The sequence below is a fragment of the Lolium rigidum genome, chromosome 7 (assembly GCF_022539505.1).
Source record: "Lolium rigidum isolate FL_2022 chromosome 7, APGP_CSIRO_Lrig_0.1, whole genome shotgun sequence".
NCBI lineage: Eukaryota > Viridiplantae > Streptophyta > Magnoliopsida > Poales > Poaceae > Lolium > Lolium rigidum.
The window spans coordinates 19,828,141-19,893,185 of NC_061514.1; the positions used below are offsets into that span (position 1 = coordinate 19,828,141).

At 44.4% G+C, this 65,045-nt stretch overlaps 2 protein-coding genes across 3 annotated transcripts; both read left to right on the forward strand.

Moving 5' to 3' along the window:
* The first annotated feature begins 30,332 nt into the window (after positions 1-30,332).
* Positions 30,333-32,216, forward strand: LOC124678222 (DNA topoisomerase 2-like). Of its 2 annotated transcripts, XM_047214141.1 has the most exons (5): positions 30,334-30,779; positions 30,868-31,227; positions 31,309-31,431; positions 31,606-31,678; positions 31,751-32,216. In XM_047214141.1, exons 2-5 carry the CDS (start codon positions 30,874-30,876, stop codon positions 31,987-31,989), a joined length of 789 nt encoding a protein of 262 aa, XP_047070097.1. In that variant the 5' UTR covers positions 30,334-30,779; positions 30,868-30,873; the 3' UTR covers positions 31,990-32,216. The 2 variants fall into 2 exon arrangements, with proteins under 2 accessions (XP_047070096.1, XP_047070097.1); XM_047214140.1 differs by having other exon boundaries at positions 30,333-30,779; positions 31,606-32,216.
* Positions 32,217-36,637: 4,421 nt separating this feature from the next.
* On the forward strand, positions 36,638-37,477 carry LOC124678412. Its single transcript, XM_047214307.1, has one exon. The coding sequence runs from the start codon at positions 36,910-36,912 to the stop codon at positions 37,210-37,212; it is 303 nt and encodes a 100-aa protein (XP_047070263.1). The 5' UTR covers positions 36,638-36,909; the 3' UTR covers positions 37,213-37,477.
* The last annotated feature ends 27,568 nt before the right edge of the window (positions 37,478-65,045 follow it).

Consider the following 65,045-nt stretch of genomic DNA (forward strand, 5'->3'; position numbering starts at 1 on the left):
TGGTGACAGCGAGGGTTTTTCGGGTTGGAGCCTGGATGGGAGACGGAGCGGCGGGTGGGAAAAATGAGCGGCGAATGGGAAGGGGTTTTGGTGGAAAAGATGTATTTTTTGAGATGTGTGGCTGACATGCGGCTCCCACACCCAAAAAATTTCGTGCCGCGAGGCACCAGCGCGGCCGATTCGCGTTCTTCCCCAAGGGGCCGACACGGGGTTGCCGACGCTTCTATTGGGCTTGAAAAAGCGCCGGCGTTTTTTTGAGCACGCCGGTGCGAGCCTATTTTCGACCCCGACCTTCAAAACGCTATCGGGAGCACCGGTGGAGATGCTCTTATATGTGCCTTGGGTGCACATGAGCATGTAGAGCGCATCAGACGAGTGCAAATGCTTAAACAACCAAAACTAAAAGGGTTTGACGCGTTTTCCTGCGCTGTTTTTTAAGAGTGCATATTTTCACAAGTTAATATCAAATCTCAGGATTTGTATTTTGAGAATATGGTACTTTATTGATCAAAAAACATTATTACAGAGTTCTACTCGGATCAACTCCGGGGTAACACCGACAGAAATATTACAAACCAGAGGTTCAGCAGAAGGTAATGGTTGGGAGGTGGACACTGTCAGAGCTTTTTTCCATGATGAGCTGGCTGACGCAATTCTCCAAATCCCTGTCAGTCGACGAGGAGGTGAGGATTTCGTCTCTTGGCCTCAACATAGGCTCAGTCTTTTTACCACTGTTCAAAAACTAGGCCGATTCAGCGATTACTAGGCCGATTAATCGCTACTAGGGGAATGACCGTGTCGATTACCATTAATTTCTTGTGTTAATCCTTTAGCCCGATTAATAGTACCGAAAGTCCGATTACTAGGTATATTCCCGATTAACTACTGCACTTGGTCAAAAAAGTTATAAACTATTCAATGCATATAGCTAGTACAGGCGCTACACCTCCCCAATAAAGTAGGTTTTGTAAAGCTCCCGCTTGATTGCAGCCTCCAACAGCTCGAATTCCGCTGTCGCCAAGTAGTTCCTTGCCCTCCCAGACTAGTTATTCTCAGTTGCCTAGATACAGGAGCTCGACCACCTTGAGTAGCTCGTGCAGGAGCTCAAGGGCGCCTTCGATAGGTTAAGTGGTTGAGGTGTAAGAGGGGTCGTACCCTAGCTAGGTAGGTGGTGGGAGAAGATAAACTTCAGAGGTGGGAGGATAAGAAGTGGAAGGAAGAAACGCGACTTCAACTAGTGGATCCTGGTTCGCTCGTGGCCTTGAAGATTAGGTCTCGGAGGAGAAGCATACATGTTTTTCTAGGATTTTAGGCTCTAGAGAAGTATGGCCAAACATATAGAGGCTCATATACTATTTTTTATATAAACTGTTTTACATGCTAATTTGTGTAGGTTACACCGATTAATAGCCGACCGATTAAATCAGTTAATCGTCAGAATTCCGATTAATCGCTACTTCCAAGACGACCGAGCAGTTAACGATTACCGATTTCCTTACCATTGCTTTTTACAGTCAAGTCAGCTTATAACCTCGCACGCACAGCTAATTTCTTCACTCACCAAGGTAATATTGGGAGAGAGTCGAGTTCAGTCTGTTCAGAGGTGGAGAAGAATTGGAAAACAGTCTAATCGATACAAGCTCCTGGCAAGATGAAAATTGTTCTATAGAGATTTATCCATGACTGCCTTTCTACTGGTCATCAGTTGCAACACCGACATAGATTTTTTCGAAATGAAAAAAAAAACGCAGATGATGGTTGTTGTTTTTTCTGTGGTCATCATGAGAGAGTGGAGCATCTCTTTCTGCCATGTCCCTTTGCCAGAGATGTTTGGGCTAAGGTGAAAAACATTTATCCTTTGCATCTCTGTAGGAAGAAACGCAGTGGGTCTTTGATTTTCTGAAGAGAGAAAACAGTAGCAATGCTATTGTCTTGGCTGTCACATGTTGGCATATTTGGAAGGCCCGAAATGACTGCAAAAACAGTCAAGAGTGGCTTCCAAGGTGTTCTCCTATGTCGAGTTTATCTTATCCCACATGCATACGAGCATTTCTGCTGATCCGAAGGTGCAAGCTGATCCAACCTCCCGGTGGTCTCCTCCACCTGTTGGCTGGATATGTGTAAATATCGATGCAGCTTTATTCCTAGAAGACAGACGTATGGGATGGGGGCAGTGCTTCGAGATCACAATGGAGATTTCATCCTATCTCTTAGTGAAGGTGTGAAGGGCTTCCCGTCCTCGGAGCTAGCTGAAGCCCTTGCTGTTCGACGCGCGTTAACTGTCGCTCGGAGTCATGGCGTCACAAAAGTGATACGGGTATCAGATTGCCTCTCTCTGATCACAAACCGTGTCCCCACAAAGAACAAAACCATTACCCCTTTGAGAAATGGGAAAGGAAAAGGTTAAAACTCTCTTACCTACGAACTTAGGGCTGTATGGCAAAAGTAAATGTGCCAATACCCAAGAAGCGCAAGCTTGGACCAAAAACCGTGGATTGCGTTCTTCTGGGATATGCATTTCATAGCATTGGCTACAGATTTTTGATAGTAAAATCTGAGGTATCCGACATGCATGTTGGTAAAATTATGGAGTCGAATGATGCGACTTTCTTTGAGGACATCTTTCTTATGAAAGAAACGTCTAGCTTATCAATTCAGGAGATGCCCAGTTCATCTACTCAGGAATTATTTCCTGAACCTACCATGGCTATAGAACACTTTGATAATCCAGTGGAGGATCACAATGAAGCTCCCAGAAGGAGCAAGAGACAGAGGACTGCAAAGTCCCTTGGACATGATTTCATTGTGTACCTCGTGGATGATACTCCCACTTCTATTTCAGAAGCCTATGCATCTCAGGATGCTGACTATTGGAAGGAAGCTGTCCGTAGCGAGATGGATTCCATCTTAGCCAATGGAACTTGGGAGGTTACTGATCGTCCTTATGGGTGCAAACCTGTAGGATGTAAATGGGTGTTCAAGAAAAAGCTTAGACCTCGATGGTACTATTGAAAAGTACAAGGCACGTCTTGTGGCCAAGGGTTATACCCGTAAAGAAGGTGAAGATTTCTTTGATACATACTCACTCGTTGCCGGATTGACCACCATTCGAGTGCTACTATCCTTGGCTGCCTCACATGGTCTTCTCGTTCATCAAATGGATGTTAAGACTACTTTCCTAAATGGAGAGCTTGAAGAGGAAATTTATATGGAGCAGCCTGATGGATTTGTAGTAGATGGTCAAGAAAGAAAGGTGTGTAAATTACTGAAGTCTTTGTATGGGCTTAAGCAAGCACCTAAGCAGTGGCATGAGAAGTTTGAAAGAACTTTAACCGCTGAAGGCTTTGTTGTAAACAAAGATGACATGTGTGTATACTATCGCCATGGTGGGGGCGAGGGAGTTATTCTTTGTCTCTATGTCGATGACATATTGATATTTGGGACCAACCTTACTATGATTAAGGAGGTCAAGGAGTTCCTATCTCATTGTTTTGAGATGAAGGACTTGGGAGTAGCTGATGTGATCTTAAACATCAAGCTGCTAAAGGATGACGATGGTGGGATTACATTGCTTCAGTCCCACTATGTGGAAAAGATCCTGAGTCGCTTCGGGTATAGCGACTGCAAATCTTCTCCAACGCCTTATGATCCTATTGTGATAATTCGAAAGAATAAAAGAATCGCTAGAGATCAATTGCGATATTCGCAGATCATTGGCTCGCTTATGTATTTTGCCAGCGCCACGAGGCCTGACATCTCCTTTGCTGTAAGTAAACTCAGTCGTTTTGTGTCTAGACCTGGAGATGTTCATTGGCATGCTCTTGAGAGAGTTTTGCGCTATTTGAAAGGCACTGCGAGTTATGGCATTCACTATACTGGGTATCCAAGGGTACTTGAGGGTTATAGTGATGCAAATTGGATGTCTGATGCTGATGAGACTAAGGCCACAAGTGGTTATTTGTTTACACTTGGAGGTGGCGCTCGTTTCCGGAAGTCTTGCAAGCAGACCATCATTACGAGGTCAACTATGGAAGCAGAACTCACAACATTAGACACAGCCACTGTTGAAGCAGAGTGGCTTCGTGAGCTCTTGATGGACTTACCTGTGGTTGAGAAACCAATACCCGCTATTCCTATGAATTGTGATAATCAAACTGTGATCGTCAAAGTAAACAGTTCTAAGGATAATATGAAGTCATCAAGGCATGTGAAGAGGAGATCGAAAACCGTCGGAAAAATGAGAAACTCCGGAGTTATAGCGTTGGATTATATCCATACGTCTAGAAACCTGGCAGACCCCTTCACAAAGGGATTATCACGAAATGTGATAGAAAATGCATCGAGGGAGATGGGTATGAGACCCACACTATGAGCTGCCCACGGTGGTAACCCACTCTTTGTGATCGGAGATCCCGTGAATTAGAGCTGGGAGACAAGCTGTTGGTCAGCTGGGAGGAGAGTATATATCCCTATAGCAATTTTACCACTCCGTAAGATGCAATACTCTCCTAATCTGCATGGCAGGTTGATACTTATCTTAATGTGTTCTAAGTGGCTTATTTTAGCAGAGATGTTGTCCTGCAGAACATCTTTTGAAGAACACACCTATATGAGTCTGGTTGTTAAACGTCGCAATCTATGAGAGTTGGGTGCTCTCTAGTAAACTCATGAAAGGCCATGGAGTATGACGTATAAGCTCCAAACCCCGAGGAAGCCTCGCGGCAGCCTAGCTAGTATCGGTCTAGGCTTTGTATGAAGCTAGTGCGCAGAAAACTTGTAGTTCAAGGCATAGTCCACTATCCAAGTTGCAATCTAGTGTATATGAAGCTTTAAGTGGAAGTTCAAATTAACAGTCTCCACGACATACCGGTATATAAAACAATGTTCTGGAAACTTACTGATGAGATGTGCCAATGAGAGTTTGTGGGGGATTGCTGGAATTTTGGGCATTTGGCCTTTGGCCCGTGGCCCATTATCAAATTCCGAAACTCACATGGCCCATTCCAATAATCAGTGGCAGCACTAGTGGGGGCTAAAGTTTAGTCCCACATTGCTAGTTGGGAGAGAGTTGGAGTGGTATATAAGGTGGGCTGTTCTAGTCCTAGTAAGTGAGTGAGAAGAGATAGAGCCCTCGCGCACTCCTCCTCCTCCGCCGCCCGCCTCACCTCGTCACGTCACGACACGACGCGCCGCGCCGCGGGTTGCGGGAATCTCGCCGAGCCGAGCCGGTACAGTAGGCGTGCACCGACTGCCGGGACAGTAGGCCTCCGGAACCCTGCCTCTCGTGAACCTGTACGGGTGAGGGGCAATCAAGTTTTTGGGGAGCGCTCCGGTGCGACTACTGGCATCACGACGTCTTCGTCGGACGACGAGTTTCTCCACACCGACAACTTCTTCCCGGACCTCACCGACTTCTTCAACAACCTCAACATGGGCGACAACGACACTGCTGCGAAGTATGTGATCTTGTCGTTTCTCTTTTAGTTTCTGTTAGAGTTTCTTCTTCTAGTTTCTGTGGTAGATGCGATCGATTTGTCTTGTTTACATGTGATCTGTTCATCTACCTTACTAGTCTACACGATTAGTTTATCCGTTAATTTCATAGTCATGATTTATCAACTACTTGTACGGATTATTTCATATGGATATTTGCTTATATATTCAACATCCGTTACTGTAAAAGTCCTCTTGAGTTAACTAGGAAAATATCGTCCTTTGTTTGGCAGGTTAGGAACGCGGTCCGTCTTCGGGTAGACTTGTAAATTGTAATGGTTGTAGTGCTAGGAGTCCGTAGCCTATTCGGTTTGGAGCCTGTAGCATCGTTCGAGCTTTGCGAGTGCTATATATATCCCAGAGAAAGGAACGCAAAGTGCAGTGCAAGGCGTCGGAAAAAACATAATTCAGATCGCGTTCTCCGTCTCCCGTGCGTGCTGTGAGTTTTAAATCCCCGGGCTAGATCTAGCAATTCTCCGGTTTTAACCGGGAGCGATCTTGTCACACCCCGTTGCCGCCGGTGAGGATTCGGGGCGTGAGGTCGATACAATGGTGGCTTGTGGTAGCCACCGGACCTGAGGAAGAAGAAGATCGGAGGAAAGCAGGAGATGGACAAAGGAAGGAGAGACCCAGACGGGTTCAGTTCATTTCTGTTCGATGCCTTCCCCGTGTAGCTCCTCCTGTGTATATATTCTGCACCCGTCCTCCTCCAAGAAAGGCCGACCCATGGCCCAAGGTGACACGGCCCAAGGCGACACGGCCCAATGCCTCCATAAGTGCGGTCATGACAGATCTGTGTTGATTTCGAACGACTGGCTCGCTCAGAATCAAGGTCCGGAGGAGTTGGAGCGAATCCTGGCGCAGTTCCACAAATCGGCGCCCGATTTAGGTCTAAAAATGAAGGTACGTGTGTGCATTCATCTCAGTATTACTGTACCTGTTTCCTCTGGAAAGCATAACATCAATTAACCAATCCTCGTCATTGCAGCGGGAAACGCTCTCAGATATTGAGAAGAGGATGATGCGACTTATTAACAGAGCTGCTAGGTCTAGGCGTTTCTCAAGCGACAGGCACTCCGTACCAGGCTTAAACGTTGAAGATGAGCTGAAGCTAGTCAGCAACAAGGCTAGGTTCCTGTCAGGTGTTGCCAGTGGTGATATCAAATTGATTAACAGGAAGAGAGGAGAGCTATTGCAGGAGATTGTCGAAAGGGGGTTCGATCCCATCCCAGTCGAGTGGCTGCCCATTGAGACTGGCTACGCCACTGATTACGAGAAGGAAGAAGACGAGGAAAATCCCGCCGAGGTTACCACGGGTTACGAGTATCTCACCAGTATACCGTTCGTCGGCTTTGGAGACGACACCCTGCATGAACTCCTCAAGAGAAAATCTGAGCTTGAAGAAATCATGAGAAGTGCTACACCACTCCATCACGGGTTGACAGGACTGAAGATATCTGAAAAGGAACCAAGTGTAAGTACTGGTATGTATACCCTGTAATATTTCACTTCGTGATCCCATGTTTGCATACTTATTAGCGTTGGTACAGGTGCTTGACGTAAATTACAGTGAAACTCAATCAGATGGTGTGATTTGTATGGATATCGCGGCCAAAGATAGTATTGTACCCATGAGACGACGTAAAAGGGCTGCAGCCGACTCAGTTTTTTTCGATAAAGGATGTTTTATTACTTGTGATAAGCAATTACATCCAGCCTCTGCATAACCAGGATGCACACAGCTGTTCAAGTGTCTGGAACGAACAAAATATGAAAAAAGGCGAAATACATATCGAGACGATGAATTATATAACGCCTAAGGAGAGGGTGGAGCATCAATCCGTAGACTATGCTGCCACCCATGTAGGGAAAAAGTATCCCTCGCCGTAGCCTCCAACCGTGTACAGACCTCCGTAAATAGGTCGCGGTTCTCCGTCCGCTGAAGAGGTAACCATGAACGGAGAATACCTGTACATCTGTAGATGACCTGCAACAAAGAACAGTTTTTATCGTTAAAAATCTTGTCATTTCTACTTAGCCAAAGCGCCCAGATAACTGCTAGCGCCCCCACCCTCAGAAGCAACTTAAACCTTGAACCTACACCGTGAAGCCAATTGCCAAAGACATTTGCCACACTAGTCGGGGGATACAGGGTAGACGCTACTTGGATGACTGACCATATAGATCTTGCAAAACTGCACTCTGGAAGAATAGGTGTTTGATTGTTTCGTCATGATGACAGAAAACACACCGCGAACTTCCGTGCCAATTCCGCTTAACAAGATTATCTTTAGTAAGAATAACTCCTCGACGAAGGTACCATCCAAAAATCTTAATTTTTTATGGTATCTTCATCTTCCAAATTTTCTTATTATTATCAACTGGTAAATCAGAATGAAGGATTGCATTGTATAAAGATTTAACTGAGAAAGAGTCATCTACATGAAGATTCCATCTAAATTCATCCGGTTCAGGGGATAATTGAATATCACCCAACCGTTGAACTAGAGTATTCCATGCTATTAGCCTTTGTCCAAGTAAAACCCGTCTGAACGCCACATTCGGTGGTGAGGTAGCCATAACGGTAGCAATGGTATCACCTTTGCGACGAACAATATTATACAAAGCAGGATATTGTTCACTCAGGGAAGCATTGTCCAGCCAAACATCTTCCCAGAAACGTATCTGTGCTCCATTCTTAATAGAAAAAGTACCATAGCGAAAGAAGATGTTTTTAGTCGCCATGAGACCAGCCCAAAAGTGAGAATCCCCGGGTTTCCAAACCACTTGGGAGAGCGTCTTCGAGCCAATATACTTTCTCCGAAGAATAGTTTGCCAAGTCCCATTCTCAGTAAGAAGCTTAAAAAGCCATTTACCTAGCAGAGCAGAATTCTTAACCTCCAGGTCATGAACTCCAAGTCCGCCTTGATCTTTGGGACTACACACTATACTCCATTTAACCAATCGATATTTCTTTTTCTCGCTGTCCCCTTGCCAAAAGAATCTGGATCGATAATAATCGAGTTTGTGCAGAAGTCCTTTCGGCAGAAGAAAGAATGATAACATATACAGTACCATGTTTGTTAGTACCGAGTTAATGAGTACCAATCTTCCTCCTAGGGACATCAATTTGCCTTTCCAACTACTAAGGCGTTTCGTAATCTTTCTTCCACAATCTTCCATTCAGCAAGGGTAAGTCTCCGATAGTGAATCGGAATACCCAAATACCGAATAGGAAAATGGCCTTGCCCACAACCAAACAACTCGTATATTGAGTCATATCGTTTTGGGCATCGCGAAACAGAACAATTCACTTTTATGGAAGTTAATTTTCAATCCCGACAACTGCTCGAAAGCTGCTAAAATTAATTTGAGATTACGAGCCTTTTCGAGATCATGATCCATAAAAAGAATTGTGTCATCGGCATATTGAAGGATAGATAAACCCCCATCAACCAAATGTGGGATCACACCCTCAATTTGACCATCAGACTTGGCACGCTCTATAAGTATTGCCAGCATATCTGCTACAATGTTGAATAACATCGGTGATAGCGGATCGCCTTGGCGTAACCCTTTTCGTGTCTGGAAATAGTGGCCGGTGTCATCATTGACCCTAATTGCCACGCTACCTCCATACACAAAATCGTAAATTAGAGCACGCCACTCCGGAGAAAAACCTTTCATCCTGAGTGTCTGTTGAAGGAAAGACCATTTGACCTTATCGTATGCTTTTTCAAAATCTAATTTTAAAATAACCCCATTTAGTTTCTTAGAATGCATCTCATGTACCGTCTCATGCAAAACTGCCACTCCATCAAGGATGTTCCTTCCTTGCATGAAAGCGGTCTAAGAAGGTTGGACGACATGATCCGCAACCGTATTAAGTCTAATGGTGGCCACTTTCGTGAAAATCTTGAAACTGACGTTTAAGAGGCAAATAGGTCTATATTGTTGAATCCTTTCTGCCTCATTAACCTTCGGTAACAAAATTACTTCACCAAAATTTAGACGAAATAGTTCTAGTTGTCCCGTGTGAAGATCACTGAACAAGTCTAGAAGATCCAATTTAATAGTATCCCAGAAAGTTTGATAAAACTCCGCTGGGAAGCCATCTAGACCCGGTGCTTTATTGCATTCCATTTGGAAAATTGCCTTCTTAACCTCATCCTCTGAATAAGGTGTGGTTAAGAGGTCATTTTCTTCTGGAGAAACTTGGGGTATATCATCCGTTCGTTCCTCATTAAGGGAGAAAGAACTTTCCTCCGGAGGCCCAAACAGATCCTTATAATAATTCGTAATGTAAGATTTGAGTTGCTCATGTCCTTCAATGACTCCTTCATCTTGGATGAGAGAATGAATACGTTTTTTCCGATGCCTTCCATTGGCTAAGCCATGAAAATATCGTGTATTCGAATCCCCTTCCAAAATGAATTGGGCCTTGGATCGTTGATACCATTTGAGTTCCTCTTCGCGAAGAAGACTCGCCATCTGCGCATTGGACTGATTCTTAAGGTCAATCTCTTGCGTGGATAACGGTCTCACTTCCGCTAGGGCCTCTAGATCATCGATCACTTTTGAAAGACGAATCTTCTCTTTTTTAAGAATACCAGCCGTATGGGCAGCCCAACCCACGAGATGTTTACGCATAGCGCGCATTTTGTTATTCCATCTCGAAATTGGATTGTTGCCCCCGACTGGTCTTTCCCAAACCTTCTTAACCATCTCATGAAAACCATCTCGTTGTAACCAACCTAGTTCAAATTTGAACGGTCGTTTACAAACATGTCGCGGATTCCCAGTGGTTAGGAGGATAGGAGCATGGTCAGACAGTTTTTCAATACGTTCTAGAGCGCGGACGGACACCATGGGATATTGATTCTCCCATTCGGTATCCATCAACACACGATCTAGTTTCTCGTATGTGGGTTCAGGCAAGCTGTTGGCCCAAGTAAACTGTCGTCCGGGCATAAACACCTCTCTTAAGTCTAAGCTATCAATGACAGCATTAAACAAGAAAGGCCAATGTCCATCAAAAGGGCCTTTGCTCTTCTCATGAGGAAATCTCATCAAATTGAAATCCCCTCCGATTAAAATCGGGTACGGATTGTCCTTTGCGAGATTTACCAACTCACGTAAAAAGTCGGCCTTAAAAGCGTCTTGGGCAGCACCATACACAGCAACCAGACTCCAGATGAAACCGTCTGCTTTGTTCTGGATATCGAGTTTGATGTGGTACTCTCCATCTGAACTAGCTAGAACAGTCATTGTGTCTATTCGGACGCCAAGTAAAATGCCCCCAGACCTACCCCGAGGCGGACGAGAAAACCACTGAAAGTTAATCCCGCCTGACAATCGGTCGAGGAAACTTTGTGAGAATTTTCGCCTACCCGTCTCCGATATTGCAATAAAATCTAAATCATAATCTCTACAACCATCGGCAATGTGAGAATGCTTAGCCAAGTCTCCAAGACCTCTGCTATTCCGAAACATGCCAATCATCGAGAAACTTTTTTAGATTTAGTATTTTTGCCATATCTACGAGACTTCTTACCAGCGGATGATCGGGAACCACGTGCAGAAGCTTTTAGATCATAGATTGAACTAAGCTCCGAGTGGTCCAAATCGACCTCTGTAAGAGAACCAATTATAGACGAGAAGAGCTGACCATCTAAGATGTCATCCGCTTCATCATCGTCATCAACTGGAGTCTCAAGCCCAGTGGAGTCATCCGAAGCAACCGTTAAACAGTCAAGCTCCGTCTGTCTCAACACATTGGCAGAAACCGAAATCTCATCAGGCCTAGTACCCAACGAAACTCCTAAACTGATCAAATTAGAAGAAATACGAGAATTTGAAAAAGAAGTGAAAGACTTGGATGTTTGTCTCATACCTGCCGTATCCAAGTTCTTCTCCGCCTTGCGTCGCATGGCTCTCTGCATGGCGTCCTCATCGGTTGGTCCTGCCCCATCCTCCGTAAGCGCGTACCTCCCACTCCTCCTCAACGTCGGCTGAACGACAGGAGGAGGGACAGTAGGGGGAGGATGCTGCACAGCGGGGACCGGTGTAGTAGAGCTCGAGCGAGGTGGAGAAGTGGGCGAAGCAGGAGCGATCGACGAAGCGGGTGAAGAGGTAGGTGATGCAGGGGTAAGCGGCGATGAAGCCCCCCGCACCGACCCTGGCCTCGACTGCCCACCAGATGCCGGCGTAGCCGGCGTAGACAACGGGGCATCAGCCGACGTCCCCACCGCCTGTGGAGAAGGCGCTATCTCCTGAGGAGCGTCCGTGGTCCGCTGCCCGTCGACGGAGGCCACGCCGCGGCGCGGCTGCGCATCCACCGAAGGCGAGGCAGCCACAGGCGAGCTCCACACAGCGTCAGGGACGCTCGTCCCTGCTGGAGGTACGGCCTCGAGCGGGCGAGGTGACGAGACGACCGTGGGCGCACGTGGCTCGGCCTCAGCAGGGGTCACGTCCCCCCGCGCCTCGCCACTATGGCACTGCAGCGCGGTGCCGGCCGCCGCCTCCTCCTCCAGAACCGCACCGCGCGGGTGCAGTCCACTAGGTGGTGGCGTCGACGACGAAGTCTCCGAAGCCGGCTCCACCTCCATCTCTCTCGAATCAGAAGGTGGCTGTGTTGCCCCCGAAGGTGCGAGACTCGACGAAGGCGAGGAAGCCGGCCTAGTACGACCCTGCATAAAAGTCTGAACACGTGAAGGTGAAGGAGTCCGTGACGCCGCTGGTGAAGAAGCAACTAGATGCGGTGTCTGGGACCGCGCTCTTGTCACAATTTCCTTTCCTCTAGCAGTCACCGGCGAGTGATTAAAAGGAGTCAGTGCCAGCTGTGCACCCGTCGCCGAAGTTGCGCCAGTAGGATGCGTAGGAGGACGGGTATCCACCTCCATGTTTGCCGCCCCTGGTGCAACCTCCGCTGAACCATCCTCTAGTTGCTTCTCCTCCAGACCATGGGAACCATCATTATCCTCCCCATCTTTCCAGAAAAAAGGGCGAAAACGTGAGTCAGGCTTGAACCCATCCGCCTCCTTCCGGAACCAAAATCTGTAGCCATTGAGGTGTAGCAAAGCAACCACCTCCAAATAGCCACGTTTATCTCTCGAGAGCACAGATACGTCCCGCATAGCCACCAAAATACGAACAATCCCCTGGCTCCGGAGTGTATATAAATCCACATCAAGAGTAGAACCAATAAGAGTCCCAACAGCCCACAGCCCAAGAAAGTGCTTCACAGAATCCGGCACACCATCGACATGCACCCATACTGGCTTCATAACAAAAGCCGGAGCAATATCCTGATGTTCCCAAGAAGAGACAAGCACCTGTGCCTGAACCTTGGGTACACTCATCTGCATACCGTCCATCCTCGCCAAATCGTCAGGAGTAGGAACCCGAACAAGAAAGGCCTTATCCCCATGCGGAGACGCCTCCCATCTCCAGGTGGGATTCCCTGGACACATACGAGCAAGGAGACTCTGGATATCCGCCGCCGTGACTGTCCCCTCACCAGACACCTGTACCAAAGCAGTGGGTGCTCCAGAAGCAATCAACTGAGGCTTGTAAACCGAGTCAGGGAGCTGAAGGTCTAGAGTGGCATCATTACCGCATCCAACAAAAAAACTCATGGGCTTTGGTACCTTCAGAATTGGGCATCTAATAGTCGGATGATCCCCAGAATCACAAACCAAGCAAAAATGCAGGACCTTGTAGTTCTTAGTAGCATGAGTGTTCACATCACATTTCCAACAACGACCCACCTTCTTCTGTTTCACGGGTGCAACAGGAGCTGGAACATCTGTAAGAATCTGCTGAGGTGCGGCAGTCAAATCCTGCGTTGCCATCATAGATGGCTGCCCCATAGCGTCCGGGATGGACTGCCCTACAGGAGGAGCAACTGGCTGGACCCCCACCTCCGAACCCACAATGGCCACCGCCTTCTTCTTCCGCCTTTTCTTCCCTTGACCAGGCTGGGCAGGCGGTTGTTGTTGAGTTGGTGGCTGCTATGTCTGTGGCTGCTGAGGTGCGACTTGAGGTATAGACACATGCGGCCCGTACTGCTGTCCCGCAAGCGGATACTGATAAAAATGGCCAGGGTACTGCTGATAAGACTGCTGCGGAGGAATGTACTGAGCTGGAGGAGCGGGTGCACGAACGGGCGGCCGAAACCCCGAGCTAGGCCGCGGCACAGGAGCCGGCTGCGTCGGCATAGGGGCTCCGGCAGGCCATCCTTGAAACCCAGGCGGTCCGAGATAGGGCGCGTTGTTGGCGACGGGAGGCGGCCCTGGCCACACCGCACCAGGCGCAGGCACCACGGCTCCTGGAGCAGGCGCCGTCGCCCCGGGCGGCACCGTCGGCCGCGAAGGGCCAGACATGGCGGCGCGAACGCAGTCTCCCGCTACCACCTGCGCGAAGGAGCGAAGAGCTGGGCGTGAGGGAGGATCACACGGAGACGGAGGACGAAGAAGGCTGGTGGCGGCGGCGACGTGATGGCGTGGAACGGCGGCGGTACTGGCAGATTGACGAGGCGTCGATAGAACGCGATCGTCAGCTCCACCAGATTTTCTCATCGCGCGCTGTAGGCCCATTATTGCATGTCCAAAGCCAGCCCATCTCTGTTGCGGCCCATGTGCATGATCCGAAAAACCCGCACTTGGAGGTTTGAAACGCGGCGTGATCACCGCCTCGGACGAGAACTGCACCGACGAGCTCGCCGCCTCTGGCTTCCGCCCCAGCTCGAACCACTCCTCGACCATCGGAGGAACACCCTTGTCGCCCGACGTAGATGCGACGAAGAAATCCCCCAAGACCGCCGGCGGCGTGATCCGCCTCGGCGGCAGAGGACCCTTCCATGCCTTCAGCCTCACCACCGATTTCAGTTTACATTATCCATTGCTACTCTTTCCCTGTAAACAAAAGCATTTTAGAAGTCAACCTAACAATGTTCATACTTGATAGACAACTGCAATGCTCATCGACATTGGTGATGAAGGCCCTGAGCTAGAAGACCATCCGGCTGAGAGGCAGAGCATACAAATGCAACGAAGAAAGAAGCAGAGGACTAAGCCAAGAAAAAAACATGTGCTGTGCTCAGTGTTGGTCAGTAGAATACATCATGAAAAAGTGCATTGAAGATATAGAGTCTTCACCTGCCTGCCTGCAGCTGTTCTCTTGAGCAGGTGAGCCAATTGTGCTTTGAATATCCGAAAGGAGAACCTGAATCAAGCTAGAGATGAGGCTTATTATTTGTATCAGCGACTCATCCTTGACTCCGCAAGTATCTGATAAGAAGCATTGCGCTTGTCTTGTTATGGCATGCAAACTTGTAAAGTATGACATGCGAGGACAAACAAAGATATGTAGAAATATAAAGTACGACATGTGAGGAAGAATGTTACTATGAAAATGTGGCATCTGATAATGGCCCCGATTAAACAAAACAATATCATCATGACTGTGTCACATTTTTTTAGCAGTGTTTGATTATGATCCAGGAATTTTCCTTTCAGATAACAACACCTCCGAGCACTGCTCTACGTCATATATAAGCTCGTTCACGCTCCCACATGGGGAAGATCACACTGTTAAAATCACACCAACGCGATCACGACGTAGCCCAGAGGCGCGCACGACATGGTTAGCCACATCATCTAGAGACGATCAAGTTGTGATGGCACGGACGGGAGGAAGAGGATAGCCTTTATGGACTTGTGAGCGAGCGAGAATGTTGCTCGTCGGCAGCGGGGTGAACGGAAAATCACCTGGTCAGTAATATTTTGCCACTAGCTGCTCCCTTGTCATTCTTCTTTTTGTCCTCTTATCGCCTTCATCATGTCTCTCCCGTGGCGGATCGCTAGTCGCTGCTACAGATTAGCCTGCAGGCTCTACACGATTAATCTAGCTAACTGTGCTTCTACAAGATACATATTGCCACCTGATTGCCGATGCCTCTGAATCCTACATACACTACCTATGTCACAACATGCAAAGATAGGTGATGATATATTACTTTGGCAATGTTTTCCCACTTTTGGGCTTAATGACCTTGCAACCTCCACGATATCTATTTATATACATGTCGTACTCTACATGTCAAGTATCTGGATTAATTTGGAAGATTTGGTTGTACTAGCTGGTAGGTACAGGACATCGAGGCAGGTTTCTTGGTTCTTCTAGGATATCTCCTTCTTCCCGAGGCTCCTGACTCCGTCGCCCTATCCCTAGGCGGCACAGGGAGATCGCCACCGCCGGCTAATGTAGTCCTTCCCATCCTTCCTCCTCCTCTCGCCGTTGTCAGGAGACACCGCCGGGCAAAGCCCGTGCGGTGCCGGCGGCCACCTCCTACTCCATGCGGTGGCGGTGATGGCATCAAGTGTCGGCGGCGGCGCGGTGTTGCGGCCTTCGGGAGATGACCCCAACGCGTCGACAATGGAGGTGGAGCTCCTTCGCCTGGTGGTGGTGCCCCCATGGCTATGACGGCCGGATCCAGATCCGCCCGAGGTATTGGGCCTTGGTAGGGTTGCAGGTTTGGTACCGTAGTTATGGTTGTTGGGCTACGACAATGGGCTGACAGTGTGGTGATGCCGCCGTCCGTTGGCCTTGGCGATGGAGGACAAGTCTCCCGGACTCGTGGCATTGTCGGGATTCGGCCGTGGCTATGGATGTGGCAGTGGTCGTGGCCGATGTATCGTCTTGCACCACCGGGAGCTGGCTAGGGCCGTGGGGGATGTTGGCTCGGCTTGAATAAAGGAGGCGGACCTACGACCCCCTCCCTCATGCCATGGCGTAGATCTGCTTGTTGCCTTCATCGATCTAGCCGGAGTGTCGAGTTTCGGAAGGCTCCGCTGACAAACTCCAATGAATGATATGTTGGAGATTACATGATCGGAAGGTATTCGGTCATGTGTAACCATATTTTTTCTTACCGTTTGGTTTCAGAGGGAGCAATGCGAAGCTCTGCAATCTGTTACCATCCTCAGACATGGCTTTAGTTCCATGATGAAGTCAGTCGCGGATAATAGCATGAAAGCGGAGATCTGAGGACTGGTAATGGTGGTTCGAATCATAGTAGCGATGAGGATTTGGCTTGGTGATCTTTGACTTGGGGCAGCAACATCAGCAAGTGGGACGACAACACAGGAGAAATTTATAGTCTAAACTTGCAAGGAGAATTATAATAAATAGGCCGATCATAAAGCTCTGGTTTTAATTGGTTGTTTCTATCAATGGTCTTGTTGAAGACATTATCTTGTGAGCGCGGACTTTCTCTTTGGTGAAAACCTATGATGCATGATCAGGCCGATGGCGGAGCTTCTTAGTGGCGTCGATTTTGGAGAAAGATCAATTTGTAGTGCTATATTGGTGGTGTTTTGTCCGTTGCTACAAGGAACATATCAGTGTAGCGAAAAACCCTCCTTTTAAGTAATTTTTGTGTGTGTTTTTGGCAGTATATATCCGTGCCGCCATTAGAGCACTACGCTTTGATATATTTGTCATATTAATAAATTTATTTTTTATAAAGGAATATATTAATATCAAAAGATACCAATTACATTCAGCCTCTGCAACAACGCAACGTCCTAATAGCAGTACGATATAGTATTCCAGGTTAGCAACAGTAATACATCCACCCCCTAGACAACACCTGAAATACGGACTCTCCAAAAGTGTCGCCTCCAAGAAGGAAACAATGAGTGTACCAGTGCCGTCGTCGCCTGATCAAAGATCTTATGTTTTCACCTTGAAGATAGTCCCCGCTCTCAAAACAATGTCTCCAACAAGGTTATTGCCAGTGAAAGATCATATCTCATTTTATATGTAGTTTTGGTGTTGATGACAATGATAATATATGAACATTTCGGTTTATAAGATTTGTAGGTTATTACATTCTATAGATGCTTAAAGAGTGAAGAGTATGCAAGATATCGGAAGAGAAAAGAAAGAAAAGAAGAAAGAAAGAAATGAGAAGGAGAAGAGAAAGAAGAAAGAAAGAAATAAGAAGAAGAAGAGGAAAGCAAAGAAAAGAGAAGAGGGAGAGGGTGCCTGGGCGGTACCGCCGGCCTGGCCACGGCCGGAGGCTCCGGCCATGGTACCGCCCATGGTACCGGGGGCGAGGCGAGCGCCTCAGTATAGATGCAGGGGGGTTTGGAGCCCCGGCGGTACCGCGACCGGTACCCCGGCCGGAGGCTCCGGCCCCCCTCCCGGACCGAGCTCCTTGGCCACGTGGCCTCCTCCTGGTGGCCTCGCGCGGCGCCTAGGACCGGTAGTACCGGCCCAAACTGGCCGGTACTACCGGCCACCCTCTCCATCGCTCCAACGGCTGTTTCGGCAGCCCCTTTTAAGGGCTTCTTCTCCATGGAGCTAGGGTTGCTCATTCCCCCTCCTAAAAAGACATACACCATTGTTGAGCCACCAAGAACATCAAATCCATCGGATCTCCTTCCTCAACCACCCAAATCCCTTGAGCTTTGGAGAATCGACGGAGAAGACCCCGATCTACATCCTCACCGAAGCGTTTTTCATTTCCCCCTCTTATGCTTGAGGGCCCCCTTGCTAGTGTTCCTCTTTGGATCCCTAGTGGTTGTTATTGATGTATGTTTGTTGATTTGTTGTGTTGTAACAGATTTGGGAGCCTCCAATTTGGTTGTGGATGTGTGCCCCAAGAACCTTGTAAAGGCCCGGTTTCCGCCTCGAGGAAATCCCTTAGTGGAAGTGGGCTAGGCCTTCGTGGCGTTGCTCACCGGAGATCTGAGTGAAGCCTTCGTGGCTGTTGGTTTGGCTTTCGTAGCAACCACACTCCTCCAAATGTAGACGTACCTTCTTGCAAAGGAAGGGAACTACGGGAATCATCTCCGTGTCATCGCGTGCTCCACTCTCGGTTACCTCTATCCCACTCTATCTCTATATTGCTTAGATATATCTTGCTTAGTTGTTAGCCTTGTCATATAGGTAAATTCACTTAGTTGCATATCTAGAGAATTTACCTTTTGTGTCAAGCCTAAATTGAAAAAGAACTAAAAATTGGTTAGCACCTATTCACCCCCCCCCCCCCTCTAGGTGCGGCATACGATCCTTTCAATTGGTATCAGAGCCTCGGCTCTTATTTCGGGCTTAACCGCCTAAGAGTATGCCGGACGAGGAGCCCTCGGAAGGGACCACCAAGATGGTCTCCATGGAAGATTTCAATTCGTTGAAGTCCTCCATGGAAGCCCAAATGGAAAGCATGAAAAAGATGATTGCCGAGCTTTTGGCTCCGGCCCTTCCCAAGGCTCCTAGTGTAGAGGTAAAAGGCACGGGTGCGTTAGATGAGGGAGAGGCTTCGGACTTACCCTCATCTACCAAACCCGTGGAAGGTGATAACTTAAACACTATCAAATCTACAAGTGCATCTCCTAGGGGAACTAGTGGAGGTGAAAGCTACAATCGAGTAGCTCCACCTTTCCTATCTCCCGATATACCGGTTCCCCATCCCCATTTGAACATTCGGGGCGACCCACCTAAGTTTTCTATTGATAATTTCAATACTTGGCAATTTGAGTTTCGCTCTCATGTTTGTAGTGCCTCCAATGAACTATGGAGAATCATCTTGGAGGGCTTCAAGCCATACAACCCCGACAAGTTGACTAGAAGAGAAGCGATTGATAGTCAACTCAACAACACCGCCTTACACATGATTCAAACTAGTGTGGGGACACCGGAATTGCATCGTGTCCGGAACTACACCACCGCCAAGGAAGCTTGGGATGGCTTGACCGCTAGTTGCATTGGAAGTGAGAGCACAAGAAGGAACGAGTATAATGCTCTTAAGAATAAAGCCGAAGGGTTCATGAGGCTACCGGATGAAGATCATGAAGTCATATATGGAAGACTTCTCACCATTGCCGATGCCTTCCGGCTTATTGGTGCCACCCACATCAATGACACTTGGATCAAGGAGAAGTACATTGAATGCATGATGCCATTTGTACCCATTGATGTCAAGACTCTTGTGGGGAGGGAATGCTATTCCTCTCTCACCTCTCAACAAGTCGTGCACGAGATGCAAGCTCTCAAGGTGCTTGAGGAAGCCTCTCATGATTCTCGCAATCGTGCTCTTGGGATGGCAAAAGGTTCCAACCTTGCCTTGGTGGTTAACTCCGTTGAAGAAGTGATCCCTCAAGAATCTTATAGGGCATCTTGGAGTATGTCCTATCCGGAAGATTTGCAATGCCACTACCATGATCACATGGCCTTCCATGCAAAATCCTTTTGGGTTGATCCCTCCAAGGCCAAGGAAGACAACATCAAGAGGAACAACAAAAGTGGGTTCACTAGCTTTGGTCCAAAGACAAGATCATGCTACAATTGTGATGACAAGCGCCACTTCATTGCCGAATGCCCCTATGAGAATAGAGAGCTTCATAATGGAAGGCTCATTCCCAAGGACAAGAGCAAAGACACAAAGGGCAAATATTCAAAAGCCTCCAACAAGAAATTCTACCACAACAAGACCAAGAAGGGCAAGAGGCCCTCAAGAGTTGTGCTACTAACAAGGGAAGAATATTCTTCCGATGAAGTTGAAAGTTCTAGTAGTGAGGAAGGTGAAGAAAGCTCAAAGGAGTTGGCCGCCATCGTCACCACCAACATTCCCTCCTCGTCTCTCTTTGACTCTCCCAATGAGAATCCTCATAACAAGAATGCACATTGCTTCATGGCAAGGTCCTCCTTGGACACATCTATTGTGCTATCAACTCAAGAAGAGTATACCTCCGGAGATGATGATGTTGATGATGAAGAAGATGCAACCTCTAATGGATTGGTCGCTCTTGGCTCCCTCTCCACTAACTCTTCATCACCAAGTGAATCCCCCAATGAGGTCATTCATGTGGAGGAAGAAAGTTGCCTCATGGCTAAATCCTCCGAGGTATCATCCCCTAGCCCCTCTATGCCTAACATATCTAGTGATCTAGAGGTTGATGATGCGAGTCTAAAAGTGAAACAAGAAATGCTAGATTTTGATGATTTCATTCTCAACCTACAAGGTAACACTAAAAGGCATGTTTCAAACCTCATGGTTCGTATAGCTCAACAAAGTGATATGCTTGAGAAAAAGGGTCAAATAGAGAGAGAAGACTCTCTTGAAATCCATGCCCTTAAAAAGGCTCTTGAGGAAAGTCAAGAAACTATAGCTTCTCTTGAGGAGAGGCTAGAAACTCTTGAAGAGCCTCAAGATAAACTTAACAAGCTCACTAAAGCTAGAGATCTTGCTAGGGCTAAGAATAAAGTGCTTAAAAAGTAAAAGGCCCAATTTGGGGTTGATCATGAGAAACTTGTGAAGGATCTAGATGAACTAGACAAAGCTCACAAAGCTTTGAAGAGTGAATACACTCTCCTATCCAAGTCGTTTGAGCAACTTCAAATTAGGCTTGCTTCATATGATGTGCCTAGTTCCTCTACTCCTTCATGTGATCATGCAAATGTTATTGAGGAAAATACTAGGTTGAAGGATGAACTTGCAAAGGCCTCCTCTCCCCAAAGTAAACTTTCTTTGGATGATCTTTTGAGTAAGCAAAGATCAAACAATGGGAAGGAGGGTCTTGGTTATGGAGCCAAGACAAAGAAGGCAAACAAGCAAAAGGCCAAGCCCGCACAAGAGAAGAAGAAAGACATCACTAATGGTGAAGCTCCTAAGGGCAAAACCATTAATGATGATGATGCGGGAAATGCTAACCCTCACTATGTTTTATTTAAAGATTATTATGGTGATGTTTATGCTAAATATGTTGGCCCATATGATGGTTATGTTGCTTGGTCTATTTGGGTCCCAAAGACCCTTGTTGCTAACAAAAGAGGACCCATTGTGAAATGGGTACCTAAATCCAAGAATTGATCTCATGTAGGACTATGCCGCCGGAGGTTCAAAATGGGTACTTGATAGTGGATGTACAAGTCATATGACCGGCGGCAAGAATCTCGTCAAGGAATTGAGGCCCAACATAAATGATATCACCGTCTCCTTTGGCGATAATTCTACATCCGAGGTATTGGGTTTTGGCAAGGTTGTGGTTGCACACAACATTACTCTTGTGGATGTCATGCTTGTCAAAACCCTTGGTTACAATTTGCTTTCCGTTTCCGCCCTTGGCAAGATGGGTTTTGCCGTCTTTATTGATAATGATATTGTGGTCCTCTTGTGGAGCAAGACTCTAAAAGTCGCTTTCGTTGGGTATCGCGAACATAACTTGTATGTGGTGGACTTTTCGGGGACCACCACTTCAAGTGCGATGTGCCTATTCGGAAAGGCGGATCTGGGTTGGTTGTGGCATCGCCGCCTAGCCCATGTCAACATGAGAACTTTGCAAAGTCTTCACAAGGGGAACCATATTGTGGGACTAATGGAAAATGTGTCTTTTGCCAAAGATCGTGTTTGTAGGGCTTGTGTTGAAGACAAAATGCATGACTCTCCGCATCCAAGCAAGACCATCATCTCTTCCAAGAGGATCTTGGAGCTCCTTCATGTGGATCTCTTTGGTCCCGTTACTCATGCAAGTCTTGGTGCGAAGAAACATTGCTTGGTGATTGTCGATGACTACTCAAGATACACTTGGGTCTACTTTCTCAAGACGAAAGATGAGACTCAACAAATATTCATTGACTTTGCTACCGAGGTGCAACGTCAACACAACCTCCTCATTATGGCAATAAGAAGTGACAACGGCTCCGAGTTCAAGAACTACACACTCAATGATTTTCTTAGTGATGAGGGGATTCGTCATCAATATTCCGCTGCTTACACCCCTCAACAAAATGGTGTTGCGGAGAGGAAGAACCGGACTCTTATGGATATGGCGAGGTCTATGATGGCGGAGTATAAATCCCGCTATAACTTTTGGGCCGAAGCCATCTCCACCGCTTGTCACTCCTCCAACCGGCTCTATCTCCGCAAGGGCTTGAACAAGACTCCATATGAAATACTCACCGGGAACAAGCCTAATATCTCATACTTCAAGGTGTTCGGGTGTAAGTGTTTCTACAAAATCAAAGGGGTTCGTTTGTCTAAATTTGCTCCTAAAGCTTTGGAGGGTATATTTGTTGGTTACGGTGCCGAATCTCACACTTATAGAATCTTTGATGTATCCTCCGGGATTATCATTGAATCTTGTAGTGTGAAGTTCGAAGAAAATGATGGCTCCCAAGTGGGGCAAGTTGATGTTTGTGCAGGTGATGAAATACCTCAAGATGCCATAGTAAGAATGGGTGTGGGATTTTTCCGCCCCATTGAGGGACACGGTGTGGCGTCTCGGGAAGGACTATGCTCTACCACGGTGGAGCCCTCATCTTCTCAAGATCAACAAACCCCATCAAGTGAAGCAAATGATGCACCAACCCAAGAACAAGAACAAAACCCTCCCTCTAGTGTGCAAGATCAAGGACAAGATCAAGGACAAGATCAAGGACAAGATCAAGGTCATGATCAACCTAGAATTCATGATGGTTCCGATGAGTATCCATTTGATATTTGCTCCGCACCAAATGATGTCCAAGATCAAGCACATGATGTTGAGCACCCACAAGAGATTGTAGTTGCTCAAGTTGAAGGTCAAGACGGGGACCCAAATGATCAAGTTGATCAAGTGACACCTCCAAGGCCAAGAAGAACCAAGGAGGAGATCGAGGCCCGTCGTTTAGCAAGAAGAGAAAGGACCCTTGAAATTCGTGGTCACACTCATGACAAGGTCCTTGGTGATGTTCGAGCAAAAGTCTCCACAAGAAGGCAATTGGCTAACTTTAGCAATCATCATGCTTATATCTCCGTAGTGGAACCCAAGAAAGTGTTTGAAGCCCTTGAAGATTCGGATTGGGTGGAAGCTATGCATGAGGAACTCAACAACTTCAAGCGCAACAAAGTGTGGACCTTAGTAAAGAAGCCAAAGGAGTGCCGCAATGTTATAGGCACTAAATGGATATTCAAGAAAAAGCAAGATGAGTTTGGAAATATTGTGAGGAACAAGGCAAGATTGGTGGCTCAAGGTTTCTCTCAAGTTGAAGGGATTGACTTCGGAGAGACCTATGCTCCCGTGGCTCGTCTTGAGTCCATCCGTATCCTTCTTGCTTATGCATCGCATCATAACTTTAAGTTACAACAAATGGATGTGAAAAGTGCATTTCTTAATGGTCCTTTACATGAAGAGGTTTATGTTAAGCAACCCCCGGGGTTCGAGGATCTCAACTTTCCTAACCATGTCTACAAGCTTGATAAAGCACTTTATGGTCTCAAACAAGCTCCTAGAGCTTGGTACGAGCACCTTAAGGAATTGTTGGTAGACCGTGGGTTTGATGTTGGGCTAATCGACCCCACTCTTTTTACTAAGAGGGTCAATGGGGAGCTTTTCGTTTGCCAATTATATGTTGATGATATTATATTTGGCTCTACTAACAAAGCTTTCAATGATGAATTCTCAAAACTTATGACCGATAGGTTTGAGATGTCTATGATGGGAGAGATGAAGTTTTTCCTTGGTTTTGAGATCAAGCAATTGAGAGAAGGAACCTTCGTAAATCAAGCAAAATATCTCCAAGACATGCTCAAGAGGTTCAAGATGACCGAGATGAAAGGTGTTGCTACTCCTATGGTTACCAAATGTCATCTTGCACTTGATCCCAATGGTAAAGAGGTGGATCAAAAGGTATATCGCTCCATGATTGGATCCTTGCTTTACCTTTGTGCATCTAGACCGGACATAGTGTTGAGTGTTGGTGTGTGTGCAAGGTATCAAGCTTCTCCTAAGGAGAGCCACATGATTGCTCTCAAGATAATCTTTCGATATTTGGTTGATACCCCAAGATATGGTATTTGGTACCCCAAAGGCTCAAGTTTTATTCTCAATGGGTACACCGATGCGGATTGGGCGGGTGACAAGGATGATAGGAAATCAACTTCCGGGGCTTGCCAATTCCTTGGTAGGTCCTTGGTGTGTTGGTCTTCTAAGAAGCAAAATTGCATATCTCTCTCCACCGCCGAAGCCGAATATGTTGCCGCCGCAAGTGGATGCACTCAATTGTTATGGATGAGGCAAACTTTAAAGGAATACGGTGTCATTTGTGACAAAGTGCCTCTATTATGTGACAATGAAAGTGCCATCAAGATTGCCTATAATCCGGTGCAACATTCAAGAACGAAGCATATTGAGATCCGGAATCATTTCATTAGGGATCATGTTGCCCGGGGTGATATTGAGCTTATCTATGTTCCTACCAAGGATCAACTTGCCGATATATTCACGAAGCCTCTTGATGAAGCAAGGTTCACTTATTTGAGGAATGAGCTAAATATCATCGATTCAAGGAGTATAGCTTGACCATCTTGCAAACACACCTTCGTCTCAAAACTTTATTTGGTTTAGATGTGGGCATGGAAATAGGGGAGTGCGGTTTAAATTATTGAGCTATCCCTCCCCCCATAATGCCAACATTAAGAAATCATTCTCTTTATATCATATGATGATATGTGAGCTTCAATGATGAGTAGTAGTTTTTTGGGCCCAAGATATATCTTCGCGGTGCCATGCCATAATACTCATATATGGTGGCCTAGGCCACCACACTCTTCTCTATGAAGAGTTGGAGTAATTTGGATCCTTATTGGACTTCATTTGCCTATCTCTTGTTTTTATGGGAATTGGCTCAATGTTTGGCTTCTATTGATTTGCTCCTTGCAAACTTGAGTTCATATTACCATACCTCTCTTTGTGTCCATCCTAAGCCATTCTCTCACCTCTAAAACATTCTATATCTTGCACAAGCTCGTCTCAAAAATGCATATCAAAATTGTTTGTTTTAAAGAGGGTGTCTTTATAAAAAAAAGGGGGATTTTGTTTAAAAACAGCCTACAAAAAAAAGGGGGGGATTTTGTTTAAAACAGCCTACAAAAAAAAACGGGGGCGGAGGCTGGCCGACCCGGGCCTGACCAGGCCGGTAGTACCGCCTGGGGCCTGGCCGGTACTACCGCCGGCCTCGGGCCGGTGCCTCCAAGTGTGGGCGGGTCGAGCCCCGCTCCCCACCCTCCCCACTCGCCCCCATCTTCTCCCAAACACCCACCCTGCCGCCCGGCCGCCCCTGCCTCCTCCCGTGCTCCCCCGGCCACTCTCCGGCCATCTCCGGCCGGATCGGCTCCGTGGGAGCCTTCCCCCACCCCTCCTCCTCCATGGCTCCCGGTATTAGCCTCTCCCCCCATGTTTATTGCTCGTATTTTTGGCTCACATGTGTGTTGGTTATTGGTTCTACATGCTTGGTTTTTTTGGCTAAATCTTACTCTTAGAGGTTGTATCTTTTGCTGATCTATGTCCTCTAGTGTGTAGCACCGTTAACCTCTACTTTGTAGCATTTTTTTCTACACATTGTGTGTGGCCTTATTTTTTTCTCATCATGCATGTGTATTTTGGGTCAAAATTTTGTTAAGTTGAGATGAGCTTGTGCCCTTATCCCATATTTCCCTCGGCTCTGTTCGTCTATTTCACAGGTGCTAGTCGGAAGAGGAGAGGGGATCCGCCCCTTGAGGATGATTTTGTTGAACAAGATGAAGTGTTACCCCGTGCCACTACTGCGCGTGGTGCTTCTTTGGCAAATAAAAAGAAAGGGAAAAAGCCTATTGAGTCCTATGGTGGCGTCCGCCTTCATGCATACATGGCTATTCGCACCGCTAATCCCTATTTGGGGCCTCGGTCTTCTCGCACCCACAACCGCCACTTCTACACCGAGGTTCAAGAACGCATATTCAATGAAGTCTATCCTCCCAACAAGTCTATTTTCATGAGGATGACGCTCGCTCCATCACTTGGATGACTCGTGATGAGGTACTCACTACCACTTGGAGCACCTTTGGACAGATTCTTGGCTATCCTCTTCCGGAAGATTGTGAACATGACAATGATAGTGGTTGGAGGTTTCATGGGCAGTCTAATGCAAGCACCAAAGATGTTCTTGAGCCGCTCTATATGCCCGGTCGATGCAAGCTTGGATTCACTTCCGGTCTCCAACCCGTCTATGATATTATGCTTCGCATCTACCGTGAGACTGTTGCCGTCAAAGTGGGTAATGTTGATGAGATCCATTCGTTTGTCATTGACTTGATGCTTCAAACTCATCTCCGAAAGGGCAAGGGTGTGAAGATGGATGTCATGGATTGCCTGTGGAACCAGATTTTCCTGCGTATGGTTGAGAAGAGGTCTCCTGCCTTTGGTCCCTTCATCATGAAGCTTATTTCTGAGGTGTGGCGTCAGAAGTTTGAGGGTGCCATTCTGGAACCATTTTCTACACTCACTGTTCATAAACGCAAGAATCTTCTTATCAAAGATCATGAGCTCCTAGCTTCTACCTCAGCCCCAGCAGCTCCTTCTGCCTCAGCAGCACCTTCTGCCTCAGCACCTCCTTCAGCAGGTCCTACAGATCCTCCCACTGATCGCCGGGTTGCTGGCATTAGACTCCTTGATGGTTTTACTCCTCATATGGCCCTTGGGGGGCCTCCGGCTCACTCCGCGTATGATCCCATGCTCGAGCCCTCTTGGTACTCCAAACTCAAGATCAAGGTAAAGAAGACCTTCTGTCTCCAGCTGGATATTCAGGAGCGCATGTATGACGCCTATGTGGCCGAGAAGAAAGCTCGACGCCGTCAGAAGAGCATCATGGCAAAGCTTGGTGTGGAAGTATCTCCTCCAGGATCTGAAGAGAATATCCTTCCGAAGCCTCAGTGGATTTCTGCTCATAGCCAGTGGTCTGATGGCGAGGATGGTCCCTCCTATGATGTCAACTCCGATGTTGCCGAGGACTTCCTTGATGGCTAGGGACGGTAGCATCGCTCTTCAACCTTTTTGGCATCTTGATGTCAAAGGGGGAGAAGAGTTCTATTAGGTTCGGGATTTGCATGGGAAGTCACAAGCTTGCGTTTTCTTTGACTTTTTATGCTTGTGACTTATGGTTATCTATTGTTGAGAACTACTTATCATGTTTTATGCACCTTATCTATGTGTGTGAGACATAGGGGCTATCTATTTATGTATGAAACACTATCTATCTATCTATCTATGGTAAAGACTAAGTGAACTTCATGTGGTATGATCTCTAAACTCAACACTTGTCTTTACTCACATATGGTTGTCTCTTCTATATACAAGTGATGAATTTATTTGCTTACTAAGCATCTTTACACTTGTTGGTGATTCGTATTTACTTGAGTAGTTTGATCCTAGATTATGTGCCTCTCTTTCAAATGTTAATTCTATTAGATGCACATGTCTAGGGGGAGCCTTTTATGCAAATCTTATATTTTCCCTGCTCAAATACTCTCATCTTTTGCAAATCTTATATTGTCATCAAGAAACCAAAAAGGGGGAGATTGAAAGATCATATCTCATTTTATATGTAGTTTTGGTGTTGATGACAATGATAATATATGAACATTTCGGTTTATAAGATTTGTAGGTTATTACATTCTATAGATGCTTAAAGAGTGAAGAGTATGCAAGATATCGGAAGAGAAAAGAAAGAAAAGAAGAAAGAAAGAAATGAGAAGGAGAAGAGAAAGAAGAAAGAAAGAAATAAGAAGAAGAAGAGGAAAGCAAAGAAAAGAGAAGAGGGAGCGGGTGCCTGGGCGGTACCGCCGGCCTGGCCACGGCCGGAGGCTCCGGCCATGGTACCGCCCATGGTACCGGGGGCGAGGCGAGCGCCTCAGTATAGATGCAGGGGGGTTTGGAGCCCCGGCGGTACCGCGACCGGTACCCCGGCCGGAGGCTCCGGCCCCCCCCCTGGACCGAGCTCCTTGGCCACGTGGCCTCCTCCTGGTGGCCTCGCGCGCGCGCCTAGGACCGGTAGTACCGGCCCAAACTGGCCGGTACTACCGGCCACCCCTCTCCATCGCTCCAACGGCTGTTTCGGTAGCCCCTTTTAAGGGCTTCTTCTCCATTGAGCTAGGGTTGCTCATTCCCCCTCCTAAAAAGACATACACCATTGTTGAGCCACCAAGAACATCAAATCCATCGGATCTCCTTCCTCAACCACCCAAATCCCTTGAGCTTTGGAGAATCGACGGAGAAGACCCCGATCTACATCCTCACCGAAGCGTTTTTCATTTCCCCTCTTATGCTTGAGGGCCCCCTTGCTAGTGTTCCTCTTTGGATCCCTAGTGGTTGTTGTTGATGTATGTTTGTTGATTTGTTGTGTTGTAACAGATTTGGGAGCCTCCAATTTGGTTGTGGATGTGTGCCCCAAGAACCTTGTAAAGGCCCGGTTTCCGCCTCGAGGAAATCCCTTAGTGGAAGTGGGCTAGGCCTTCGTGGCGTTGCTCACCGGAGATCCGAGTGAAGCCTTCGTGGTCGTTGGTTTGGCTTTCGTAGCAACCACACTCCTCCAAACGTAGACGTACCTTCTTGCAAAGGAAGGGAACTACGGGAATCATCTCCGTGTCATCGCGTGCTCCACTCTCGGTTACCTCTATCCCACTCTATCTCTATATTGCTTAGATATATCTTGCTTAGTTGTTAGCCTTGTCATATAGGTAAATTCACTTAGTTGCATATCTAGAGAATTTACCTTTTGTGTCAAGCCTAAATTGAAAAAGAACTAAAAATTGGTTAGCACCTATTCACCCCCCCCTCTAGGTGCGGCATACGATCCTTTCAGCCAGGCACAACCAGTTAAGGCCAGACCTTGGGTTTTCACCCTGAAAGGTAGGACTCTGATCTTCACATGTGCTTCCGCCACCACTTTCATACCACTGCTGCGAATCCCGGAACATCAAGCAAGTTCCTCAACATCGCGGAGACTTGAACTTTCTTTAGCTAATCCCCCAATCCTGCCTTCATGAAATTCTCTGCTTCTGACTTCACCGTGGACCAAAAGTCTCTTGATGTCAACACAGAACAGAGCTTCGCGCCGCTCCCTTCGAAACCAAATGGTCGGAATAAAAGCATGGATGCGCGCGACCGAATAGCACCCGATCTTGTGAACTCCATGCAAAAGATGCACTGTTCTATTCGCTGTCGAAGCCTTCCAGAACTCATCACTCTGGCTAGATGAAGAAAGATCGGCATCCGGAACATCTTCATCTTCGCGAAAGAAGAACCCTAGGACCACGACCATGAAATCTGGAACGGTCGGCCCCCACGCCGCCGCCATGGGTGGGAACCGCGGTCCATCTTCCTCCTCCAACCCGGCCGGTGGAGGTCAGCAGCGATCCCGCTGCCGCCGTTTCCCCGCCGAGTTCCGCCACACCACCGCGTCTCGCGCCATGATCTAGGTGAAGTAGCCGAAGGCCACCGCCACTAGACCCGCCGTCCACCGTCGCCGCCCCTGGAAGACCCCGCCTCCACGCGAAGGGGAGTCCATGGGCGTGCCACCACCGCCCCCTCCCTTTGGCAGCCGGACGCAGCCACCACTGCTGACCCCGACGGCGGCAGCGGCCAGGAGGAGGAAGATGGGTCGCCTCTTCTTGGATTCGGGTCGTCGCCCGGAGCCGCCTCGCGCGAGACGACCCGGGGTGAAGGTGGAAAGAGAGGAGAGGGGATGGGAGGGGTGGTGGTGGGGGGAGGGAGGGGCAGCGGTAGCGCTGGGAGGGTGGAGGGTGGAGGGGCGGCGGCTAGGTCTGGGAGAAACCTGTACGTACCTGTCATAATAAATTTCTTTTACACATCGATGTGGTCGACATTTCCAAAACCATATAAGAACAACGAAATCTATATTGCTATTCTACTATTCTAGTCAATCGGACTCAAGTATGGCAACCAATGTTTTTAACTCGGTCAGAATTCGAACACGCTCAAATTGGATGAACCGGACTCTAACTCCGATCACGATTTGAACTCGAAAACGTACGACTGCAAGTCTACAACCCCTCTTCCTTATCGTCGCAGCAACACCAGATCGAAGCCCCGCTACCTTTCTTCGACCCAGCCAGATACAACGGCGGGCCGTGAAGTGACGGCACCACTGCAGCAACGGCGGCGACTGTAAAATTCGAACCCCTCGCTAGATCGGTTCCAGATTTCGCAGGGGTTGGAGCGAATCCGGTCTCAGCTCTACAGATTGAGAGGCTTGGTCTCTATCTATCTATTCTCCCTCCACCCGAGATCGGAGCCCCGGTACCCTTTTTCGACCCTGATACAACGGCGGTCGTGAAGTGAAGGCACGACTGCAGCGACGAGACGCTGCACGGCAACCACCCGGCCCTCGCTCGATCGGGATCGGGATTGGAGTGAATCCGGTCCTGGTTCTACAGATTGAGACTTGATCTCTATCTGAAAAATAAGGTACCGGTGTTAATTCAGTAGTATACATTGCTAACTGTATTTGCTCCATTTGGAAAAACATACCTGTTAACTAATTCATCTTCTGCAGGACGCGATGCTAGAAACTTATGAAAAACTGCTAAAGCAAGTGGATAACAGAGCTAGGTTCCTTGCCGGTGTTCTCAGTGGTGACATCCAATGCATCAACAGGAACAAAAACGAGCTACGACGAGAGTTCATTGAAAAGGGATTTGATCCCCTCCCAGAGGAGGGGCAACCCGTTGTCATACGACCAACAGGAGTCAAGGAAGATGCCAGTGATTATGACTATCTCACCAAAATGTCAGTTTCTAGCTTAACCGAGGAGTACCTGGAGCATCTTCTGGTACTAAAGAAGAGACTTGAAATAAAAGTTGGACTCCTACGGAAAGCTGCAGCAGAATATCTGAAATCTGAAAAGGAACCAAGGGTAAGTACTGATACTCTAATGTTTGGAGTCGATGTTCCACTAGTATTTTATTTTATATTAACTTACTATTACTGTATACAGTTGCTTGGCACAAATTACAGAAAAGCTCCATCAGATAGAGATGGCATGGCTGCCAAGGACAGTCAGGTATTTGAAGCAGCTCCCAGGAGGCAGTGTAAAAGGACTGCAGCCGATTCTCTTGAGGTAGACTACATTAACTGACAAGTGATACTTATCTATTATGCTCTTTTCATGTAAAATAATAGAACTTCTATTCTATAGTACATTTTCTTGTAGCGACGGCGAACGGCATGAATTCTTAGTCGTGCGTGTCATAATTCATTTACTGCTTTTACAAGACAGTAACAATTCTTGCAGGAAAGTGCAATGCTGATGGATGGTGATGAGAATGAGGCTCTCGAACTTAAAGATCAGTCCCAAGAACATACAGGTAAGCACAAGTATAATGCTGCCATTGTCAAAGTACAAATCTTTAATGGGCAAATTACTTGTGCATACATAGAAACTGAATGGTCACAAAAGCAAGAAAGAAAGAAACAGAGGAAAGGACCAAAGAGGCAGAGAAAGGAATCAAGTGAAACAGGCACACCAATACATTGCTGCCCTGCACTGGATCTTCGGGGCCACGAAAAATCAGGGGACGGCTTCCTCGTGGAAGAAATTAAGAGAATATCAAGTGGTTTAGATGAGATTGAGATTACCCACTGTAGATCAAAGTATGGTAGCTCACGAGTTGGCTAAATTAAACTTTCGCGGTGCATCTGTGTCTCTTTGCCATGAGGGCCTACTGTAGTTTCCCTTGTCGCTTGCTGATGTAAAGCTTTCTGATTATTACATATCAGTCTTTCTCCAGAGTGATGTATTATTACTATAAGTGACGAATTGTAGTTAAATGCTGCTTACTCTGCCTAGTAGATAAGCTAATGAAAGAGTATTAGTGGTGTAGGAGAATCTGATCTGGGGTTATGTTGGAGGTTGTGGCTATGTTGTTCTTTTGTAGCACCAATCTTCTGTGTGAAGATTTATCACACTTAACTCGTTAGTAATACTGATGTTAAAGACCAATGTAATATAGCGCGCTTAAGAATTTCCTAGTGGTTATTGCTCTTTTTAGCATGATTCTTCTATTTGGAGATTAATAATAAGTTGAAGACCAAAGTAATGTATTTTGTTAAGAATTAGCTCTGGTTCTGAATTAGTACTGACGGTACTAGTTTAGTTTCAGATATTTTAGTTGGATGGTCCAAAGTTACTGGGAAAGTGTGTTCGGGCACCATTTGGTTGCTCATTTTGCTGCAGGGAGCAAGCTGCTCTTTCTTGATTCAGCATAATGTTCCATGGATACAGGGTTTATTGTGGCGATGGAAGCGAGTGTGTCGTGAGTTGATCTCTCGAACAGTATTACGTAGTTGATCTCGCGAGGAGTAGCTCCGTAGTTGTCTTGTAGTCTTGGATTCATGTCACGATTATGGCAATCCAAGGTATTTGCCCGATGCCTCTCAGTTCTACAAAAAAAAAAATGCGATTTGGGGGGTAAGAAGCCCTCCAAACAATTCAATAGATGGTATTTTGGTGTGTACAAGCGAGAGAGCGGGCGCTAGCACTCGAACTCGGGATCTCGCGGGTCACAGCAGGTATCAGCACCCGGTAACCATCCGGGCTATGCCTCTCAGTTCTACACATATTACGTATACCACACCTTGCATGGAGCAGTTTGATGCTCAACATATAAGGTGGCTATTTTTCCTCGCTTTAATCCATTGCGCTTGATAATCGTTTGGTGCTTTAACATATGGTTCTTTGATCTCTATGTATCTACCAATATTATACTACTGGCCAAGGATGTATCAATTATCTCGATCAATTTTCAGGATTTGATTGTACAAGTTGGTAGGTACATGTCATGTATAATTGTGTTGTCGGTTGTCATAAAGACACGATATGCATGCCAAATGTTATTTAAAAAGCAAACAGAACAAGGTGGAGAGAGAACCATCATTTCAAATGATTTTCATAAGAATTTTGAGGATTAGAATTCTTAGAACTTTTTTCTATATATGTGGGTGGTTCGATTCATATGAACGAATCCTAAGTTATACTATATTTTCGACTGGCCGAGTTAGGAAGTGTTAGGGCAATATGCTTGTTGTATTACCAGGGGGCCAAAGGCCACAATATATAGTACAAGTACAGGTGCACATATGCAGAAAACCCCCTAACATATGTGGAAACTATAATATACAGATATATACATCTAACAGGCTTATTAAGCTCGTGGGTTCTGGTTTTCATTTCCCCACCTACTTTTCTATCTATCAGTTTACACCAGTCTAAATGTGCTGCCGGGGCCTTCAAAAACGTAATAGTGTTGGCGGTGATGTTGGAAGTATGAGAAATACCGTGTTTCGGACTTTTCATAACATAAGAGGACTAATGTCGGGACCAGGAAAGGACACAACCTCCATCCAATTACATTGTTTGATTGATCTGAAAAACCATATATATGCTCCTGTGTTTTTCCGCATATCGTAACAAAAATGACAACACGGGCTGACGGGCTAACAAATGTTCGACACGTGTAAACTTGACGAAATGATATTCTCAACAACGAGTACCACTACTAGTATTACATCTCAACAAAAAAAAGGACTGATGTGAAGAAATTCCTCCTCTTCCAAAATATAAGCCGTTTTAGATAGCTAGATTGCCGCTTTAGAAAAGCTTATATTTCACTACATCATTATTGACGTTATTTTGAAAAAAGAACTAGAAGCATAATAACGTGGAGCCTAGAATTATTCTGGAGTGGCATTATCCTTCACTTGCTTGTACGCGATGTAAATGGCACGAGTGTCAGTGGCGCAGCTAGAACTTTAATCCTTTTTTTTGAAATGTGGGAGCAAAAAAAAAACTTTAGTCATGTGTAGTCAAATCAAAACTGTGTAGTCAAATACATGCATTTATACAATTATTATTATTATTTTTCACTTGTGTTTTTATAGCTAAAAAACTGTGTAGCTAATTTAGTACACAGCTTTTGTGCGTGGCTCCGCTACTGACGAGTGTTGTGGTTGCCATCGGCCCATCGCCAATCATTCTGGTCTGCGTGGCCCAACTCTAGCGGGAGGGTACACTTTTTGTTTTTCAGTTTCAGCGTCTTGGCGGGCGTAACTCTTTTCCCCGTCTATGTTCGCTCTGAGGTTCCTTGCAGACCAATTTAGCGATCCAGTTTTTTTTTTTTTTTTTTTGGGACAAAGAGCTTTGTGCCATTCGCTTAATTAAGAAAAGTGTTGGGAGCAGATAGTCCATACATTAAGGTTGCAAGGGATTACCCTCCCGACATCAAATCATCCAACCATCGTGCACCCGCAATGACCCACAAACAGGGTTTTTTCTTTATCTTTTCTAATACTACCATGTGGGGAGCGCTTTTGTTGCGGAAGACCCTAGCATTATGCTCGTTCCATGTTTCACAAGCAAGGTGAGAGGATATGCCCTTGCGGATAGGTCCCCCACCCCACTTGTCATTGTCCTCCACCAATGCTCGATTGTGAGACCTGGCCATTGATTAGGATATACATGTAGGCAATGCCCATCTGCTCTGTAATCCCTTGCCATATGCGCGTGGTGAAGCCGCAATTGACGAATAGGTGACACAACGATTTCGTAGCTTGCTTGAAAATGTGGCAAAGGCCACAATTTGTCCATCCTCACTTTTCAAGGCGGTATGCCGTCCAAATTCTATTTTGCGTTAGAAACCAAGCAAAAAAAAAAACTTTGTTTTGGGTGGCGCCCACACTTGCCACACCGTTTTGTGCATGATGGAGGATGTGGAACCAATAAATTGCACCTCGTAGGCGGACTTGGCCGAGTATTGTCTGCTCACCGTGAGCTTCCACAAGATGTCATCATCCACATCATCAACTAGGTGTATACCTTGTAGGCAAACCAAAAGCTCAACAAATTGCGTGAGGTGCTACAAGGTTGCGAATTCGCCCAAGTTGATTTTGCTCACCCAACCATTTTCCTTCATCATTTGGTTGACCTTCCATGATTTCCTCTTTGATATATCGAATATGAGGCGGTGCAATGCCCTTTAGCGCTCTCCCTCAAGCCAAGGGGCCTCCCAAAATGGGGTCTTGCAACCATGGACAATGGCGATTGTGGTTGCCGCATAAAAATTTCCATATCCTATGTCGTCTGAATATCCATCTTTGTTCGCTATACCTAAATAGTTCTAAATCAACAACATTACTTATTTCCATCTTTAGTCGTGCTACCTAGATCCCATATTTGTATGATTGAGGTACAGGTATACGTGCATGCTACTTAATGGAAAAATGTCGATGCTGCCACTGGATATTCATGGAATGAAGGCCGAACCAAATTAAACAGCAGCCGGAAATCCGTTGAAAGGGCAGCGCAAGAGCGAAAGAGCAGCTCCTCAGGCCTAGAAAGGCCAGAAACAATGTGTCTTCAGAGAACAAAACAATATACAGGGAAACGACTGTGTCCATGATCCTAATGGTAAGACAGCGACAGCGAAGTATATATGTTCCAAACTTCCAATGCTGCGCTCTGTGACTGAAATTCTGGATAGATATCTGAATCGTCAGTCGTCAATCGATCCTAGCATGTAGTATCTGCAACCGAGACGTACATGATTGGGACCTGCTAATCAAGTCCAACTTCTGAGGCCTGAACTTATCCGCTGTTAAACTTTTTTTTTGATAAAGGAAATATATTAATATCTGCAACCGAGACGTACATGATTCGGACCTGCTAATCAAGTCCAACTTCTGAGGCCTGAACTTATCCGCTGTTGAACTAGAACTCGCTAGCGTGTTACACGTAAACAAGAGAAATGTTCTTCTTTGTGTCGGTGGATGATAGCTGCGTCTGATTCTTAATGTATTTCCAATGCCGAATGCTAGAGATAATTTGGGGCCAGATGCGTAATTGCACTGGTTTTGGGCCCCGCTGAATGCCGACATGCCCAAACTAATAATCCTGCGTAAGACCAGGGAAAAACAACATTCGGCTTTGAGCTTTTCATAATCCTACACAGACCAGATTCTTCTTCTTTTGGTTCAGCTCCGAAGGGATTTTCACAACCAATCCACACAGAATGAACTGAGAATTGTTGCAGTGTCTCTCGACAGTATATTCAGCTCCGCTTGCAGTTCATCAGAGGCGATACGCGGCTGGCTCAATGCGAAATGCTTGGTTGGAAGTGGGCCGCACACGGCCTATTATGACGGCGACAAGGACGTGCGTCGACGCAGACGCTAGCGAGGCACGGCCCCCGGTCCCGGTGTCCCACGGGGGAATGTCGATCGAGATCGGCCGGCAAGCGGTTGGCCCATCGCGCGCCAGGTTATTATTTTCACGCGCGCCAAAGTGTCCGGAGATTTCCATTCGCGGCAAACATACATAATCGCACGCTAAGCAACAGCAAATGTCCTCTATATGATTGAGTCCATTCCATTCCATTACAAAACGAACCTCGATCTACACGCCATCGCCGGCCATTGTTAATACTACTACATCAGTGCATCCTCGCCATCCTAGTTGATTTCAGGTGGCACCTCAAGAGTAGCAGTGTCATGGCGGAGGGATCGGCCATGTAGCAGCTGGAGAAGCAACCGGAGGTAGACGACGATGGTGGTGCACGTGGTGCTGCTCGCCGTGCCGGCGGCGGCGTGCGGGTTCATGCACGCGTTCAAGCTCGCCGTCCTGCTGTGGCCGTTCAACCTCGCGCTGCCGCAGCTGCGCCAGGTGCCGCGCGTCTGCATCACACTCCGGGCCGCGGCGTCGCACTACGCCGCCGAGCTGCGCGAGTACCTGGCCGCCGGCAACCACCGCAACTCCTACTACGACCTCCGCGGCGTCGGCGTGCAGGGACGGTCGGCGGAGCGGCTCCTCGCGCACGCCATGATCTCCCTCGTCGACATCTCCTACTGATCGATGTCGGCGGACCTGTTCGATTCTGGCCATCTGGCGGTGCACATAGCTAGGCACCGTACTTCTTCCGTTTCGGCCGAGGGCCTTCTTGCTTCTTGGATAGGTTCGTTCAGAAATTCCTTTCGATCCTGCTGCACATAGCTAGGAACCGTAGTTCTTCCGTTTCTTTTCCCTGCTTTTGTCGGCTGCTGTCATCAGTTCATTGTAATGAGAAATGGTTTATGAAATGCAAAGGAGCTAAAATCTGGAAAAGCTCGGTTTGACACGACATGTCACTCCCGGATCATGATCTGGCTGAGTTATTCAGATGTATGATGTATCTGAAATTAAATGCAGATAGACACTTCGTGTCAACCTTTGCACTAAAGGAGAATATCTACAGGTTTCATTGACAAAACGCATTTTATATTCCGAAAAGGAGGGAACCCACCGCGGCTCTTATACGCCTTTTTTTCACATGAGTTGCAAGTTAGTTTGCAACTGAATTTTTTTCAGTTGCTAGTAAAATTGCAATTGAGATTTTTTTATCTACAAGCGGGAATGCAACTAAGAAACATTATTCGAATAATTAGATTTGATTCGTGATTCGTGCTACTTATTAATTACAAAACTAAAATTTGATGACTTTATCTAGTAGTGGACATAGTCACACTCTATTTTTTTTACCATTATGCTTGACATCATACCAAGGCGTAAAGTTGCAAGTCGCATCGCCAGATCCGTGAAATCATTTTCTAGTTTAATGTAGATTAGTTTGCTTAAAAAGTATTATGGGCAACCTAACTGATTTTTATTAGGAGGCTGACAGATCGGGTCTTCTTTGAAACCCTATAAGGACGCGTGGTCCAACTAATAAGTTCATATTTGTGAACTAACATTAAAAGATACAGTCGTCAGCGGGTTAATGACTCTCCTCCTTGATGGGTTCGTTGCATGGAAAACAATTTTTTTACCGTGAATAAGAACAAAACCAAAATCCATCTAGGAAAAGACAAGATCTAATCTATGAAGATCTGAACAACGAGAGAGATGAGAGACTAACCCTCGAAGATCCAAAGCCTTACGAGATCAGATCTCGTGGTTGATGTAGTCGATCGTCCCGGTGCTGCAATCCGGCAGCACTTCCGTACTCGGTCGCACGTACGGTGTCGATGAAGTCCATCCTCTCCCCGTTCCAGCGGGCAGCGGAGGTGTGGTAGATCCCCTCGGAATCCCAGCAGCACGACGGCGTGGTGGTGGTGGTGGAGGAGAAAAACTGCAGGGCTTCGCCAAGCCGGAGCAGGATTGTGGTGGAGGAGAGAGGGGCGGCCAGGGTTAGGGTATGAAGGGTGTGCGCCCCTGCCCCTCCCCTCTTTATATAGGGGGAGATCGGTTTGGGTGGCCCCCCAATGCCCCAAACCCATCTAGGGCCGGCGGCCAAAGGGGGGAAGTTTTCCTCCCCCCAAGTTGATCCCCCCCCCCCTAGGGTTTTGGGGAACCCTAGTGGGCTGGCCGACTTGGGCCTTGAGGGGCATGTGCCCCTGGCCCATTAGGGCTAGGCTGCACCCCCTCGGCCCATGTTGGTCCTCCTAGGGTCTTGGGCCCCTTGGTGGACCCCCGGAACCTTCTAACATTCCCGGTCTTCCATCGGAAAAATCCCGAACTTTTCTGAAACCTAGAAATCAACTTCCCTTATATGAATCTTATTCTTCGGACCATTCCGGACCTCCTCGAGATGTTCTGGATCCATCCGAGACTCCGAACAACATTCGGTCTCCATCTCATATTCCGAAGCTACTATACAACATCGAACCTTAAGCTCGTCACCCTACGGTTCGTGAACTATGCGGACATGATTGAGACTCCTCTCCGATCAATAACCAATAGCTAGAACTAGAAATCCATAATGGATCCCACACATTCAGCGATAACTTAGTGATCGATTGAACCATTAACATACGATACCGATTCCCTTTGTCACGCGATACTTTACTTGTCCGAGGTTCGATCATCGGTATCTCCATACCTAGTTCAACCTTGTTACGACAAGTACTCTTTACTCGTACCGTGGTATGTCATCTCTTGTGACCGTGTCACATGCTTGCAAGCTAATTATATGTCATTCCACCAAGAGGACCCAGAGTATATCTATCCGTCATCGGGATGGACAAATCCCACTCTTGATCCATATGTCTCACTCATACTTTCCAAATACTTAATCCCATCTTAATAACCACCCATTTACGCAGTGACGTTTGATGTAATCAAAGTACCCTTCGGTGTAAGTGATTTACATGATCTCATGGTCGAAGGACTAGGTTACTATGTATCGAAAGCTTATAGCAAGATGAACTCAATGACTTGATCTTATGCTATGCTTACTATGGGTGTGTCCATCACATCATTCACCTAATGATATGATCTTGTTATTAATAACATCTAATGTTCATGATCAGGAAAACATGATCATCTATTAATCAACAAGCTAGTTAAACGAGAGGCTTACTAGGGACTCTGGTTGTTTACACAACACACATGTGTTAATGTTTCCGGTTAATACAATTATAGCATGGAGTGTAAACATTTATCATGAACACTAAGTTATAACAATAACTACTTTATTATTACCTCTCGGGCATATCTCCAACAGTCTCCCACTTGCACTAGAGTCAATAATCTAGTTTACATTTGTAAAGATATAACACCTTGGCCTTCTGGTGCTTATCATGTTTTGCTCATGGAAGAGGTTTCAGTCAACGAATTTGACACGCTCAGAAACATATGTATTTTGAAATTCATTTGCGTCTCCACGCATCACTCATTTTCCAAATGAGTTGGCATTAATCATATATGTTCGGTCTTCTGGTGGAACCTTAATTCCGCAGTCTGAAATATATCACTAATATTGTCACACACAATACAGCTTCAAAGTTCTGACACTCTCGGAACTACACCAAGTTCTCAAAGAACTCCTCGACTCAAACACTCTTGGTCATTGTCAAAACAATGAAATACTCTGCCTTCGTTTGTAGAATCCGTCAAAATATTTAGAACTCATCTAAATCTAGCATAGATTTCTTCTAGCTCATTGTGCTATGATGACCCACAAGTATAGGGGATCGCAACAGTCTTCGAGGGAAGTATTACCCAATTTATTGATTCGACACAAGGGGAGACAAAGAATACTTGAAAGCCTTAACAGCGGAGTTGTCAATTCAGCTGCACTGGAAACAGACTTGCTCGCAAGAGTTTATCGATAGGTAACAGTTTTATAGTAGTAGCAAGTAATGAAATAACAACGAAGCAGAGTAACAAAGACAGCAGTAGTGATTTTAGTAAACAAGCAGGATTAAAATACCGTAGGCACGGGGACGGATGACGGGCGTTGCATGGATGAGAGAAACTCATGTAACAATCATAGCAGGGCATTTGCAGATAATAATAAAACGGTATCCAAGTACTAATCAATCAATAGGCATGTGTTCCAATTATAGTCGTACGTGCTCGCAATGAGAAACTTGCACAACATCTTTTGTCCTACCAGCCTGGTGGCAGCCGGGCCTCAAGGGAAACTACTGGATATTAAGGTACTCCTTTTAATAGAGTACCGGAGCAAAGCATTAACACTCCGTGAACACATGTGATCCTCACATCACTACCATCCCCTACGGTTGTCCCGATTTCTGTCACTTCGGGGCCATTGGTTCCGGACAGCGACATGTGTATACAACTTGCAGGTAAGATCATAAACAACGAATATCTTCATGAATCAATAACATGTTCAGATCTGAGATCATGGCACTCGGGCCCTAGTGACAAGCATTAAGCATAACAAGTTGCAACAATATCATAAAAGTAACATCTACTGGATACTAGGCACTATGCCCTAACAATCTTATGCTATTACATGACCAATCTCATCCAATCCCTACCATCCCCTTCGGCCTACAGCGGGGGAATTACTCACACATGGATGGGGGAAACATTGCTGGTTGATGGAGAGGCGTTGGCGGTGATGGCGGTGATGATCTCCTCCAATTCCCCGTCCCGGCGGAGTGCCGTAACGGAGACTTCGGCTCCCGCGACGGAGTTTCACGATGTGGCGGCGTTCGGAGGGTTTCTGGCGACTTCGACTTCTCTCCGTGCGTTTTTAGGTCGAGGCGAATAAGTAGTCCGAAGGGGGGCGTCGGAGGCCGGCCGAGGGGGCCACACCACATGGCCGCGCCGCCATGTGGTGTGGGGCCCTCGGGCCTCCACTTCAATTGTCCTTCTGGCTCCGTCATTATTCTGGGAAAATAGGCCCTTTCGTCAAAATCCCGAGGTTTTTCCCGAAAGTTGGATTTCGCACAAAAACGAGACACTGTAACAGCTTCGCTGAAAACAGCGTTAGTCCGTGTTAGTTGCATCCAAAATACACAAATTAGAGGCAAAACAATAGCAAAAGTGTTCGGGAAAGTAGATACGTTTTGGACGTATCAACTCCCCCCAAGCTTAGCTTATTGCTTGTCCTCAAGCAATTCAGCTTAACGACTGAGGGATAAAAGAACTTTCACGAACACATTTGCTCATATGATGTATATATTCTCATGATATGGCTAATACTTGAGCAAGTTCATAATAAGGTACATGCAAATAAGATCATCTAACAGCCTATGTCAATCATGAAGAGGTACCAACAATTAATAATAAGCATCATGAATCATGTATATAAGCAGGATTGCAATGTTCATAAGAGAGTATGATAAAGTGGTATCTCGCTTGCCTCGTATTTGATCGGCAAAACATAAATGCCCGGCACCTCTGGAGTTCATAGAAAGACTAGAAGTAGTGATTGTCAAAGATAAAAGCATCAAAGTTATACCACAATCAATCATATTTTGAGACAAGCATATTATACTAAGAATGAAAGTTGTGCTCTCAAGAAAGTGCTCAAAGAAATAATGGAGACACAACATAAAAGTAAAAGATTGACCCTTCGCAGAGGGAAGCAGGGATTAACATGCGCTAGAGCTTTTCATTTGTAAAGCAGGAGTAAAATTATTTTGAGAGGTGTTTGTTGTTGTCAACGAATGGTAATGGGTACACCAACTACCTCGCCAACCGGACTTTCAAGAGCGGCTCCCATGAATTATTTGCATTTTTATGTGGCACTCCTTCCAACCTTTCTTACACAAACCATGGCTAACCGAATCCTTCGGGTGCCTGCCAACAATCACATACCATGAAGGAGTGCCTTTTTATTTTAGTATTATTATGATGATGACACTCCCCCCAACCTTTGCTTACACAAGCCATGGCTAACCGAATCCTTCGGGTGCCGTCCAACAATCACAAACCATGGAGGAGTGTCTATTTAAGTTAATTAATTCGGGATCGGGAATCCCATTGCCAGCTCTTTTTGCAAAATTATTGGATAAGCGGATGTGCCACTATTCCATATGAGAGTCCGTCAAAAGTAAATGACAAGGTTGAAAGCTAAACACCACATACTTCCTCATGAGCTATGAAACATTTAACACAAATTAAGAAGCATTTTGAAGGTTTTAAAGGTAGCGCATGAGAATTTACTTGGAATGGTTTGAAATGCCATGCATAGGTATTTATGGTGGACACTCGGAATAACTTGGTTTTCATGTGTTTGGAGGCACGAGCAGCGTTCCCGCCAAGTACAAGTGAAGGCTAGCAAAAGACTAGGGAGCGACAAATCAAGAGAGCAAGAATCGTCATAATCATGCTTGCGGCAAAATAAATTAACCGAGGCATAAAAGTGATACAAGAACTCGAAGCAATGTAAATCATTGAGGCTTAATTGACTCTTGTTCAGTCATATGCATGCGTGAGCATGTGCCAAGTCGATATAAATGAATTATTCAGAGGAGGATACCACAATGCCATACTTACTTATGAATAAAACAATGCAAGCAAATATCCATGACATGCTACTCATATTAATAAATTGGAGCTAATCATGAGAGATCATGAACTACTAGACTTTCTTAAATAACATATACCTCACATGAACCAACTAAGCATGCTCACATGGATGAGTATATGTACAAAAATGAAAACAAATAGAGTTCATACCAGCCTCTCACCACAATCAGATTGTCGTAGATCGTCATTATTGCCTTTTCACTTGTGTAGCTTGGATAATATGAAATGAAAACCACGCTCCAGCCACCGAAGACCATTCAACTCAAGATGAACTTTACAAACCAAAGAAGAACAGCAAATATTTTTGGTGTTTTCGAATTTGAGAACAAGAACAAAAGGAAACAAACAAACAAAGCAAAATCTTTTTGGGTTTTCTTATGGCAAACTAGCAATAGCAAATAAAGCGAAACAAATGCAAAAACCAAGATAAACAAATGATGAAGAGAAACAACAGAAATATTTTTGGTCTTTTTGTGTTTTGGGAAAGAAACAAAGTGAAAACAAGAAATAGCAAACTAAAAGAAACACAGAAAAACGAGATGGCAGAAATCTGCCAAAACCTGACAGCAGTACAGAAATCGATTTTTACAAAAATCTTACGTTGCTCAGTTCGAAACGTGTTCAACTAATGAATGTTAGATAACAACCTGGGGAACATGCACAAAAATTTGCAACTCAAAATAACGTTCTGGCTGTGCGCACGAATTTTTACGGTAACAGCCCAGAATCTGTTTTCAGGCAACACTTCCCCAAATATCATCTTCCTCTCATTAGAAAACCACTCAAAGAGACTAAACAAGTATATACAAGTATCCAGCAATCATAATATGCAAAGAATAAGTGATGCCGGTATACCTCCCCCCAAGCTTAGGCTTTTGGCCTAAGTGGAGTTCAATCCCATCGATCCCATGAGGTAGTGTCTCCGTAGTATGACGAAGATGGATCGTACTCCGGGTATGTGCTAGAAGACGCACCGGGATGTGTGACGGTGTAATCATAGGAAGGCTCAACACCCTCGGTGTCATGCTGCTGGTGGAAATCTTGTATCTTCATATGTTCATCCACCTCCTCCTTAGTGCACGACCATGATTGCCTGTCAATACTGAGCAAACCTGGTTGGGGAAGAGGAATTTCTTTCTCATCCCCGTCGAAAACAACATTCTATAGACCATATTATCTAAAGTAGAATCAGTAGTCACAAAATGATGACTCTTCATAGCAGCAATATCAAGTCTCCTAGGGGCCAATGGCACATCATTAGGATCAATAGGAAGATTTAGATATGTTAAAACACGCAAGGCAATAGTTCCTCCAAAAATAGGTCCCCCGGTAGTCAGCGGCGAGCAATAAGAGCACCAAGGTGATAGGATGTTTGACCAAGTAAGTGCAATATTCAGGAAGGCAAGATGGTAGCTAGAGATATTACTAGTGTTCTCCCTACCAAGAATGCTAGTAGCAATGTAGTATGCAAAATATTTAATGGCGGGGAGTTGAATGTTCCTTATCTTGCCCCGCTGAATGGTGCGACAATCATCATCGGTGATCCCTCGATAGAGCTCCAACAAGTCCCGAGGGTTGTCATCAATCCTACTTGCTGTACCTGCAGGGACAATATCCAAAGCAAGACAAAAATCCTTCAATTGCATAGTAACAGGATTACCATAGATCCCGAATGCAACCGTTGGCTCATATTGTTTGTTGTTGAACTCGGAAGCTCTCGACGAAAATTTTTGTGAGCATATAGTATTGCTCCCTTTCATCTCCCATATAGGTAGTTAACCCTGCCCTGTTGACAAGGGTTAAGAAATCCTCCAATATCCCTGCATTCCTTAGAAAATCATAGCATGGGAAAGTCGAAGCATTAGGAGGCCCGTTGTCCTCTTCGGGCGCGAAGCTAGGCGCGAGGATGTCCTCGTTGTACGACCGCCTAATTTGGGTGGCGGCCCTAGAAGGCCTCCCGGTGCTGGTTGTTCCCTTCTTGAACAATTCTCCAAACTTGAACTTCTTCATTTTCTGAAATTTTCAACAAACAATATAAAACTTGATTTGGTGACATATAATTGAGGGAAACTACCATAGGAACTTGCTAGAGTACTAATCATGCATCAAAACTAATTTCTACCAATTAGAACAAGCATGCAAGCTCACCAAACATGTTACCTACAGCAGCAAAATATTCAAGATATACTCAACCAAACAAAATTCTACTTGGATGGGTGGAGGAGTCACATACCAAGGAGCAAATGTGCCAAATTTCAGCAAGAAATCTGGGCTGAGCAAAGAGATCGAGAAATCTGGAGTTCTTGAGCAAAAACGCGAGTGAGAGGAAATGGGTTCGAGTTTTTTCGGGAGAGAGAAGGTGCTGGGAGGAAGAGATGACAAAGTGGGGCAAGGAGGGGCCCACACCACATGGTGGCGCGGCCACCTCCTTGGCCGCGCCGGCCTGTGGTTTGGCGCCCTCTAGTTCCCCACAGGTCATCCTCTGGTGCTCCCAGGTGCCTCGTCGAAAAATAGGACCAACGGTATAATTTTCGCGAATTTTTGAAAACTTTGAAAAATGCACATTTTCTGGGTATTAAGTTTATTATTACTGGCCAGGAAAATTTTTGAAATCTCAAATCAACTAAGAAACTTTGCAAATTAAAAGTGCTACAGCAACTAAAGCAAATGGAGAAAGAAAGAGATGTTGTTTACCTCCTCTATGCATATAAATGGTATTTGTTAACAAGGTTGATCAAGTCTTGCCACCAAATAAATTTTACATAGCATATGAAGAAATAAACCTCAAATCAATCATGTTACCTTGAATTGTATTGATATGGATCCAATCACAAGAGTTTGATATTCTTCTTTAGGCTCATATATGGGACAATCAATAGTTCCCACTTTGATAGTTCTCACATGAGAAATAGTATTAACTCCGCACGCCTTTTCAATCCTCTTGGGGAAATAGACGGTGTGTTCCTTATCATCAACATTAAAAGTAACCTTTCCTTTATTGCAATCAATAACAGCCCCTGCGGTATTAAGAAAAGGTCTCCCAAGAATAATAGACATATTATCATCTTCGAGCATTTCCAACACAACAAAATCAGCTTAATATCAAGCGCTTATTAGTAACTTGAACAGAACATCCTCACATATACCAACAGGAATAGCAAGTAGATTTATCAGCCATTTGCAAAGATATATCAGTAGGTATCAACTTATCTAAGTAAAGTCTCTTGTATAGAGAAAAAGGCATAACACTAACACCGGCGCCCAAGTCACATAGAGCAGTTTTAACATAATTATTCTTAATAGAACAAGGAATAGTAGGTATACCGGGTCGCCCAACTTCTTTGGAACTTTACCATTGAAAGAGTAATTAGCAAGCATAGTGGAAATTTCCTCATTGGGGATTTTCCTTTTGTTAGTAACAATGTCTTTCATATACTTTGAATAAGGAGGCAATTTAATAGCATCGACCAAACGGATTTGCAAGAATAAAGGTTTCATCCAATCACAAAATTTATTATAGTGTTCCTCTTCCTTTGATTTTAGTTTCTTAGCAGGAAAAGGCATTGGCTTTTGCACCCAAGGTTCTCTTTCATTACCATGTTTCTCAGCAATAAAATCTTCTTTAGTATACTTTTTATTTTTAGCATGCTTTTCAGTGTTCTTTTTCAACCTCTTCTTTATCGTGAGTATCATTCTTATCATTATCTTCACTATTATCATGTTCATTACCACTTTCAGCTTCAGCATCGAAATAGAAATACTATTAGGATCATTAACAGGTTCGGAGGATTCTACAACATTTTTATGTTTCTTCTTCTTTTTCTTAGAATGAGCTCTAGGTTCAATGCGTTGAGAATCTTGTTCAATTCTTTTGGGATGCCCTTCAGGATATAGAGGATCCTGGGTAGAGGCACCACCTCTAGTTGTTACTTCATAAGCATGTTTTTCTTTAGCATTATTTCCTAACAAGTCATTTTGCACTTTAGTGAGTTGATCAATTTGAGTTTGAATCATATGAAAATGTTTAACAAGCATCTTAACATCATTGGAGGTTCTCTCCACAATATCATGCAATTGACTAATAGCCTGAGAATTTTCCATTAGATGATTCTCTACTCTCATATTAAAATTTTCTTGCTTAACAATATAATTATCAAACTCATCTAAGCATTGCGCAGGAGGTTTTGAATACGGAATATCTTCCCTAGTAAAGCGTTGAAGCGAGTTTACCTCAATCATGGATGAAGGGGGAATTATCTCACATATATCTTCTATAGGAGGTAGATTCTTCACATCTTCAGATTTAATACCTTTCTCCTTGAGAGACTTCTTGGCTTCCCTCATATCTTCATCATTCAATTTAATTAAACCCCTCTTCTTCACTATTGGCGTTGGAGTTGGTTCAGCGTATTCCAATCATCATAATTCCGGCCTATTTTAGCCAATAATTCTTCAGACGTCGTCCGGAGTTCTTTTCCCGAAAACACAACCAAGCACAACTATCCAGGTATGCCCTAGACTCAATGGTTAGTCCACTATAAAATATATCAAGTAAATCATGCTTTTCTAAATCATGGTCGGCAGAGCTCTAATAAGAGAGCAAAATCTCGCCCAAGCCTCGTGCAATTTCTCTTCATCTCCTTGATCAAAATTATAAACTCTCTCGCAAAGCAGCATGTTGAGCACTAGCAGGAAAGTATTTCCGAAAGAAAACAGCAAGTAATTCTTTTGGACTTTTAATAGAACCAGGTGGCAAACTATTATACCAAGTTTTAGCGTCATCCTTTAATGAGAATGGAAAGATTTTAGCAACAAAGTAAGTACGCTTCTTAACATCATCGTAAAACAAGCTACTCAAAGTAGATAACTCAGCCATGTGTTCAACAAGACTTTCTTTTTCAAGTACCACAAAAGGGTGTTTTCTCAACAATAGCTATATGAGATAGATCAAGAGAAAAATCATAATCTTTATCCTTAATGTTTATAGGAGATGTGGCAAATTTAGGATCGGGAGACAGCTTTATATCTAACAAGTATGTTCTCGCAAGCAACTTTTTAATTTTTCTTGCATCAGTAGTAGCATGGCATTTTTCAATAAAATCATCATCAAGTTCCACATAATCTTCATCAAGATCATCACTAGAGTATTCAAGTTCGTGTGAATTAACAGTGTAGTAGCATCAGGAGTTTCAGTATTTTCAATTTGTCTAGACCTAGCAACTGTAGCATCTAGAAAAGATCCCAATGAACCACTATCATCAAGCACAGCATAAATATTATCAATATTATGAGAGTTTTCAGATTCAGCAGAATTACCAGCATGTGAAGCATGTGGCGGTGAAACAAGTTTATCAATCACAGATGGTGAATCAAGAGCAGCAGAGGTACTCATAGTTGTACCTTTTCTTGTAGTGGATGGTAATATGGCGACCTTAGTATCGCGAGGTTTACCCATGATGGAGAATTTGCAGCGAACAATATCAATCCAAGTGAACTTCCAAATAAAGCTATGCTCCCCGGCAACGGCGCCGTAAAAATAGTCTTGATGACCCACAAGTATAGGGGATCGCAATGAGTCTTCGAGGGAAGTATTACCCAATTTATTGATTCGACACAAGGGGAGACAAAGAATACTTGAAAGCCTTAACAACGGAGTTGTCAATTCAGCCGCACTGGAAACGTACTTGCTCGCAAGAGTTTATCAAGAGTAACAGCTTTATAGTAGTAGCAGTAATGAAATAACAAGCAGCAGAGTAACAAAGACAGCAGTAGTGATTTTAGTAAACAAGCAGGATTAAAATACTCGTAGGCACGGGGACGGATGACGGGCGTTGCATGGATGAGAGAAACTCATGTAACAATCATAGCAGGGCATTTGCGGATAATAATAAAACGGTATCCAAGTACTAATCAATCAATAGGCATGTGTTCCAATTATAGTCGTACGTGCTCGCAATGAGAAACTTGCACAACATCTTTTGTCCTACCAACCGATGGCAGCTGGCCTCAAGGGAAACTATCGGATATTAAGGTACTCCTTTTAATAGAGTACCGGAGCAAAGCATTAACACTCCGTGAACACATGTGATCCTCACATCACTACCATCCCCTCCGGTTGTCCCGATTTCGTCACTTCGGGGCCATTGGTTCCGGACAACGACATGTGTATACAACTTGCAGGTAAGATCATAAACAACGAATATCTTCATGAATCAATAACATGTTCAGATCTGAGATCATGGCACTCGGGCCCTAGTGACAAGCATTAAGCATAACAAGTTGCAACAATATCATAAAAGTAACATCTACTGGATACTAGGCACTATGCCCTAACAATCTTATGCTATTACATGACCAATCTCATCCAATCCCTACCATCCCCTTCGGCCTACAAGCGGGGGAATTACTCACACATGGATGGGGGAAACATTGCTGGTTGATGGAGAGGCGTTGGCGGTGATGGCGGTGATGATCTCCTCCACTCCCCGTCCCGCGGAGTGCCGTAACGGAGACTTCGGCTCCCGCGACGGAGTTTCGCGATGTGGCGGCGTTCGGAGGGTTTCCGGCGACTTCGACTTCTCTCCGTGCGTTTTTAGGTCGAGGCGAATAAGTAGTCCGAAGGGGGGCGTCGGAGGCCGGCCGAGGGGCCACACCACATGGCCGCGCGGCCCCCCCGGGCCGCGCCGCCATGTGGTGTGGGCCCTCGGGCCTCCACTTCAATTGTCCTTCTCGGCTCCGTCATTATTCTCGGGAAAATAGGCCCTTTCGTCAAAATCCCGAGGTTTTTCCCGAAAGTTGGATTTCTGCACAAAAACGAGACACTGTAACAGTTCTGCTGAAAACAGCGTTAGTCCGTGTTAGTTGCATCCAAAATACACAAATTAGAGGCAAAACAATAGCAAAAGTGTTCGGGAAAGTAGATACGTTTTGGACGTATCATGCTACCTATTAATGAACACTTAGCCTAATTGAGATTGAAATTTATTTTTATATGTGACCAAACTAACATCGGTGAAACGCCTTACATCGATTTGTTTGTCATTACCTCATACAAAACTATATATCCTTGTCTCTTCCAAAGTACTCAAGGATATCATCGCATAGATCATTCTGATATTTTCTCCTAAATCTTTAGAGCATAGGATATCTGATTGTGCACATATTATTCGTGATCTAAAGTCACTCATGTGTTTTTACTCATTGAGTGTCAAATACACTCAAGTCTTGTTAAACCTTCCCATGGAAAAGAACACCTTCTTAATGCTTTCGTATTAAACTATTTCAATATCCATTCTATGTACTTTGACTTAAAATTACTATGCGATTCAATCTATCTTCATAGATCTTGACGCTAAATATGTTTAGTCAATATCCTTTCATTGAAGCTAATTCACAATGAAAAAATTTAATCAAATCAAGTACATAATTACATCATTTATAATCAATGATATGCTCCACTTAATTTCTTGCAAATGCAAGCATCTTCATCGTTTCTGATGAAATCAAAACTCTTTGATTATTTCATCCGGTGAAGATTCCAACTTTGCGATACTAACTTCATCCAGTGAAGTTTGTATACCTATCTAGTATTTCACGGACTAGCAAAACTCTTGGTTTGTATCTAGTATACATCCTTTATACACACTTCTGGTAAGGAATGTATTCTGCCATCCTACTATCATATCTCATAAAAGAAATATGTAGCGATTACTAGAATAATCCACATAGACTATAAGCATCACTACGGAAGATCTAATCTTATCGTAGTCAACTCTTTGAACTTTGTCGTAAACAACTTTTCGACAAGTCGAGCTTCTTCAAGGATATTCCATCCACGTCCATCAATTTTATAGATCCATTTACTTTCAAAAAGTATTCACCTATCTTGGATTTCATGGCGCTTAGCCATTTTAACGGAGTCAGGGCCCATCATAACTTCTTTGTATGTAGTTTGTTTATCATTGTTCAAAATCAATCCTTTGTCCACAAATCATTTATTTGATCACAAAGTAAACCATATCTACAAGGTTCAATAGGTACTTGGATCTCCATGACTATAACACTTTGTAGTCATGGGAGCCATGATCGTCGTGGCCTCTTCCGGAACCAATTTCCGATGCTGCGCTACTCTGATTATCATGTTGAGGTTTATAAACCTTATCAAGTTCCATTATCCTTCCACTCAAATACTTCGCTAGAAAATAATTTCTTGAAAATAAGCAAGTTACATTAACAAACACTTTTGTCTTTGACTTCATAGTGGAAAAAATTCCCAATTTGTTCTTTGGGACAACAACAAATACATTTATCCGATTTTGGTTGTAAATTCATTTACTTATGCTACGCATCAAAATTTAAGAAAGGACTATTAGGATTTATACCCATGCCATAACTCGTATGGTGTCATTTCAATGGATTATGATGATGCTCTATTTAGTGTAAAAGCGGTAGTCTCTAAAGCATAATCCACAAAAATATAATGGCATCATTTTATTTTATCTCATCATTAACCCAACAAGGTTTGGATATGTCTCTCGGATACTCCATCATCACTATCATACTCCAAGAAACGTGAGTTGTAGAAAAAAATTATAACTCTCTTAGATGTTCGCTAAAACTCGTAATTCAAATATTTTCACCATGGTCCAATAATAGATATTTGACTTTTAACGATGATTTCCACTTCATGCTGAAATTTATTTGAATCAATTTAAAAGTTTCAAACTTCTTCCTTATTGAATTTATCCTTATATATACACTCAATTCATTGTTGGAAGTTTTCATAAAGTAGAGGAATCTTCCGCACACAACTATGCCTAAGAACCATATACATCATCATGTATGTTTTCACTAAGCTAGTTAACCGTTCAACTCTTGGCCTATGAATGGTATTTCAGTCATTCTCTTTAGAAGAGATTTGCAAGCGCCGAACGATTCAAAAATCAAATGACTGCAAAAATCTATTTGCATGGACTTTCTTCATGCGTTCCTTTCTAACATGACCTAAATGGCGGTTCCACAAATAAGTGGAATTCACATCATTTGCCTTATGAAATTTTAGCGTCAGTCTTATGCATGTGTGTTTCACCATAAAGACTTATAATAACTTATCCATCGTACATGGAATACTGTCATAATTTGAACAACTCATTGTTTTCATTTGACCAGAACAAAATAACAATTATAAGATTCTTTATTATAAATATGAAGGGCTAGGTAGAATGCCAACGACAAACATAATAACTCTTTATTTTTGTTCCAGACGTGCATTATCACCACATTCCTTGTCAGTCACTTATGCCATAATATTCTTTTATTGTGTTGTGTTGTATGACATCTCATACCAACCAATATGGTACAAATACCTAAGAATTTCATTATTTGACCAAACAAAGAATACATGCATAACATGTATATCATCTATATACACCTGAGCTAGACTTTCCAGTCTTTTCTTCCTTTCTGCCAAAAACTTTTGTAGTTTCTCTTTTGGCTTTCCTCATTATTCAGAAAACACTTCAACATCAATAACTTCTAGGTTTGTTGGTCAAATACCAATAACCTTGAGGTTCTTACTTTGAAGTTGATCATCACATGACAAGTGTTCCGGATTTCACTATTAGTAACATTTTAATGTGATGAACAATTTCACTCATGACGTGTTTCCGAGACCATGTCTGTACATGCTAGGCTCGTAAAGTTTAACCTCAATATTCGCATGTGCAAATCTGGCTTGCACCCGTTGTATGCACACGTAGAATCTATAACACCCGATCATCACGTGATGCTTCAAAACGATGAGTCTTAGCAAAAGTGCATACTAAGGACGATCACTTCATGGATATGTGAATATCGTTAGTGCCCAACTAGTTGGAGGATCGGGACGCCTAGCGCCTTCAACCTTTGTACATTCCCATAAAACTTATGAGTTTATGTAGTCTCACTAGATTATATTCTATCAACTTGCAATAAGGTCTTAGATATCACATATATCTCATACCTCGCTTATTTCTGAAAACAAAATTTCCAGCTCCTTACTTTTCAAACGGATTTGAACTTCAAGTTTCACGGAGACAAGATGATTTTAGGTAATAATTGAAACCATTGCTCTTTGAATCAACAATGTGAGGTTTACCAAAAGTTTGCAATATGACTTAATCATTTTTTTGATTCTTTAACAATACGGTACCAGTCCGTAAAGTTACTTGTCAGACTTAACAGTATTTCTATCTCAATTCCAAGACTAGCGCATGGTAGATAACGTATGCCAATTCTACAATTTAATTCAAAACACTATTCAGACTATGTTCATGATAATTAGTTCAAGTTTTAATCTAATTACTAATGAACTCCTAGTTAATACAACATCCCTCATAGTTGTATAATGGCACACGATCCATCGTCACTACACAAAGTCCGATCATCACGTGAGATGATGTAGCTTTAATGGTGAACATCAACATATTGATCATATCATCCATATGAATCGTGTTCAACCTTTCGGTTTTCTGTTTTCCGACGCCATGTCTGTACATGCTAGGCTCGTCAAGCAAACCCAAGTATTTCCGCGTGTGCAACATGGCTTACACCCGCTGTATGTGAATGTAGAATCTATCACATCCGATCATCACGAGATGCTTCAAGACGACGAACTTTAGCAACGGTGCATACAAGTGGAGAACACTTTATTATCTTGATATTAATGTGAGGGATCATCTTATAATACTACCGTCGCGATCTAAGCAAGATAAGATGCAAAAAAGGATTAACATCACATGCAATTCATAATATGTGATATGATATGGCCTTTCTTCTTGTGCTTTTGATCTCCATCTCCAAAGCACACAAGAATGATCTTCATCATCACCAGCATTGCAGCAAGGTCCATGGCGCCGCTTCATGGTTGTCCATCACTTATAGCTACTATAACAACTACTTGAAATAAAGCTATTACATGATAAATAGACACGCAGGTCTTAATAAATTTAAAGACAATCATTAGGCTCCTATCGGTTGCCATAATACAATAATGATCATCTCATACATCAAATATAGTTATCATCACAAAGCCATATCACATCACCAAACCCTGCAAAAACAAGTTAGACGCCTCTAATTTGGTTTGCATATTTTACGTGGTTTAGGGTTTTCGAGTAAGATCCAATCTACCTACGAACATGAACCACAACGGTGATACTAGTGTTATCGATAGAAATAGTAAATTGAATCTTAACTATGGTGAGAAAGACAGACACCCGTAAAGCCACTTACGCAATACAAGTTGCATGTCAAGCGTGGAGCAAGTCTCATGAGACGCGGTCATGTAAAGTTAGTCCGGGCCGCTTCATCCCACCATCCCGCAGGATCAAAGTACACATAACTAAAGACAACAAAAGCATCAACTCCCACAACTCATTGTGTTCTACTCGTGCAACAGATCTATGCATAAACCTGGCTCTGATACCACTGATGGGTTCGTTGCATGGAAAACAATTTTTTTTTTACCGTGAATAAGAACAAAACCAAGATCCAATCTAGGAATAGCCAAGATCTAATCTATGAAGATCTGAACAACGAGAGAGATGGGAGACTAACCCTCGAAGATCCAAAGCCTTACGAGATCAGATCTCGTGGTTGATGTAGTCGATCGTCCCGGTGCTGCAATCCGGCAGCACTTCCGTACTCGGTCGCACGTACATTATCGATGAATTCCATCCTCTCCCCGTTCCAGCGGGCAGCGGAGGTGTGGTAGATCCCCTCGGAATCCCAGCAGCACGACAGTGTGGTGGTAGTGGTGGAGGAGAAAAACAGCAGGGCTTCGCCAAGCGGGGGCAGGATTGTGGTGGAGGAGAGAGGGGCGGCCAGGGTTAGGGTGTGAAGGGTGTGCGCCCCCTGCGCCCTCCCCTCTTTATATAGGGGGGAGGTCGGTTTGGGTGGCCCCCCAACGCCCTAAACTCATCTAGGGCCGGCGGCCAAAGGGGGGGAGTTTTCCTCCCCCCAAGTTGATCCCCCCTAGGGTTTTGGGGAACCCTAGTGGGCTGGCCGACTTGGGCCTAGAGGGGCATGTGCCCCTGGCCCATTAGTGCTAGGCTGCACCCGTCGGCCCATATTGGCCCTCCTAGGGTCGTGGGCCCCTTGGTGGACCCCCGGAACCTTCTAGAACCTTCCCAGTCTTCCACCAGAAAAATCCCGAAGTTTTCAAAAACCTAGAAATCAACTTCCCTTATATGAATCTTATTCTTCGGACCATTCCGGACCTCCTCGTGATGTCCTCGATCCCGCCCGAGACTCTGAACAACATTCGGTCTCCATCTCATATTTCGAAGCTACTATACAACATCGAACCTTAAGCGCGTCACCCTACGGTTCGTGAACTATGCAGACATGATCGAGACTCCTCTCCGATCAATAACCAATAGCGGGACCTGGAGATCCATAATGGCTCCCACACATTCAGTGATAGCTTAGTGATCGATTGAACCATTAACATACGATACCGATTCCTTTGTCACGCGATACTTTACTTGTCCGAGGTTCGATCATCGGTATCTCCATACCTAGTTCAACATTGTTACCGACAAGTACTCTTTACTCGTACCATGGTATGTCATCTCTTGTGACCGTGTCACATGCTTGCAAGCTAATTAGATGTCATTCCATCGAGAGGGCCCAGAGTATATCTATCCGTCATCGGGATGGACAAATCCAACTCTTGATCCATATGCCTCACCTCATACTTTCCGAATACTTAATCAAATCTTTATAACCACCCATTTACTCAGTGGTGTTTGATGTAATCAAAGTACCCTTCCGGTGTAAGTGATTTACATGATCTCATGGTCGAAGGACTAGGTTACTATGTATCGAAAGCTTATAGCAGGATAAACTCAATGACTTGATCTTATGCTATGCTTACTATGGGTGTGTCCATCATATCATTCACCTAATGATGTGATCTTGTTATTAATAACATCCAATGTTCATGATCAGGAAACCATGATCATCTATTATAGCATGGAATGTAAACATTTATCATGAACACTAAGATATAACAATAACTACTTTATTATTGCCTCTCGGGCATATCTCCAACACTCCTTCCTCAAATCTGTAACATGGGGTTGATCGGGGGACCCACCATCACCTTGTTCTCCCCTAGTCACCTCTAGAGGCCACCCATGGACAAATCTGTGTTGCGCCAGTGAAGGGGCAGCGGTGTTATGGTTCTTCTTGGGTCTCGGGCTCTCAGAGCGGTGGTATGGACGAAGGACATCATGCTAGGCCTCCGTGCGGACATCGCTGGTGATTTCCCTCTCTCCCTGCGGTGGTGTCTGGCATGTCCTTCCCCACGTCTTCTCGCTGTGACCCCCGTTGTCGTATTCATTTTCCTTGCCGCTCAACTGTGTCTTCGGCTTCTGCACCGCCTCATGCTACTCTGAACAAGATATGGCCTTGTTGCCAACCCTATCTTCCTTGGGCCAATGGGAAACCTCTGTTTTAGGTCGGCGGTTGCCTCTACACTGGTGTGTTGTAGCAGTTCGATGGAGTGTTTCCCATGGTGCTTTGTGCGGTCGTCGGGCATTGTTGTAGTGTGCAGCTATAGCTCGGATATGATTGTCTGTTGGTTGATCGTTACCGATGGATGGCTGTGGGTCGTGCTTATCCGTTGGTGTTGTGTGGGTTCCCTGTTCTAGTTCTTCCAGATGTCGAGGTGCGTGGCCGTGTGTGGGTGGAGTTGGCCTCCGAGTTTGGCGATTGTGCTTCACAAGGTTGGTTGCTTTGAGGCTAGTTCGAGGTTGTTTCTTGCTGTCGGAGTGGTGCGGTGGTGAGTGAAGTGGATGTATTTGGGGATTTGTGATGAGCTCTCACGGAGACATGCAATGGCATCGACGTCGGAGAAGAGGTCTCCCCCCCCCCCCCGGTCCCCCCGTCATCCATGAGTAATTTTCGTTATCCGTCTTCACGGCGTGCACCGAACCTACCTTCATCACCTCCTCTCTCTGCCCTTTCGGATCCCAGCGTGCCCTAGGAGAAGTTGTTCCTGTGATGTGGCATGTTCTCTCAGCCTTTGCAGTGGTACTAACTTCCACTTTCGGAGTATCTTATGTTTGTTGTGCATCTCTGGCTTGTTCATGCTTCGTCTTCAGCTCCTCGAAGTTCTCTCTGGGCGCTAGGAGTCTTCCCTCTGCTGGGGATGATTGAGGACTCGTTCCAAAGCTATGTTTTCACAAGGTGTGAGATGGGAGAAGTGGTTGGCCGGGCGAAAGCCTTACCGGCTGGTCCGATGCTAGTGACAATGAGAACCGTGGATGTCATTCCCCTTCTTTGTGTAAAACAATATAGGGTAGATTGGTTGTGGGAGACTTGGCACACATATGAAGGTCGTACCTTTCCATTATATAGATGAATAGATCAGTTGATTACACGTGGATAAGGTGTTAGGTATAAACACTAGTACAAATATACACGGACATAGTGCATACATATTCTATCACCCTTACAATGCACGTACAAGGGCAACGAGATAGGCTTGATGAATATATCAACAATATGATCCTTTGAAGAGATGAACTTAATGTGAAGTTTCTTCTCAGAGACACGCTCATGAACAAAGTAAAAAATCCACTTCAATATGTTTCTTCTTGTGTGAAAGACTGGGTTAGACGACACACATGTTACACAAATGTTGTCACACAATAACACTTGAGGATGAGCCTGCATAACACCAAGCTCCTGCAACAATGACTGCACCAAGACAAATTGTCAATTGTAAACCGTACATAACGAAGGATGCACTTAATAGTAGACCAATAAGGAGTGCGTGGCTCATGAATGTATTGACACACCTTATTGACAACAAAGAAAAAATTAGGTCGTGCCACTGTGAGGTACTATAAACCTCCAACCGTACTGAGAAATTGAGTAGCCTCGTCAGGGAGAGAACATCGCCATCAGTATTGCACAAACACATAGATGATGACATGTGAGTGGTGAATGGAATGGACTTCAACATACCAACACGTGTAAGAAGCTCAACAACATACTTGCCCTGTCGAATATTAAGGCCGCCTGAAGGTGGTGGCTAGATCCGCAACGACCTCAATGTTTCAGCTGGTAGAGGGTGAAGATATCAAGTTTCTGGCGTGTTATTTCCCTTTTCTGCCATTTCTTTGTGTAGCATTTCTCTTGGTAGTTAGGCAATTGATCTTCTATCATGTGCTTCTATGTAAGCTGGTATCCCCAACACAATTTTGATGTATGTAGTATGTACTCTGGCCGGTTGACGGCTTTGTTAATTTAAAGTGAGGCTTCGCGAGCCTTGTATCTAAACAAAAACACACAACATGGCGGCAACCATGAGGTTCTGACAAACGTGAGGTGGAATCGTGCAGCCCAGTGCGTACTTTCCCCATCGCAACTTACGCTGAGATGGTGATCGTCGCCATCAAGTGAGGAGGCTTCAAGTACCAAATGTTTTTTTTCGAGTAACACTTCTTACCGGCGAGCCCATAAATTAATCTTACCGCGAAATATCGGAAATATCGCTAATTTAATGCGTGAGTTGTTGGGAAAACTCTTAGAAAATAATTAACCCTTAATTGGGTATTAGCACGCTTTTAATCATGATATGAAAATACGCAGCGAAATAAATGTAAACTTTAGCACTATTGCGTACTAACTCGTGGATTTGCGCTCATGTCAGAGGAAAACATATGCATTAAAAATATATGGAGGAAACATGACACTTGATGACTCTCTCCTGACCATAGAAATGTCTTGGGTAGGAATCATGGTAAGATTGTATTGGTGGCGCTGCAGAGTGGTTAGAGGTTTAAGTTTACAACCAACTATCTTGGACCGTGACCGTGAGTATTTGCTCCATAAGATAAGGGAGTGAGCGTTCACCCACAAGACCAATTTGAGTTTATATTTATTTTGATAATTAAGTAATATTTGATGTTATATTTTACCGATTCTTTATTGCGACATTTTACCGAGTGAAAGACCCACAGCCTAGGCCCGGCCCAAGTACACAAATGCTGGACCTAGTTACCGCATGGGGCAACATGGACAAGCAGCCCAACCGAGGTCTTGCTGTACCACATAATGCAGCCCAACGGTAGACACGCCAGGCCTAGAATTCTAAGCCTGGTCCTCCTGCGGAAGACCTGCCTCGGCTCGAAACCTGCCTAGTGCCGAGTGCCGACTGCCGCAGTGGCGGTGTGGTGTGACGACTGACGACGCAGGCGGAGCTTGCGACCTTTGCCGAACCAGGTCTTGTCACTACTCACTAGGCTGCATGCATGCCGGGCACAATCTAAGCTAGGCAACAGCAACATCACTAATCTATAGCACTGGATGCACGCTGCCAGTGCCAATCGTTAGTTTTCAAAATCACGGTCAAAGGAAGCAATCTAATTGAACACAGGGCCCCGGATGGATTTGACGAACAAAGTTATACACATACCGGCTCGTCTTACTTTATTACTACAAAATCAGCAGGAGTGATCAGGCTGGATTAAGTTAGTGTCTGAGGTGACAGGGGCCGGCGCACACGGCGATGATTGCCGTGAGCGTGAGGGATGCATGGGTATGGGTATGTAGGTAGATCAAATCGGCCCCGACAGCCGCGTGTCGCGATCCACTCAACACCTCAAGGCAAGTCCCGACGCCGGCGTATAGACGCCATGATTTCACCGGCCGCCGTGACCTAGGCCGTGCCGCCCGTACATAGGCGCTGCATCTGCATGCGTATATGCATGGGCCATGATCGGCCGGGCCACCCTTGCCGGCGAGCGAGCCATGTTGCAGCATCCATGAGCACTGCCCAGAGCAACGGTGGCCAACCTCTCTGTTTGCCATGCAGGCATCTTTCATCTTTGATGACTTTGCCTCATTCCCCACCACCTCCACCGTGTTCACCACCTCCACCGTGTTCAGTAGCTTCAAGCGGCACACACATACTTAGAGGGGGGAACTCGTAGTGGGTAATTAAAATTATTCGTTCCTCAAAAAAATTAAAATTATTTGGCATTTGTATTTGCGCAATCAAAAATGGGTGTGTCTAAACTTTCTTAAGTTTCAGTCACCTCAGAAAAGTGCAACTGCAGTTCAAAAAAATGTGCAACTCGAATCAGTTGCACTTTTCTAGTAGAAAAGTGCTAAAAAAGTGCGATTGCACTTTTTTGACAGAAAAGTGCAACTCAAGTGCATTTGTATGGGTGACTGAGACTTAAGGAATTGACCTAGCAAATCAGATCAAAAATGGGTATGGAAATACAAATCCGGACAATGAAAAATGGATGTGGCCAATATTCGGATCCATTTTGCAAACACAAACAAAAAATATGGTGTTGAATTTTGAATAAAATGTAGACATGGTAATAATATATCCTTATCTAAATAAAATAATGTTAACCAATTTTAGTAATTCTAGCTTAATATGCCAATCACCCAACCTTAGAAATTAACCAAGATGCCAACATAATCTTCTTTGATTGAACATGAACTATTGTGTGTTATAACAATCAATACATTTTATACGTCTATCGACTGGCTTTTCCTCATAAACCGCTCGGGTTATAGGTGTCTCCCTAACACACCCGTGTGGTGTTCGGGTGCAATTTCTCATATAAATTGGATCAACTCTCTTCTTCTATTATGAATATGTGGGAGTTCACAGTTCTCTAACGAGGTTTGATTAAAAGAAATATCTCTATCATTTCACAGTTGACTTATTATAAGTCAAAACTCTATTATTTATTTATATTTATGTACGTTCCGGATTGAGGAAATATCCTATCCGTATCAGAGTAAAATCCACTCCGCACTCTTGTTTAGCAATATCTGTATTCGTTTTGAAAATATGAAAATGGAATGTGGAAAGATATGCACTATCCCAGCCGTATCCGATTCCTTTCCACCGTTTGCACGCAGTTTACTCGCGTCAGTCAGCACGCGGCGAGGACTGAGGTTGCATGAAGTAGTAGCTTTTTCTCTTTTCCGGAGCTTTTGGCATTTCACAGCTTTATCGGGATTGGCAAATTCTTTTCAGTAATTTCAGCATACATACATGATCCATGCATGCATGAATTTATTTGGGCTGTTTCGCTACGTACGCTAGCTGATTCCTCTTCCTCAGGTACTCTATCTAGCTAATGCCATTATATTTACGTATGTACGTTAGATCATTGTTGTCTGAGACCGACTAGACGGGTCCGACACCGCATGGTGCGCCCATCGCGTAAACTGGCTGCACGCAGACATGCATATATAGACATATAGCTAGTTGCGTAGTGACACACTACAAAGCCACAAGCCTGACCAGTGATCAGGAGTTGACCGCTCCATGCCTACCTCCGTTTCAAGGAATGATAAGTCGTGCGTATTTCAAGACGAACTTTGACCATAAAATTGAGCAACAAAATCTTGATTATATTATACGTAATTTAATTAGATTTCTATTGAAAAGAATTTTTCAATGTTTTAATTTCATACAAACAATGGTTATCTATTTGAAGTAATTTTTGGTCAAACAAAAAACACGTAAAACGAGGACGCTTTATTCCTTGAAACGGAGTTAGTATAGTACAAGTTCGATCCATCCATCCTTGTCTAATGGCCTATAAAATAGCGCAGTATGTCATTTACAAGGAATAAGCATATATGCATGGCTGTACCCAGCAGCTTTTCCACGAGAATGATGTTTGCGTCTATGCGTAGTAACCACGTATCATTAGCTAGCTAGGGATGGGCTTTACTTACCTGCAGCTGCAGTTCAGTACGCACATCGATCTGATGGCCATGCTGGCCACCAGAGCCCCTTTTAGCAGGTGTTTCAGGAAAGCGATGCGTTACAAGGACAGCACTGTAGTTTTTATGTCATGGCCATGCGGCGATCGACCAGTTAGGAGGAATATTATTTTGAGCTTTTTTTCTTCAAAAAGAGCATATATACTAGTACAGTCGAGCTGTGGGGCTCTGTTCATCTGCAGTGTCATGTTCCGAGTTCGACGTTAGATGGGGGCGCTAACTCCCAGGTCAACCAAAGCATCATCATCGTTCTCGCTTTCATCTGCATGCTCCTTTTCCAATCATATATATCGTGTTACCCCTTCGCTCATGGCAGATATGGAGGCCGAGTTTTTTTATTGTCTCTTCACTAGCTAGCTAGTCATGTCAAGCTATATATAGCTATAAGTATCAAGATATCAACCCAAATCTTTAGAGATTATGGTAATGTATTTTAGATGTGCTTTGCATCGGGGGGTTACATATAGATGATGCGCGATCGTACGTACTAAGATCTTGGGGTGCACGACCATCCATGCAGAGATAGATAGAGTAGACAGTAAGTAAATGGGGGAGGACTCCATAGGACTCCAGTGGGACAGAATTGAATATATTTCCTATTCTAAAATACAAAATTTGGTCAAATAGACAACTATTTCATGTTGTTTAAATTTATTTCCTTGATTATTGTGCTAGAATGAATTGAACTTTTCATATTTTGTTAGATAAATTTAAGTCAAACATGTCTTACATTACATCCTTATATGGGGAGGGGTGGGGAGCAGTTTCCCCCTCTCTCTCTCTGCATGGCCATAGTTAAGCAATAGCATAGTATATGTGTTTTGCTTTCACCATACAATTTTTTTGAATTGCACTCCACCACTGGCTAGGTTATTTGTGCCATGAATACTAATTAACTCACATCAGCTCTACTTACCTTTAAAAAAGTGAAGAAAAACTCAGATCGATCGGTTCTAATTTCTACTCTCTCCCCTCGAGCAAAAAGCTGTACTTTCTCCGTCAGGGTTTATGACAACCACACGTGAGTTATAATATATAAATGCGACAAAAATTATATCGTTAGAAATATATTTTTAATGTAATTCCAATATTATACTACTTATGACATTTAAGTCCTATTTGTTGTCAAAATGATTATATGCATGTGAGCCTTGTAAACCCTAAAGGAGGGATTAAAATTGCAAAAACTACTTGACGTAATTAACTTGAACCTGAAAACTTTTATGCAGTGCTATGGAGTGACGACACCTACGCGTAACATGTTTTCCTTCACACATGAATGAGATCACATCGTTCAACCTATTGGCAGGGATGGAGCTATCGTAGGAGCACTGGGTCAGCTGACCCGAGTGAAAGTAATGAAATCCTTCACTAATTAGCATCAACTAGTGTTCATTCGTAGAGTATGACACCAATTAAATGGAGAGGATATACATATGCCCCAATACCACTTTTTTCCAGCTTCGTCCCTGCCTATTAGGCAGTGCATAACACCATCTTGCTGAAGAAATATGGAGTAAATGTTCGCACTGAAGAAAACCGCTCCATACTTGGATCAACTAAATAATATGCCTACACATGCTTAATGATAACTTTGACGATCAATTTTTCCAATAAAAGCTGAGTTACAATATATATATGCAACAAAAATTATATCACTAGAAACATTTTTAATGTAATTCCCATATTACACTTTATGACATATAAGTCATATATGTTGTCAAAGTGATTATATACATGTGAGACTTGTAAACCCTAATGGAGGGATTAGATAGCAAAAACAGGTTGGTACTAATAAACTTTGACCTAAAAGCTTTTATACCATGCTATGGAGTGTCGGCACATATGTGTCACGTTGGCACCACACATGAGCGAGATTACCGTGAGTGCTTGAATCGCGACCGTTCAACCTATTGGACAGCGCATAACATCGTCCTGAATATTGAGTGAACATTCGGAGTGAAAGCTCTGCTTTATACTTGGATCAACTTGAGAATATACCTACACATGCGTACAAAACCAATAAAATACAACAGAAATATCATATAAAAACTCGTTATAGTACATTCTAATGGCAATTGTATGTGTGTATGACTGCGTCTATGAACATACAAACCTATTGCATGAAGTATGTTTTTGGTCCCTCAACTATTAGTCGAGTGTTCCATTGGTGTCTAACTAAAAACCGGGCATACTTAATCCAAGCTTTACAATATTTAAATTTTTTCTTCCTCCTGAACCTGACTCAAAGTTGTCTGATAGATGATGTGACAGTGGTTTCATACACCTAGAAGACTAGTAGACAAGAAAAGGGAATGAAAATTTATAAAAATGTGAAAATATGAAACACAAAATAGGTTCCTAGTTAGGAAAAAGAAAAATCCATCAATTTTAAAAGAGATACTTCATCCTTGCCACGATGTAATGCATATGAGTTTATTCAAAATTAAAATGAATTAAAGTTTGACCAAGTTTATTGATAAAATTATCTAATATGATACAAAATGTATACCATGTGAAAATATACATCAGGGTGAATCTAATGGCGTTAAATCAGTATTCTAGATGTTAATAATTTTCGTACATCGTGTGGTGGGGTGGGTCCTCCTGGAGACAGTGAGGGAGTGGATATATATAGCTAGGGTTTGTAGTTAGGTTGATGGACCAATTTCCTTTTGTTTCCTTTATCTTTTATATTTTTTATTTTTATTTTATACTAATTACTTTTTATTCTTTTACATTATCTATATTAGTCTTCATGTCCTAATTATGTTCTTTTTGTTAAATCGTATGTTCAAGTTTGTGTAGACAGATCATGATATGAAATCAGTGTGGTTAATTAAAATAATATGGTTTTATTCATTCATTATGGTCTAGTTTGTGTCAAATATGTAGCGGTACCATTTTGAGCCATATTAAATTTTTTACTTCAAAAAATATCATTTTGCAACTTGGAAATGAAAAATGATTTGTTGTACAAAATAGTTGGAAAATCCCTTTTGCATTTTTTCTGCGATAACAAGATGCATCTTTGTGAGAAATATCGGCACCTCTCATAAGTAGACCATGAATATGGTCATGAACTTGGTATTTTATCTTTGTTGCGG

Coding starts and splice junctions, on each gene's coding strand:
- LOC124678412 (XM_047214307.1), top strand. CDS start 36,910: ATGGTGGTGCACGTGGTGCTGCTCGCCGTGCCGGCGGCGGCGTGCGGG.
- LOC124678222 (XM_047214140.1), top strand. CDS start 30,874: ATGCTAGAAACTTATGAAAAACTGCTAAAGCAAGTGGATAACAGAGCT. Junction 31,228..31,308: donor AATCTGAAAAGGAACCAAGG/GTAAGTACTGAT, acceptor TACTGTATACAG/TTGCTTGGCACAAATTACAG. Junction 31,432..31,605: donor CTGCAGCCGATTCTCTTGAG/GTAGACTACATT, acceptor CAATTCTTGCAG/GAAAGTGCAATGCTGATGGA.